This window comes from Hyperoodon ampullatus (assembly GCF_949752795.1).
Source record: "Hyperoodon ampullatus genome assembly, chromosome: 14".
Taxonomy (NCBI): domain Eukaryota; kingdom Metazoa; phylum Chordata; class Mammalia; order Artiodactyla; family Ziphiidae; genus Hyperoodon; species Hyperoodon ampullatus.
Genome location: NC_136927.1, coordinates 48,737,395 through 48,809,483, shown reverse-complemented (window position 1 = coordinate 48,809,483; position 72,089 = coordinate 48,737,395).

Below are 72,089 nucleotides of genomic sequence, written 5' to 3'. Positions count from 1 at the left end.
CCTCTGCATCTTCAAAATAATAGTTCACACACATATTAAACCAACAAAAAGATTATCAAACTTGGGTAAAAACAATATATGTGAAATCTAAAAAGGAGGTGTTTTTTTCTTAAAATGATTAAAGATAAGAAATTGAAAATGTATTTTATTTATTTATTTTTAAAATGTCAGTGACTGAGATTAGCTCAGAGGCCATATACTGTGTGGGGAATAGATTGCACTGAAATAGTCCAGCCAAGACCAAAACCAAAAATAAAACAAACCAAAAAAACCCCCACAAATGAACATACAAAGAACAAAACTGACAAGCCCTAGAGAGGGAATAGGGTTATCAGTATCTAAAGTTGCTACAATGTATTATCTAAAATGTCCAGCTTTCAACAACAAAAAATGAGACATGCAAAGAAAGAGGAAAGTGTGATCCATACACAGGAAAAAAAACAGTTAACAGAATCAGCCTTTGAGAGGTCCCAGATATTGGATTAGCCGAAAAAGATTCAAAGCAACTGTCATAAATATGTTCAAAGAACCAAAGAAAACCATGCTTAAAGAAGTGAGGAAGACATGATGATAATATCTCATCAAGTAAAAAATATCAATAAAGAAATAGAAAAATATTTAAAGAAATAATGAATGAAAACTTCCAAAATCTGAAGAAAAACATTAAACTACACATTCTAGAAACTTAATGAATTCCAAGTAAGATAATTGCAAAGTGATCCTCACCCAGAAACATCATAGTAAAAAGGTGGAAAGACTTAAAAACAAAGAGAAAATTTTGAGAGTAGCAAGAGAAAAATGATTCATCACACACAAAGGAACCCCCCCAAAATTCACAGCTGGCTTCTCATCAGAATGATGGAGGTCAGAAGGCATTTAGATGACATATTCCAAGTACAGAAAAGAAAAAGAAAAGTGCAAAACAAGAATCTTATATCAACTAAACTATCTTTCTAAAAGGAAGACTAAATAAAGTCATTACCAGGCAAACAAAAAACAGAGAATTTGTTGCTAATGGACCTGCCTTCTAAGAAATATAAAGGAAGTTCTTCAGACTGAATGCAAGTGATCCCAGATAGTAATTTCACCCCCCACACACACCCACACCACACACACACACACACACCAAAGAGCACTGGAAAAGGTAATCATGTAGGTAATAATTATAAAATTTGCATATTTCTTCTCCTCCCTTCTCTTACCTGATTTTTTTAATAGATCTTTATTGGAGTATAATTGCTTCACAATACTGTGTTTGTTTCTGTTGTACAACAAAGTGAATCAGCCATATGCATACATATATCCCCATATCCCCTCCCTCTTGAGCCCCCTCCCACCCTCCCTACCCCACCCCTCTAGGTCATCGCAAATCACCAAGCTGATCTCCCTGTGCTATGCTGCTGCTTCCCACTAGCCAACCATTTTACATTTGTTAGTGTATGTATGTTGATGCTACACTCACTTCACCCCAGCTTCTCCCTCCCACTATGTCCTCAAGTATATTCTCTATGTCTACATCTTTATTCCTGCCCTGCCACTAGGTTCATCAGTACCTTTTTTTTAGATTCCATATATATACGTTAGCATACGGTATTTGTTTTTCTCTTTCTGACTCACTTCACTCTGTATGACAGACTCTAGGTCCATGCTTATAATGTACTGCTGGACCCATAACATATAAAAATGTAATATATTAGCCAACAAAAGCACCAAAGTGGTGGATGGGAATAAAGCTGTACTGGGGTAAGAAAATGACACTAGATAGTAAGTCAAATCTACAAGACATAGGAAGAGAACCAAAATTGTAAATGTGAAGATTAACATAACAAATTATATAGAGATATATATACTGCTTGTGCTTTTATTTCTTCTCTCATCATCTTTAAGATTTGTTTGTATTTTAAGATAAAAATTTATATTTTTTTATTTTTAAAAAATTTATTTTATATAAGTATAGTTGATTTACAATGTTGTGTTAGTTTCTGGTGTACAACAAGGTGATTCAGTTACACACACACACACACACTATATATATATATATATTTTTTCATATTCTTTTCCATTATGGTTTATCACAGGATTTTGAATATAGTTCCCTGTGCTATACAAGAGGACCTTGCTGTTTATCCATTCTATATATAATAGTTTGCATCTGTTAATCCTGAACTCCCAGTCCATACCTCCCCCACCCCCCCCTCCCCCTTGGCAACCACAAGTCTGTTCTCCATGTCTGTGAGTCTGTTTCTGTTTCATAGATAAGTTCATTTGTGTCATATTTTAGATTCCACATATAAGTGACATCATATGGTAAAAAGATTATATAAAGTAATAATTATGACAATGAATTCTTAGGCTTGTAACATATATAGATGTAATACACATATACAACTATAGTACACAAGAGGGAATAGAACTATATAGGAGTAATATTTCTATATAGCATTGGAATTGTTAGTATAAATCTGAAGTAGAGTCTGACAAGTTAAAATGTACACTGTTAGAGCAACCACGAAGCAAATATGTTATTTAAAAAATAATTGGGGCTTCCCTCGTGGCGCAGTGGTTGAGAGTCCGCCTGCCGATGCAGGGGACGCGAGTTCGTGCCTCAGTCCGGGAAGATCCCACATGCCGCGGAGCGGCTGGGCCGGTGAGCCATGGCCACTGAGCCTGCACGTCCGGAGCCTGTGCTCCGCAACGGGAGAGGCCACCACAGTGAGAGGCCCGCGTCCCGAAAAATAATAATAATAATAATAATTGAATGAATTAAAATGTTACACTAAAAATATTCACGTAAGGGAAATGAAAGCACTAAAGAAGGAAGAAAGGAATGAAGACAAGACATGAGACATAGAAAACAAAAACTATAATGGCAGGCATAAGTCAAATTGCATCAATAATAACATTAAGTATGACTGGATTGAACAATCCAACATAAAGGCAGAGATTGTCAGATTGAATAAACAAATAAGATCCAATAATATTCTACCTTTATGTGATATACTTTAGATTCAAAGATACAAACAGGATGAAAGTAAAAGGATGGGAAAAAAAGATATATCATTCAAACAATAAGCATAGAAAGTTGGAGTAGCTATTCTAATCTCAGACAAAAGTCCATCCATCAGGAAGATATAACAATTATAAACACATATGTACCTAACAACTGAGCCCCAAAATACATGGAGCAAAAACTGACAGAATTGAGGGGAGAGATGGACGATTCAACAATAATAGTTGGAGACATCAACATTCCATTTTCAGTATTGGCTATAACAACTAGGCAGAAGATCAACAAGGAAATAGAAAGATTTGAGCAACACTATAAACCAACTAGACCTAACAGGTTTTATAGAACATTCTACCCACCAACTGCACATACACATTCTTCTTAATTGCACATGAAACATGCTCCAAAATAGGCCATATGCTTGGCCAGAAATCAAGCCTCAATCAATTTATAAGGATTAAAATTGTATAAAGTATATTATTTAATCACAATTGAATGAGAAATTAATAACAAAAGAAATATGAGAAGTTTATAAGTATATGGATATTAAACAACACTCTCCTAAATAGCCAATGGGTCAAAGATGACAAGGGAAATTACAGAATACTTTAAAGATGAATGAAAATAAAGACACGACATACTAAAATTTATGGATGAAGCCAAAGCAGTGCTTAGTTAGAGGAAAATGTATTGCTATAAATGTGTACATTACAAAAGACTTAAAATGTCAAATCAATAACCTGATCTAACTTATGACACTGGACAAAAAAACAGGAAACTAAACCCAGAGCAAGCAGAAGGAAGGAAATAATGACTTAGTTTCCCCACAAGTGACTATGTGAACCATTATAGTAATCTTTTGGAGAGAAAACGGAGCTAAATGAAGAGTTTGGCACTGGGTAGGGTAGAGTACAACCTTAAGTGAGCGAAGGTTTCTAGAAAACGGTGACAAAGAAAAAACTGAAGTTCCTCAGTGTATCTCCTGTGCCTAGACCATAATCTGGCATATAGTATAGGCTCAAGAATAAACGGATTAATTAATTAATCCTTTTAGTTAGGAAAAAATTGCAGGGCTAAGTACTGGAATATGTGAAAATTTTGCCTCGAGAGAAAGGTTGGAGGAATAAACTGTTGTCACAAGGTCACCCAGCAGAGAAGGGCCAACCAAATGTATCCTGGAGTCACTGGGGATGCTTCTACAGCCCAGGGGGATAGTGTGGTTCTCTAGCATCCATAGTACCATGAATTACCGTTGATTGGTTTGGGCGTTATTTTGAGTCTTTGATCCTTTCTAGTGTGCCCCACCCCCACCCCACCCCTCCAGAGAAACCTTCTAGTATTCAAAAGTCTGGTTCAAAAACAGAAAGCTGGAGATCTAACACAGTGTGTGGCTTGTGATTAGAATAATCCCCCACTGATAATTCATGTATTCAGCATGAGGTGCACCAAAGGCCATCCACTTTCCATACACCAAATATTTCCTTCCTAGGGAAAATAAACTTCGCAATCCTAAACGGATCACACTCCTGGTTATCTCCTATTATTTTAGTGACATGGCCTTGAGATCCCACAGAACAGATTTAATTTTCATCACATTGAATAAAAAAATACCAGCCACGTTGATCTATGAGGAAGAAGGTAGGTTGCACAAAATCAAATGGCAATATATTGCTGCTGCTCTAAAAAAGAATTGCTACTCTAGAGAATTCTCCCTTCCTAAATGGCTATAAAGGCCCCACGTTCCAGAAAAGTCAGAAGAAAAATTACCTCTCAGCTTGTGCATTTATTTTTATGGCTGCGGTTGATTGTTCCCTCCCACTCCTGCCTCTGACATACCCCAGTGCCTGTCAATTCCCAGACCTCATCCTACACCAGTTTCCAAAGTCCCAACTGGGCCAGTTTCCTGAAATGACATGATATGGTCGGCTTTTGTCAGGCATCCACATCAAGAATTATAAAGTGAATGAGTCTATCTGTCTTTATAAGTGTGTTGTGAACTTTATAGTTTAATATTAAACTTGCATCATAAAAAATGGCTCATAAATGGCTAATAAAAGCCGAGTTTACAGCTTATAAAGTGTATCAGTACTTTACATGGGTTTGCTTAGGAAGATTTATGTGCAAGCTCTTTGTCTCCGGGTTAAAGATTATTTCTACCCCCCTCTAAAAAAACATTAAAAATAAGTATTGAAAAATGGCCCTTTGGTTGAACTCTGTATGGTACCAAATTTGAGGCATCCAAGAAATTCAAACTCAGTGTGCTGGTGCTAATTAATGTCACAGGAAATGCCTGGGGTTCCAGAGAGGCACAGGGTGGGTGACACCTTGGGGTCTCCTTGGGAGGTATAGCAAGTTCAGACAACTTGGCAGTAACCTTGACCTCAAGTAATGTCTACACGACCCCTAGTATGAAATCGGGTGTTAGTCCCAATCCTGAGGGCACAGAGAGCTTTATGAAAACAGCAGAAAGTGCAACACACTAAGCCTTAAACTGGAGAAACAAGAGAGACCGTGGGCTCCCGTCAAGAGCACGTGAAAACTCCTTTAATGACTTCTGTGAGATGGCCCGCTCACTCCTCCCGCCTCCCTTCCCGTCTCCCCCTCCACCCTATTTCACTTTTTATTGCCCATTGCTCTGCTTTATCCAGGTTTATATACTTCATTATGTTCTCTGCTGTCACTTTTTTTTTTAACATCTTACTTGGAGTATAATTGCTTTACAATAGTGTGTTAGTTTCTGCTGTGTAACAGCAGAATAGTGTGTTAGTTTCTGCTGTGTAACAAAGTGAATCAGCTATATGTATATATACATATCCCCTCATAGATATCCCCTCATACATATAGCCATATCCCCTCCCTCTTGCGTCTCCCTCCCACCCTCCCTATCCCAGCCCTCTAGGTGGACACAAAGCAGCAAGCTGATCTCCCTGTGCTATGCGGCTGCTTCCCACTAGCTAGCTATTTTACTTTTGGTAGTATATACATGTCAATGCCACCCTCTCACTTCGTCCCAGCTTACCCTTCCCCCTCCCCGTGTCCTCAAGTCCATTCTCTACATCTGCGTCTTTGATTTTTACTTGAACTCAGCGGCTGGCAGCTGTGTCGCCACCACTGTCCCCCCTCCTGCCTCCTTGTGCACCTCTGCCCTGCCAGAGACCAAGGTCTTTTATGACATATTGACTTCTGACTCGAGACACTGGAGAAGACGCAGCATTCTGTGATGTAGTACCTTGGATGTGAGTGTAGGAACCTGGGTTCCTGCACTCGTTTTGTCACTAAGTAGCTGTGATGCTTTGGGGCATTTAATCAGCTTTTGAGAAGGTCAAATGTAAAAGGGAAATGATAGAACTAAATGATCTCCAAGGTGTCCGAACAATTCTCAGGGGCTGCCTGGTCTACAAGATATGGACAAGAGCTCTCTGCTTCCCACGCAAGACTGTTAATTAGGACAAAATGAGATTACGGCAGTCCAAGATCTTTGAATACTCTAGTGCTCTTTCCAAACCTACGAGATTATATTACTCATTAAAGGGTGATTTCAGCACCTCCTTGTCAGTATACTGGTGTTTTTGTTTTTCTATCTCAAGATCAAATAATCAAGAATTATGTCCCTCCTGCATTTTTTAGGAGAGCAGTCCCATGTTTCCCCAAGAGAGGCATTCAATCATCCTTGCATTTATAAAACTAGGTACCAGAGAGAGGAGGTCAAAGAAATAAAGTGCAGAGAGTCTGCCCTTACTTAGCTTTCTAGAGAAGACAAAAATACCGAGTTATTACATCAAAAATAGCATGCCTGAGGGGAGGAGAATGGCTTGGGGCCTTCTTGCTGGAGAAAAGACTTAAGCTGTGCTGTGGAGGCAGCAATGGTTCTTCATAATCCGAAATTGACACAGAATGGGTTTTATTTTTAGAGATTTGGAAAGTAAGGAGCTTCTCTTTAATGAATTGCTTCATCCCTGCCAAATACTGGTGACTAGAGCTGCTTGGACTCACTAGGGAACAGCATGAACTCAGGTCCTGCTACATCTTCATTTCAAAATGTTGACAAAAAGCCAAATCTTTTCATCATCAATTGTAGCAAATACAAAATTAGGGTGCTCCATGGGCTACATTCTTTGTTCTCTTTGATTTGAAGACCTTCTCCTTCTCCAAAAAAAAAAGGTGTGGCTTGAATAAAAGTTTCCTGACTCCACCCGCCTCCTCGGACAATGATCAAAGCAGGAGGACCATGGTCCAAGGTTAATTCTTTCTCTTTGATTCATTTACCTGAATCTGAGAAGAGACAGAGCTTTTATGTGATGATCATAAAGCTGGGAAGATGGTGTGAGATGGAGAGAGGGCTTCAGTGGCCTGGACCCCCAGCATCCAGATATTCCAGTTATTTTCCAGTCATTCTGGACTGTAGGAGCAAATAACTTCTCCATCTGACTTCAGCCAGGGGCACTGGGCTCCTGGCACTTGTAATCCAAAGCATCCTCACTAATGTCTCAAGGCATCACACCTTTTCAGAAACAAACCTCCATCAACTCTTCCCAACTCATTCCTGACCCATCCCTTACCTGTCACCTAATTTCTCATCCTGGAGCATCACTTGTGGTTTCCCCAACCCCACCATGCCTGTTCACAATTCCACAGCTTTGCATATTCTTTTTCCTCTCTCTGGAACATTCTTCCTTAATCTTCTATCTGGAAACTTTCCATTCTTCTCTCAAGGTTCTGCTCAATCACAGTGGCCACTCTGAAAGCTCCAACTACGCTGGAATCCACAGGTTTATTTGTATTGAAGACACAACTGTTTCGGCATCCAATGAACACTTTCAAACCCAGAGGGGATTACAAAAATCCACAGGACTAACAGACACAGCTTCCACCATCAAAGAGTTAACCATCTAGCTGAGATGTAAGATTCATTCCATGGAACAATATGAGAGAATGTACAATCAAGCCCCAATTTGGGCAGTACAGATTTTAAATGCCAAAGGAATGGAGAGAAGGAGAAAATCCGTCCCAGCTGATTCTGCAAAAACTCCAACCCATGGCTCACATGTATATAGCAGCTGAAAATAGTGTGTTCTCACCTGTTGGACTGCCACCAGCAAAGTATTGAAATCTTATTCCTACCCAGGGTAAGGGATTAAAAAAAAAAAAAAAAAGGAGGGAGGAAGAAGAAAGTACAGGATTATAAACATTCTTACCTAGGAGGGGAAACAGCGTAGAAATGCAAATGAGGTTGTCAAAATTTGCTTCACTTCTTTCCCCAAGCAATTCTACTTCTGGGTGTTTATCCTAGAGAAATATTCTGAATGCACAAAGAGTCAGCATTGTTAGTAATGGAGAAAAATTGCAAACGAGTCCATCAGTAGGAGACTGGTTGAACACATTTTGTTATAGCTGTACTGTGGAATCCTACTGCAGCCATTAAAAGAAAGTGGTGTGTTTCTTTATGTACTGTCATGGAAAGACCATCAAAATCTATTATTAAACAGAAAAAAATAGCAAGTTGTAGAAACGTTGCTGTGGTATGATGGAGTTTTTGTAAAACACAGAGGCAGAAAATACTGTACCTCTGTACAATCATTCATTCAGTCAACCAGTCAACAATTATCTGTCGGCTCCTATCATGTGCCGGGCAACGTCCTGAGTTTTAGAGAATCCACAGTGAACAAAATAGCAAGTCTTTACCCTCCCAGAGTTTCCATTATAGTAGGAAGAGGCAGACGTGAAGCAAATAAGCAAGTAGGGCATGCCCTATATCAGATGATGGTGAGGAACCTGGAGAAAAATAAAAATAAGGCGGGGGGCACATTGCTATTTAACTAGCATGACAGAGAGAGCAGAGACCTGAAGGAGGTGAGGGTGGTGTGGCCATCTGGAGGGACTAGCCATTGCCAAGGGCACAGCGCCTGGGATGGGGCAGAGTGAGGAAAGAGGGGAGCAGAAGGAAAGGGACAGAGAGGTGGCGGGGCCACTTCATGCAGAGCTTCAGAGGCCAGTCCGACCGTTCCAGCTTCCACCCTGAATGAGCCAACAAGCCACTGGAGCACTGGGCAAAGCATAATGTGATCTGAGTTCGGTCTCATCCGGGCCACTCCAGCTGCTGTGTTGAGGACAGATTGCTGGGGAGCAGAAATGGAAGCTGGGAGACCATTTAGGAGGCTAATAAAATGACCCTGTAAGAAACGCTGGTGACTTGGACCGGGATGACAGCAGGGTAACTGGGAAGAACTGGTTGAATTCTGGCTGCATTTTGAAGGTCAAGCCAACAGGATTTTGCAAAGGAGTGAGTATGAAGTACAGAAAAAGAGCTTTTCTTTTCACAAAGCCCATGAAAGAATGAAGTGGCCATTAACTGAGGTGGGGAAAAACCACGGGAGAAACAGGATTAGGGGAGGCTATGTACATATAAAATGAGAACAGAAATGTGTGGATAATTTATGTGTTTTCCCTAGATTCCCTCATCTCTTTTTCTTCCTATCCAAACTGGTAGTTAAACTCTGTAATTCCTAGAGCCAGGGATTTGAGAGCCAGGGCAGAAACAGAAGTCACGGGCAGTCCAAGGATCGTTTTTATTGTGTAAAAGACTGATCAAACCTCATTGAGGAAATGCTGTGGGGTCTTGGAGCAGCAGAAAGCAAAAGTCTCTCAAGGGTAAAAACCTAGAGAAAGGACACTTCCCCCAGGCTGAGGAGGAAGAGAGAAGTCTGAGGGGTCTGGACTGGGAACCAGGTCCCCAGCTTCAGCAGTCCTGCTAGGGATGCAGCCGAAACTTGGAGAGGCAGCAGGATAGACTGGTCCTTAGGCTCTGATTCTGGCACCTTTGCAGAATTTCCAGCCCTGAATAGAGTGGAGGGCAGAAGAGGGAGCCATAATTTAGGGAGACCATGACGGCAGGGACAAGGGACCTCTGAGAAGTAACACATGGGGGCCAATGACCAAAACCCCACGGCCACCTGCCATGCCTTAGATCTACATAAAACCCACCAGTTGGCCCACAGCAATGGCAATTAAATTTTCTGCCAGCTTGACAGAGCAAGGGGTTCGAATCAGATATTACCCTGAGTTACAGAATGTGAAAAGGTGATATATCTTCTACATCTGAATTCGTGTGGTTAGATTTATGTCCGCCATATAGGAGAACACATATCAAGTGGTCGAAAAGAGCACAGACCAAACTGCTTTACTCTCTGAGTTCTGTGTTGTTTGATTAACCCCCCCGCCACACACACAAATATGTATATCTGTGGCATACTTGTGTAATTAGTATTATTTTTTTATCCTCACTTCATTGCAAAGCCCAGCTATTGAGAAATCCTGATAAAGACCCCTTTTTGTCCACTAGTAATCCTTTTGTCACCACACTCTGCTATACAGATGGATTTTTATCCCATGCAATAATAAAAGGTTTCTCAAGGAAGGGAATATAAATTCATTTTTCTTGTAAATGAAACTATATATTTTAAATACGCCAGGTTAAATAACTCAACAAAGAAATTTCACTAAAGCCACTTGTCAAGGGAACATCATTCTGTGCACACACACATGCCCCCTCCAACAAATCTGATTTGAAAGATCCATCTGGTTGGCATAGCTGATTGCATTTAAGTACACCATGCTTTCAGACATAAAGATCTATCTCTGCAATAGCTCTCTCATAACATCATCTTGCTCCAAGACTAAGACTCTCAAACAGGAGGGAAAGATGTATAGTTTGCTGATAGTGGCTGCAGGAGTGAGATCAATGGCAGACAAGTCACTTCAAGGAAGGAGGAACTGCCTCCCAGGAGCTGTTTTGTTGAGGAAAGACAGGAATCTGTCATCTCCTTGGGCCATTCAAAGAGGGAGTGATCAGGAAACACAGCCTCGCAGTCTTTACAGATGATGACTCAACATGCCCAATGGGCCCAGGGAGTCCTCCCAGGCTCACAGACCCATGTGCAACAGGAATTTGGAGTATGAAGGGCTGCAGTGTGCAAGACTCCTAGAGACACCATCAGCATCCCAAACCTGACTCATGGCCAAGCTCCCTTAGATCTGTAACCTGTCCAGGTTCAAGAAACCATGGGGGCCCTAATCTGGGAAGCTGCTTTGTGCCTGAGTTGACCATAATCAAATCTTCCTAAGGGAAGTATTTTCAGTTGCTCCCAAGAACATGGGGCCAGGTGTTATTAACACCCAGCTGTCCTCGTGGCTGAACAATCTGCCTCCTTCCATGTTTTCTACAAGCCCCTTCCAAGAGGAACTCTGATCCCCTGAGTCTCGGCTCCAAAGAAATAGGTCCCTATAAAAGAACAATCAGGCCAGTGTTCCCTGCTAGGGCCACCAAGGCACATCCTCTGCTGTGGATTCCAAAGCATCCTTCCTCTCAATGCCCGACCCACCAACAAATCCTGTCCTCAGGCTTAGGCTATTCAAGCATGGAGAGATCAATAAATTCAGCCTCACCAAGTCTTCACATCATGCCTACCCCCAGGATTGGCTACATAATTTGTTGAGCCCAGTGCAAAATGAAAATGTGGGGTCTCTTATTCAAAAACTATTGAGAATTTAATACAAATTTTAAATTGTTAAGAATTTCAAGACAGCATCAGCAGAGTCTTAAACCAAGTGGAAACCCTTTCAGGCCCCTGTGAGACTGCACGTTTTGCATGCCTGTGAGGCCGGCCCTGTCTACCCCATCTACCCAAGGCCCAAGGCCCACTCTCATCCAGCAATGGGATAACAGTGCTTTCCCGGGTCTCCCCACAGTAGTTGGTCCTGGGCCAGACGAGAGGAGAAGCGCCCAGGCCTGCCCAAGATGCAAGGGATGATGAGCTGGACCAGCAGGGTTGTCCTGGAATCATTTCTAGGAGGGGAAATTTCCAGGTCATAAAAGTAAAACATAACACCTGGGGAGTGGTTTGGGGAGGTTTAGGAGGTAGGAGATGGAAGGGAATTTTTGAGTACCTAAGGTAAGCTTTGGCCTTATAAAACTTCCCAAGAAATGGAGAAAGCATCTTCCTTGTTATATAGTTGAGAAAACAGAATAAGAAATTTGCTTCAAGTTATGCAGGTAGCAAGCCATGAACAGGTGTTACTGTGTCTTTATCTTCAGGAAAAACCACTTTGAGATAATTTAATTTTTGGATATCCTCACTAACAATCTTAAATCCTTAAATTCGAATTTCTCCAGGGAACAAAGAGTAACATGAACTACTCAATACATTTAAACTGTTATTATGTACCAGACACAGAGCTGAGGGCTTTTGCGTGTGTTTTACATTTAAACCTCCCCCAAATACTAATATGTGGGCACTACTGTTTCCTTATTTTGCAGTGGCTAAAGGTTAAGAAAATCACCCATAGCTCACCTATCTAGGAAAGGGCCAGTCTTCTTTAAGACCGTGCCTCTACTACCAAATGTACAATAGATAGCTAGTGGGAAGCAGCCACATAGCACAGGGAGATCAGCTCGGTGCTTTGTGACCACCTAGAGGGGTGGGATAGGGAGGGTGGGAGGGAGACGCAAGACGGAGGGGGTATGGGGATATATGTATGTGTATAGATGATTCACTTTGTTATAAAGCAGAACCTAACACACCATTGTAAAACAATTATACTCCAATAAAGATGTTAAAAAATAAAAATAAGAAAATAAAAGAGTATAAAGAATCATTCTGCCTACAACACAGGCAGTTGCAAAATACGATGTTCCAAAGGTACAGAGCTTCTAAAGACTATTTCCACTGAGAGCCTGAATGTATATTACATCAGAATGTAAACATGGTAAAAGGTAAAACTTCATTAAAAGAGGCAACAGTCAAGAAATCTAAAATAGGCGGGAAAACTGGTCATGGGTCCCGGAAGCATCATCAACCAGCTGGTGTCACTGGGTCTCTGGGGTTTGTTACTTTTGTTGGTTAAAATGAGCTTAATTGGAAGAAGTAATTTCTAAAGGTCTAACTAAGCTCTACGATCTTTAGCTCTAAGGATCTTTAGAATTCCCGTTAGCTACAAAACTTGCAATATTGCTTATTCTTTTCCTTGTTCATTTGTTTGTTCATTTATTTGGTTTGTTGGATTCAAAGCCTTCTGGGCTTACCTTCCTAGAGCAATTTCTCTGACCAACTGCTAATAGCGAATAAAGGCATCCACCAACTGAAATACTGGAGACCAGGTAACGCATACTGTATCTTATGACTGCTCTATAGAAACAAAACTCTAAAGGCCTGAAGTCTCCTTTCTATTCTAAATGCTATCATTGTGATGCCACTGCATCTAGCAAGAATGTTTAGCCCAGGCAGACCCGTCATCAGGACCAGGACTCAGAAGAGAACTGTGGACACCCCAGCACTACTGTAGCCCAACATCTGTCCTCAGACGGCAATATCCTCCCGTTGTTCCTTGCAGCCCTCTCCCTTCCTGTGCTGTATTTGTCTTTTGACCTTTCGTGGCTCAGTAATGCTTCCCCAGGGCCTCACTTAACATGGGTCCTGAGCATGCATTAGGTCTCTGGATTTCTGACCCTCAGAACTATTTCTTGCTCACAATTTCCACTTATCCTCTTGGCTTCATTAGCATCTGGCCACTCCAAGGAGCCACCCACCTGCTCCAGCGTAATCCCCAGACACCCCTTGGCCGTGGCCTCAGACAATTTGACCTGGCCCATTACAACAGAGGTGTGGAGTTACTGGACATCGGGAGGACTTGGCCTCATTTCTTAACTTTGCTTTAGTTTCCCCCTAGCAAACTGGAGATCATAATACACCATGTTAGTTTGTGTTAAAGATCAGATCTCTAAAATGTACCACTCAGGATTAAAATGCCTGTGATTGAAAATGATGAAGAAGAGGAAGGGAGGGGAGAAGAAGGAAGAAGAAGAGAATTCCAGAGATAAACCCAAGAATTTACATCCGGCAAGTTACCCTGTTACCAATGGGTACCAAATGAAACAGCTGAGATCAATTAAATTCACTGAAATTTGAGATCAGTCATTTTACAGAAAATGATTTCGATGAAATTAATTCAATCTGCAATTCTGGTTTTTAAGCAGCAATAATGATTCCCTTGGCTAAAATGTCAGGCATTCAGAAGGGGAAGGAAACTTTATTATTACCGAGTGGGGTATCCCCCAAGAGTTCTGGCTTAGATCTGTAGCTGAGCCAAGACATCTGGCAATTTCAAAAATTGAACTTGATCTTTAACAAATATAGACACAAATGTGAAGAACATAAAATCACTCTTCAGAATGAGCCTTAATGGGCTGCACTGCCTTTCAGAAACATTTTCTAATGAGCATTCGGACATGAAGTGATTCCAATTTGTAATGCATTTGAGGCAAACCGAGAGGAGAAATTGCATTTGCTTTTCCCCACTGGGCTGTTAAGGGACGCAGACTGACAAGCCTCAAAGACTTAGTTGTGGGCAATGCTCTCCGTGTTCCTCACTTGCTGGGGCTGGCCCAGGGAAGGCCCCAGCACAGTGGAGCCCTCCAGAACTGCTACAGACCAACAATCAACAGGCAGCCCAGGCAGCAAACAGTGAGGGAGTCCCCGTCTGTGCCATGCACCTTGCTAGACACTGGCTGGAAAAAGAACAGGAGCAAAGGACACAAAGACGAAAGAGACACAGAACTCATGGGCCAGGAGTGGGTGGTACACCCAGCCTTCTAAAATCCTGGTCTCCATTCTCCCAAGTTGTTGGGACAACTGGCCTTTGACATGCTCTGACTACCAGTATGTACCCCAGCTATTTCCTGAGCTTCTCAGGGAGACCTGTTCCCTTACATGTGACAGCCTGCACATTTGATTCATGTTTTGCCGATGCACCGAGGTGGTGCTAACATCTCAATGTTTACCTCCTTCCACATCTTGGCATCAATTTAACCCAGGCAGAGCAGACTCTAAGCTTGCTATGTGGGCTTTTTCCATGGGCCACCAAAATCTAGAGACACCCAACGTATGATAGAGATTTTAAAATTCCAGGCCAATTTAAGTCCCTTTCTCTTTCGCTCGGCCATTGTTTCAGCAGCTCTAGTTAGGAACCCATCACTGGCCCCGGGCCAGGCACTTAAGCAACCGTTAGAGATGGACTGAGCCAAAGAGCCAACATCAAGGAGAGAGAATTCCTAGGCCTTGGGCATCTTTGTGAGTTCCAGGGGAACACCCAACTCTGCTTGGTATATCTGGCAAGGGCTAGTCAGTAGAATTTCATCAGGCAAATTAGAAAAGGTACTTCTCAGGGTAGGGAGAGCTCCAAGGGTCCACAGCTTGGGGAGCCTCTGGTTCTTTGGCAAACAGAGCCCGGAGTGGACATCAGTCCCACTCACCCCTCAGCCGTTGTCCTTGCTCAGGTCACAACCTGTTCCATTATAAGCAGTGGCTCTGTTTCAGGGAATGGTGGCCTTTCCTGGCTCCTTCCTAGACTCTCTCCTGTATATTTGCTCCTGAAGAGTCCATTGACAGGATGCCTCTGGCTTCCAAAACGACCTGGGCCTCTACTCATCATTAACCCATTGCTTTCCCTGGGGCACTACCTGGACTTCCTTGGAGAGCTTCGTCACCCTTGGGCAAGCCCACCAGGCTGCCCTGTTTCCAGTTCCCTGAGATGCTAATATTCATGATCCTGGAAAGATCATTACTAATTGTTCATAACCAATAGAATGTGGAGACCAAGAACCTTGCTCTGCATCCAGGCTGCCTGCCTTGCAATTCATGCCCCATCCTTTCTTAGCCATGAAAGCTCGAGCAAGTTTCTTAAGCAATTTGTACCTCAGTTACCTCCCCTATAAAGTGAGGATAATAATAATAACCCCACAGAGTTTGGAGGAGGATTAACTGAGTGCACAAAGTGCACTAAGACAAGTACCTGCTCCATATGATACTTAACATGTAAATATTATTATTATGTTTATCTAATGAAGGTCTTTTATAATAACAGACACAGCGAACTGTTCTACTATGTGCTCTCAACATTCCTGTGTGGTTGAAAAGTGTTCAAAATAAAGTTGTGGGAAGCCACAAAATAATTCTAAGTGAGGGATATGGGTCGGCCCCTCCTACTTTGCTTTAGTGCTGGGAGTCCGGTTTTGCATAAACAGGACTGCATCACATATGTTCGTATTAATATACGCATTATTGGTACATGAATGGGATCACATTTCACGTGCTATAGAAAGCTCCTTTTAAACTCTGTGAGCCTCATTCTCCACATTTGTGAAAACAAGTAATAATCACATGAGGCAATACATTTAGTGTGTCTACCAGTTCTTCCCCCTTATTTCTAGATCTCTACACAAGCTCCTATTCTTCTGTCACCCTTACTATCTTGTGTCCCTTCTCTCTGACCATCTCTCTCCCAAAGCATCAGAGCAAAAGTAGAAGAAAAAAAATTCACCCATGATCCATCTCCCAGAGAGGGTCCATAAAAATGCTGTGCTGTGTTTTCTTTTTGAGTACGGTAGAGCTGTCCCCTCCAGACCCTGGTTTTGTGCCCTATGTAATGAAGATGGAGAAGAATGGGAACACCAGCCTGGAGAGGTGTCATGAGTTTTAAATGAAACTATGCAGATTTAAGTGCCGGCACTGCATTCAATACACGTTGGTTCTTTGTAGCTAGGGCGCTGCTTAGAAGGTTGATCCGAATCAGTTATATTTTTCCTAAAACTCAGTACACGTTGGCCTGTGTATAAACCTTTTCTGTTCCGGGTGATTTTTCTGCCTGGCATCACTCCTCTGTCCTTTCCCTACCACCCTGTGTTTTGCTGATGGCAAATCAATGGCACATTTTTCTTAAACAGCCTGCACTTGGTATTTTACTACCAACCATGAGGGCCCCCGCCTTTTAATTACTCCTGCTGAGCCCAGCACTATATATAACACTAATGTTTCTGGCACTGCCAGCAATTAAAACCAAAAATAAATAACACATTACAAGCTGCAAACCCAGCTAGGCCCGGGGAATGCTACGGATGGATAGAAGGCTTTTGTTTTTAATTGCTCAAGTTTCTCCAGGCCCTACAGAATGTAAACTCCTAACAGCTGCTGGCCAGGAGATGGAGCGGAGGAGGCCTTGATTTCCATCTGTTTTCCGATGTTCTTTTGCTTGCTCTGGGCCCCCAGGAACCAACTGACATTCTTCTGCCTCAGTGTTTCACTCTGCAAAAGGGAGACGTTCGCGAATGCAGCTGAGTGTATGCACATCCATTGATGAACATGCTGTTCTGGGGCATCTATCGAAATGGAACAAGCTGTATTGATTTTTGCCACTATCTTCGTTTTTCTAACTTGAATAGAGTACTGAAAGGGCAGTTTTGATGAATACTTATTTCATCTATTGAATGTGTGAGTTTCATACCAGAGGTTGTCCATAACCTGGATGAACATATATAAAATCAAATTGCTAAAGCTCTCTTTGAAGCCCAACTTGGACAAATAATTATTTTTATTTTTTGCTACAGGGAGTTCTCATGCAGCACCCATGTCAAAGGGTTGGCTGTGCTTGCAACAGCTTCCGCTTGTGAGAAGCAAGAGGTCAGTTTCACCAAGAAGGACACTGAGCCTTATTCAGTCCCTGCCTCTCACCATACCTTCCAAGGAGCTCTGAATTTTTCTACCTAGTAGACATTAGATTAAAGGATCAAAGGGTCCTGACATTGTGAATGCATCTGACACGTGGTGCAAAATTGTTCTTAGAAAGATTGCACCAGTAAAAACTCTGTTTTGCAAGGTCAGGAATGAGTCTCCTTATTGGTGCTGCTGGATGCCTCCTGAATGTTTCCTCCCAGAACTGAGAACCTGCAGACTCCAGACCAGTTTGTTCTCTGCCTCAACTCTGAACAGCTTTCTTGGTGCGGCTGAGACAGAGCAGGAAGGTACACGCTGCTGCTAATCCAGGCAGGGCTGGGCACCTGCCTCGCCAGCAGATGGCCGCGTTGCAGTTGAGTCCCCCCCCAGTCTTACTGCCTAGACTGCCAAGAAATGCAAGATGTAGACTTCAAACACACCGGGGCAAATTCACATGCATTGCCTTTACCTGTGGGTGCTGGCGGTTTTGCTGCAGGCAAAGCATCTCTCTTAAAAGCAACAAATAATCAGCCTTGACAGCAGCAGTACTGAACTAACGCTGACTCATGAATGTCATCATTGTTCTTTCCTGCTATGGGCATTAGTCCATGTTCAGCCCTAAGCCAGAATGTCTGCATAGAGAACAAAGCTGATTATCTCCACGATGGCTTTATTGGAGGCACGCCGCTCATGCAGGCAAAAAAAATGCAACACTGGGGGAAGAAACATCCAAGGACAAGAAGACAAGAGGGCCTACGATTTGTTCCCATTGCTCACGGCTGCCTTTTGATGGGTCCCTTCAAGAGGAGGGAGCCCATGAATGGCTTTTAGTTCCACGAGAAGTGCTAGTCTGCCTTATTCATTAAGCTCAAGACTCATCATGTGTTGACTGTCAATGAGCCAAAAAAAAGTACCAGCTCTCTCCTCCAACTCCAGCATGGCTTGCCCCTCTCCTGCACCTGTCAGAGCTCTGGGCACCAACCTCCCCGCCCTGAGGGAGGACTGAGGGAGAGGGCAGGGGACAGGCTGTCAGCAGCCCAGCTGTCTGGCACAGCCCAGCTGGAAGCTCAGACTCATTGCCTCTCTGTGTCTTTTCAAGTCATACCCATCAACATCCTTTTTTCACCCTTGTCATGTCCCTGGCCCCTACCTCGACCCTCAGCCCCCGCCTCCCCTCTTGGATTGGCCGGCTTCCCTTGAACACGTGTTTTATTTCTTGCCTTGATGGATATCTTGGCACAGCAGCCCCTGCTACACACTGGATGGAGCACCATACCCACTTAATTTGAGGGGTGATCATTTTTCTCTTGCAAATATGGAGTGCGGACGGTTACAGTCCCTACCCACTGCTCATGGTGATGTTAGACCTTTTGGCCTATGAGAGAAGTGTCAGAAAGGACCAGAAGAGAATAGAAGGATTCCTTCCTTGGAGCGCAAGGATGGCACAGGAGGCAAGGTCCCTGTGACCCTTGGAGGGAAAACGAAGAGCCTGCATGTCATCTTCCAAAGGAGGTGCAAACTCAGATACCTCTGGGGCCGGACAGATAAGACAGATGTGGGAAACTCGCCTTTGTAAAATAACAGGGAGAGTGAGCTGTAGGGGAAGTGCAGAACACACACCCCTCCAAAGGGCGTGTAAATGCAATTTGAAAAAAAATCTCTATTCCGAAAAATCCATCCACGGACCACTATATAGAGGCTGCTGGTTTTGCCGTCCCTGGAAAATGGCAAGTGTCTGGCTTAGAGGGGCAGACACCTGGGTGTCCATCCTCAACTCTGTCACTTACTTGCTGCCTAATTGTGGAAATGTCACTTCACCTTCTAAGCATCCACTTCCCAGCTATGAAATGTTATGACTCGTAGCACTATTGGAGGTTACAGGAGCTCTTCTGTGATGAGCCCAGCACAATGCCTGGCTCATAGGGGAGCAAACACACATGGGGTTCCTTTGCTCTGAAGTCTCCCAGAGACTTCACTTTCACTAGGCAGATAATAGTAGCTGAGGACTTATTCCCCAACAAGCCAGGCAAGTGGACCTCTTATAAAGGCATCGAGTTGTTGGAATAGATAATCTGGGAACATCCAGTCAGTGAAGGAGCTTCATTGGTGTCTAATGATCTTCAGTGAAAAAATTCTTCCTCAAGTAAGAGACTTTGGAAATAGATAGGGGCTCGGTAGCATCATTCATTCATTCATTCAGTTAGTCACAAACTCTTATTAAGCACCTACCAGGTGTAAAACACTGTGACTTCTGCTTAGCTGCTTCTGGGCCTTTTAACTTCTAGCCCCAGAGCTTATTACAGATTGACCTTCTGATTTCACTCAGATCACAGAAGTACAAGGACTATCTTTTCTTACCCAGGCATAAATATTGATCAGATGACTTTTTAAATCATCTCATTGCTGATTGCGCATCTGTTTAGAAATGTCCAATATTCCCTCAAAGCAGCTGCATACGAACCTGAACTGTAATTTTCCTAACACATCCGTCAACATTTACGCCCAGTGCTATACCACCTACAGAAACGTACGAGGCACTTAAAACCACAGCTGGTTTTCAGCACTCACACTGTAATTCACCAATTACCAAGGCTTAAAAAATCATTCCAGGGTGGACCAGGAATTATGTAAACCACAGATATAACAGTGATTATACCTGGCCCTTCTGGGTGGCTCTCACCTCAGCCACAGGAATCACTTTGTAAATACTAATTAGTTGCATTCATTCAGGGATGCCCCGTGTGGAATGTGACAGTCACTGAAAATGGGAAGAGCAGCCCTGGAGCCACTCTACTGATTGAACAGGAAGGTCAGTGGCTCAGAGCCCAGCTTTATTCCACGTGGTGCATCAGAGAACAGAATGAGGTAACAGGTGGTTCAGGCAAAAAACTGCCGGGACCATGGGAAAAGGAAGGGAGTAATAATAGCCTAAGGGCTCCCAAAATTCATAGAGAGGAGGGAACACTGGAGTGATGATTAGGGTGGTAAGAATCTACCCTAGATTCTGGATAGAATCGACAGCTATCCCAAACTGACTGTCTGTACCTGGTTGAGATTTGCCAAGGCCTCTTGACGTGACCATCAGGATGGTTGTTTAACTATCTTCTGCCTCCAAGTAAACATGTTCACTGCTATCAATATTCCCACATCACAGATTCAATCAGGTAATTATCTGCTGGGAATCTCTAACTGCCTTTAACCCCACCACTGCTATTACTTTGTATAAGGGTTGGGGGAGGTCCAGTGTGCCGCCTGTTTTTGTAATAAAGTTTTATTAGCACACATACATTGTCATTCATGTATATAGGGTCTATGGCTGTTTTTGTGCTTCATGGCAGATTTGTATAGTTGCAACAGAGATCGTATGGCCTGCAAAGCATAAAATATTTACTATCTGGCCCTTTAGAGAAAAAGTTTTCCAAGCCCTGGTCTAAGGCAGGGCTTTGAACACTTTTCCTCTAAAGTACTTCAAAACGGAAAGGGCATTCATTGTCTTCTTACAAGTGCACAAATACTTCGATGTCGCCATATTTATCTTAAAATCATATGACTTTTGCACTACAATATATCTTGTTTGTTTTCGTATAAAAAACTCACAGGTATTTTGTTTGTCCTAAATCTGCAGAGAAAATTGATGACCCAAGAAAATGTACAATGGTTATTTCATGCTTTCAAATGAGAAGAATGGGCTCATGGGTTAAATGCTGAACCTTTCAAGCTAGTATTTGAGGGTCCACAGGGTAGACAACCTAGGAGATTGAGAGGAAGTTGATTTAGTCAGGGCCCAATCAGGAAAACAGAGGACACTCCCAGTAATATTTTAAAAAGGAATTTTACACAAGGAATTGATTATAAAGGGCATGGAAGAACTAAGACATCAAGAGGGGACAGTGAAACAACTAAGAGATTGTCATAGCAGGAAGCACCACCCTCCCCCATCACCACCACCCAGGGCTGGAGGCAAAGGGAAGAGGCAGAGGTGTTAGAACCCAGGAATTGGGTCCATTGACGGAAACCGGAATCACGGTGGACCTGTGATGGGGACAGAAGAGATGCGTGATGGAGGGGCAACAGCAGCTACCCTGGCCTATCCTGTCCTCTGTCCTCCAATCTCCCACTGGTGCCCCCTACTGGCTGAGCCCAGCTAGAAGCCACATGATGGTTCCCTGGGAACTGTAGCTTTGTTACATTACAGAGTGAGAGAAGGGCAGGTCATGGGTCCGAGAGCAAACAATCAAATGACTGGCACAGATGGCCCTGAGGGGAGGTTGCCATCACTAGAAAGAGTCCATCCAGGTGGCCACCAAGAGGCCAAAGAGTGACAGAGCCTCAGGGAATTCATTACAGTGCAGGATCTGGTCCTCAGAGCCTCCCTCTGACCACGTATTATATTCATTCTGATGAAATGAAGCTAATGCATAAAAAACATAGTAACCGTCTAGCTGATGAGACGCTGGAGAGTCCTGAACATTATTTCCCTGTAGGAAAACTGTTAGGAACCCCAAATCATCTGCAGACACTTTGGAGCATGGAGGCCAAACCTGGGGTTGCTTGTTTTATATCAGTATGTCTTTAGACATCGGGTTCCCATAAGTTGAGTGATTGTCTCCACGGCAAGGCTGTCCATGCCATCAAAAACAGATCCATCGCATCTTTGGGTCAAGGCCCCTTTCCACGGAACTGTGCCCACGGGAGTCTTGCCCGTGTTTGCTCAGCGACCCACCCATCATGCTTTCATGACTGGCTAATGGGCGACTCTTTATTTAGATGGCTAACAAAATCAATCAGGTCTCAATCTGGCCTGGGAGACAGTCTGCCTCTTTGAGAAGACACATCTTTGCTTTTATTTATTACATGTTGCTATTATGACTTAACTGTCAGAAGACAGCCCTTTCCAGAAGACTAGCACGGCAGGATGGGGGAATCAAACAAGGCAGGTTTGCTATAGCCCCTCACATGCTACACGCAGGCCCTTGCTATGCTATCTTCCTGTGTTTTCCTGGTCCTTGTCTATGGAAGACAGTTCACAGTGTGTTAACCACATCCTGCATTTTCCCAGCCACAGGCTTTTGCTGACCTGCTTTCCCCCAAGGAATGTCCATTCCCGAGCACCTTCTAATGCTCAGGGCCATTCTCAGTGCCCATCTTTCATTGATCTGTCCTGAACCCCAAGTCACGCTAACTCAATTGCCACTCCTCCAAGGCCTCAGAGTACCTTGTTGAAATACTTCTACTGTAAATACTCTTCCTTTTTTATGGCCAGAGGTCTTTTTGACTTCCAAAATTACCTACCAAAGTACAGGAACCATGTCTTCCTCACCTCTATATCCCCAACAGTGCTTGGTATACAGTAGGAGCCTTATTATCTGAATTAATAACTCTGACAGATGATCTGGTTTCTCTCTGAAGACTTTCCCCTGAATCATCCTATTATTAGATAGCTTTAGTTTTTAGAATGTTCTTCCTTCTTTTGACCTAAAATCTTATTATGTTCATCCGTTTGTCTTAGGTTATCCTCTGGTGTTAACACAGAATAATTCTATTCCTCCTTCCAGGTGGCAACCCTTTCCGATATTTGAATAAAGGTCTCCTTTTCTCTCAGCTATACCTTCTATACTTCGGGCTGTCTATAATGCCCATCGCATTGGCTCTGTCTGATGACTGTCCACTCCTGGGATCTACCCTTCACATCTATTGGACCTTCCATTCAAATGATGCTGACGTTGAACATGATGCCTAGGTAGTCATATGTGCTCATTAGCTGTCATGTGCTCCAGGAAATCACATTAGACAACTTCATTCTCCCACAGCCCGCACTTCCACCTGAGGTTTTCAGCTCTTCTGAACAATGCAGGCTACTGGACGACTCTTTCCCAGACCAGCTCTAGATCATGGCATTCCTGGGCTTCATCTATAGATGCTACAGCTGGGACCCTCTGTTGGGGATTAAGCTGTCTGCGCCCAGCCATCCTCATAGTTGCCACAGAGGTCTTAGTTCATATTAAATTAAATTAGCTAATATTACTTAAAGTGCACCACTGTGTTCAATCTTATAATAATCTTCTTCTACAAACCAACCTTAGGATAATAGATCATTGAGAAAGAGAATAAGAGAGAGAGGGAAAGAGTGAGACTAAATTTCTCTCAGGCACCAGATGTCCACATGCCCAGAATCAACAGTTCACCCAGGCCACTCTCACCAGGATGGATGCAATAGCCGCCTCCAACCTATTCTTCACACATTATCTGCTGTGAGCTTTTAAATGCAAATCTGGTCATACCGTTCTCCTGCCTAAAACATTCCAATGACACCCCTTTGTTCTTGGGACAAAGACCAAAATTTCTAGTCTGGTCTTTGTGGCCTTCCATAAATCCTTTAGAAACCAGCTGGCTATCCTTTACACCCCTCCTCAGCCCAGAGCAAGCAAATTCCTCTGTTACACAGTCTCATAGCCCCATGGACCATTACTACATCATGTGATTTTACACTGACTTTGAATCAGGTCTGTCTTCCCCTCTAGAGTAAGCTCACGTGACAGGGATCATGTCTGTTTCTGCTCATCCCCATAGCCCCAGCATCAGGCACAGACCTGACACATAAAAAGTCTTCAATAAAGCATTTGTGAATGAAAAGAAAGAAGGATGGAATGGTAGGTTGAATAATGCCTCCCCAAACTTATCCACATCCTAATCCCCAGAACCTGTGAATGTTACCTTCTACGGCAAAGGGGACTTGAAGATGTGATTAAGTTAGTGGTCTTGAGATGAGAGATGCTCCTGGACTATCCAGGTGAGTCCAATGTGATCACAAGGTGCTTATAAGAAGGAGGCAGGAGGTTTCCTTAATGGCACAGTGGTTAAGAATCCACCTGCCAATGCAGGGGACGTGGGTTCAAGCCCTGGTCCGGGAAGATCCCACAGGCCACGGAGCAACTAAGCCCGTGCGTCACAACTACTGAGCCTGTGCTCTAGAGCCCACGAGCCACAACTACTGAGCCCGTGCGCCACAACTACTGAAGCCCACGCATGCCTAGAGTTCGTGCTCCGCAACAAGAGAAACCACCGCGATGAGAAGCCTGCACACCACAACAAAGAGTAGCCCCCGCTTGCCGCAACTAGAGAAAGCCCACGCACAGCAACGAAGATCCATTGCAGCCAAAAATAAATAAATTAAATTAAATTAAAAAAAAAAAAAGGAGGCAGGGAGGTCAAAGGAGGAAAGAAGGGATGTGAGGATGGAAGCAAGAGGTTGGAGTGATTCAAGGGAGGGGTCGAGAGCCAAGGAATGCAGCCAGACACGGGAAGTAGAAGAGTCAAGGAAATGAATTCTTCCCTAAAGACAGCAGCAGGAACCAGCCCTGACCACAACTTGCCTTTAGCCCAGTGAGATTGACTTTGGATTTCTGGCCTCTATAACTGGAGGAGAATAAATGTGTGTTGCTTTAAGCTGCCAGATTTGTAGTAATTTGTAACAGCAGCCACAGGAAACTGATATAGATGGGAAGAAAAAAGAGAAAGAAAAAGACATTTCTATTTCACATTTGGAAAAAAGTAAGAAATACCTTACCTAAAAGTACCTAAGAGAAAAGCTCTTTTCAGAAAGATCAAAGTACATCTATCCAGGTAGAGACTGCCGTCCTTGGAAAGGGCCTCCTATGTGAGAATATAGTGCATCAATTTCATCGAATTCTGGCGAGGACTTTTCCACTCCCCCGCCCCCGCCCACACACACCTTCCGGCCCTTACACTTTGTATGTAAGTGAACACACTCCCCCTGCTCTGCTGACACCTGGAAACTGCTTTTTTGTGTTTAGGGCCCCTCTGCATCCTTCCAGGAATCTGACCCTCACTACGGCCCATCTCTCCCCCAGTGGCTCCTGCCTAAGTCCTAGTAACTCAGAGGGCTTAAGCAGCCCCTGTGACACCTGAGCTGCCATTCACAACCAGTGAGGGGGGGCAAGAGCTGGAGCCCATGTCTTCGTGGTCCTTGTACAGTGCTCTGTCCACCACCCACGATGCCTCCTTGTCTACAGGTCAGAAAGACTAGGATGCTTGGGGGCTTTACCTAGGGAGATAAAAATGACTCTTCCTGAAACCTTGCCAACCAGAGAGATCCAACTGCATTTCCAGCTGCAAGTCCTGCTCAAAAGTATTCCAGAGCTTGTCTTTTCTCCCTCATTGCAGGCCAAGGCTTGCCTGGCATGCATCTTAATTTCTTTCTGCCTCAAAAAGCCCCCTGACCAAAGAGGGCTGGTTCTCCTATTCAAAGCAGTGCAACCTCCCTGCCTCAGCAAGTGACATGACATTTGCATAAAGCCTGAATTGAGATGCTCTGGAGTGGGTGATGCATTCAGAAAGGGCCTCCTGCCCATCACCCTCACTGGAGATCCTCTGCCCTCTGCCTCTGTTTCCGCACAGCCAGCCTCAGAACTAGCATGGGGAGGGAAGCAGAATTGGGCCAGCTGCCTGACGACTTTAATGTTAAAATGTGTTGAACATTCACAGGCCACAGAACTCTGCTAAGTGAACCAAATGGGCCTCCCTAAAGCCATATGTTCACTCCATCACATCCCAGCTGCAGCCCTCCTGCAAACAGGGAACAGACTTGCTGGGGAAGCTTTGGTTTTTTTTTTTTTGTTTTTTTTTTTCTCTCTTTCTTTGCTTCCTGTTGAACTGCTAATGCCAGATGCTGATGTCACAACCTGAGCACTGGCAGAGAAAAGTCAGCAGCAAGCAGAGCATCCCCAGAGAGCAGGAGCCTATCCTTTCTTAACAAGCACTTTTTCGGGGCATCTTTAAACTTTGGCATCCCCGGTACATACTTAAAGGATGAGATCATTACTGAGTGGTTAGGAGCTGGGGCAGAGACTGGCTAAAACTTTCCTCTTTCCCTTGGGCCCCCAGCTAGTCCACATTTGTCAGCCTTCCTTGTAGTAAGCTGTGGCCAATGACTGAGTTTTAGCCAATGGAATGGACTATGTGACACTTTCATAAAAATAGCATCTTCCACGTTCTAGGATTACCAACCATCCCAATTTGTCCATGACTGTCGCGATTTTAGCACTGAAAGTCCTATTTCCTGGGAAATCTTTCAGTCTCTGGCAGACAGGAATTGTTGGTCACCCTAGTGATCTCCCCCCACCCCTACTATCACCTGCCAGCTCTATACAGAGGCCCCTGGGCCCTAGATCATGGTTCTCAAACTTCAGCTTATAGCAGCATCACCTGAAAGGCTGGATAAAACATGGATTTCTGGGCCCCGACCCAACAGTTTCTGATTCAGTAGGTCTGGGGTGAGGCCCAGGAATTTCTGTTCCTAACAAGTTCCCAAGTGAGACAGGCGCTGCTGGACCAGGGACCACACTTTGAGAGCCCTGCCCAAGGTGAGAGGGTCTCAAACTTTGCTACCTGTGAGAGTCACCTGAAGAGTTTAAAAAAAAAAAAATCCCATTACTTAGGCTGTTCCCCAGATCACACCAGAATCTCTAAGAATGAGCCCTAGTTGGCAGTTGACTTTTAAACTCTACAGGTAACTCCAATTTTCAGCCACGTTTCAGAACCAGTGCCCAAGACCAGTGTGTTCAAACGTTAATGTCCCTGTGACTCACCTGGAGATATTATTCAAATATAGGCTCTTATTCAGTCTGTCTGGGAAAGGGAGTGGGATTCTGCATTTTTAACAAGTTCCTAGGTCATGATGAAGCCACTGGTCTGAGCAACCACACTTGGAGTAGCAAGGCCTCAGCTCAGTGGTTCTAAGACTTCGGTGTGCATCAAATCACCTGGAAAACCTTGGAAGAACATAAAGATTGCTGGGCCGCACCCCCAGAAGTTCTGACGCAGTAGGCCTGGGTGGGGTCTAAGAATCTGCATTTTTAACAAGTTCCCCAAGAAAGTTCTGGCTACTCGTGCCAGAAGAAGAGAAAGAAGTGGATTCTGAGGGACAAACCACAAAGGTTCACGACCTTGATACAGATCCCGACCTTGATACAGATCCCGACCCGTTTTAGGGAAGCACTCAAGATCCTGAAATGAACCATGAACACAACAGAGGCCCCAAGGTCTCCCTCTGATGCTGAGAAATGGACAAAAAATCCATCTTAGTCTCAATATTCACTATACAGCTTCTGATAGAGGCCAAACCAGGTGAGGTCAGAAATAGCTTACTATCAATGTCTAGTGGTTCACATTTACAGACTGCTTTCTACGTGCCAGGCACTGTCACAGCGACTGAAAATTCTGTCCTTAGAGCAACCTTAGGAGAGAAGTACTATTATTATCCTCTTCACACTGTGTCTGAGGAGACTGAGACACAGAGAAGGTAAGTAACGGGTCCAAGGTCACGAAACTAGAACCAAGATTTGAAACCAGACAGTCTGACTCCAGTGTTCACTGTTGTAATTTCCCCTGTACTCTCTCCCTCAGGGAGCAGAAAAAGATGATGACCTGAAAAGAAACATCTAGACATTATTACTTAAGATAATTAGCACAAATATCTTTGTCTCCTTCCCAAGTCTGGTACTCACTAAGGCTTTAATTGTTTACAGGGAAAATATAAAACTACAGGAAAAAAAGACATGATAGTCCATCAGAACCTTAAAGGATCACTGAAGATCCCCAAATGCCTGCCTCGTAGCAGAAGTCTGGAAAATCATGAGCAACATTTTTGCAGCCTCCATCCAACAGATGATTATGCTGAGAGCAAATTAGAAGCAATGCCCAACCCATCTGTGACTTTGGACAAGTCACTGAACCTCACTTAGCTTCAGTTTCCTCATCTGGAGAAGGAGGGCTAAGAAAAGAACTTGCCTCCTAGGAGTGTGGTGAGAATTAAACCAGGTATTACATGTCAAGGGCTCAGTCTGGTGTCTGCATTAAAGAAGTGGTAACTATTATGATGCTATTATTAGTATCAGTTTTTTAAAAATCTACTTTGAAGGATGATTATGAGGATTGGAAATAATACATGTGCCACACCTGGCACTAAAACATAAAAAAATGCTGTTATTAATATCCCCACCATGGACATGCATCATGTTACCTTTAAGGAAATCAGTATTTATGGAACACTTACCATGTTTCCAGCATTTATTCACTCATTCATTCAACAGTTACTATTGGGAGGAGGTCACACTTTGCATGTATGTTGAAGGTGGAGAATATATGGATGGATCAGATGTGGGATGTGGGAGAAAGAGAACTATCAGAGTTGATCAAGAGCACACAGTCCTTGGTACCACAGTGGAAGTGAAACGGGTAAGGGTAGAAAGGACATAAAGCTGGAGACATGGACAAAGTACAGCTCATGAGGAAACCTGTGCACAAGAAGTGTGTTCTTCTCTCAGAGGGCAATGGGGAGCCATGCAAGGGCTAAGAACGGAGGAGGGCTGACTTGAAGATGAGACTGAGTGCTGTGGAACCAGCAGAAATTCTTATATAATATAGCAGTTTGGGTGAAACACAGAGGGGCCTGAACTAAGGCAAGCACAGGAGGAATGGATGAGAGGGGAGATGTGGGAGTGAGCTGTTGGTGTGTTGGCGTGAATTGTTGGTTGGTTGAATGGAAAGGGTGAGAGGATAGAGGAGTCCAAATGGAGTCCCAGGTTTCTAGCTTGGTAGCCATGCCAGATATTGCCAGTCATCAGCCCTTCTTCATTTGCCCTGTCTTCCCTTCCATCAGAAACCCAGCTAATTGTGCTCATCTTTTAAACATATATGCCCTTCCCTGGAGAGGCTGTGGAGAAAAGGGAACCCTCCGACATTGGTAGGAATGTCAACTGGTGCAACCACTATGGAGAACAGTACGGAGTTTCCTCAGAAACACTAAAAATAGAGTTGCCATATGATCCAGCAATCCCACTCCTGGATATATATCTGGAGAAAACTCTAATTCAAAAGGATACATGCACCCCTATGTTCATAGCAGCACTATTTACAATAGTCAAGACAAGGAAGCAACAACCTAAATGTCCATTGACAGATGAATGGATAAAGATGTGGCACATATATAAAATGGAATATTACTCAGCTATAAAAAAAGAATGAAATAATGCCATTTGCAGCACCATGGATGGACCTAGAGATTGTCCTACTAAGTGAAGTCAGTCAGAAAGAGAAAGACAAATACCATATGATATCACTTATATGTGGAATCTAAAATATGACACAAATGAACTTATCTACGAAAGAGAAATGAACTCACAGACAGAAAACAGACTTGTGGTTGCCAAGGGGGAGGGGCAGCAGGGGAGGGATGGATTGGGAATTCAGGACTAGCAGATGCAAACTATCATATATAGAGTGGATAAACAACAAGGTCCTATTGTATAGCACAGGGAACTATACTCAATATCTTATAATAAACCATAATGGAGAAGAATATGAAAAAGAATATATTTATGTATAACTGAATCACTTTGCTGTACACCAAAAACTAACACAACATTGTAAATCAACTGTACATATATATATATATTTTTTCCCCCAGAATTCCTTGCAGATAAAGGTCACCATGTAACATCATTTTGGCCAATGAGATATGTGTTGAATGGAACTTTCTGGAAAGCTCCTTAAGGGGACTCACTCAGCTGGAACACACCATCTCATCCCACTCTTCTTCCTTCTTCCTACCTGGAATGTGGCCAGGAAAGCAGACTGGGAGGGGGCATGCAGGGGCCATACTGAAACCACAGAGGGGTGGTAGTGCTGGACAGCTGAAGTGGCTGCTGAGCAAGAAGGTTGCTTGTATAGCACAGAGGACCATTTTATTCTGGTCTAGGTTAGAGCAGAGTGTATTATTTTCTTTTGACTTTTCACCATTTGCCATTCACGAATGGAACCGTAGAACCATAGAATTTAGAGTTTGGCAGTTTCCTCTTTTAAATCCCTCTTGTTTGTCAAGGGGAAATTAAATGATGGAGAACTGCCTCTAGGAATGAATACATACATCCAGGATGAAACTCCTCTCTGAAGTGGCAGCCTCGCCCCTGTTTCCAGTCTTTGCCTTTATCCATCTCCAGACTGCATGGAACAATCTTAATTCATGTCCATACATCAATGTATAAGTCACTTAGCATTTTCACATACATTTCATCACAGCTGCCCCTTCAAAGAATATCTAAGGGTGAATTTCTATCAGGCAACATTGTAGAAAGGATAAAGATATTTTACTCTCAGCCTCAATGGAATGAACTTGGAAGATGTCCTACCCCATGGAAGCTGGGATGGTTCTCCTTCATGAAGTGTCCTCATGACGTGGCTGTCCAGATCTTGTTTAATACACCACCATCCAGGATTTTGCCTCTGCCCTGCCCAGAAATGTGGTATTATTAAATCACGTTGAATAGATTCCTTGCTCAGGGGCAAACTCAGCATTAACCAAGCTTACAGGCCTAATGTCTAAAGCCAAATAGTGGTTTCTCAATTTACAGTGAGAAAATTTATAACTGCCATGAAGAGGGTTTGAGGAGCGTATAAGCAAAGCAAGAAGAATTCATTCGATGGGCTGAATGTTTGAGATCCTCCTATTAAAGAAGAGTTGGCCTTAGCAATGGGACCAGTGGTTAACCACAACTTTCCCATCCATTCCGTGTTGGTGGTGTCTGTGTATCCAGCACTACAAACCCTTAGAAGACCTCTGCTAAGGGTCCCCCCACCCCATGAGGGGACCTGATTTTCTACAGGGATTCTCCCGACTGCCAAGGTCTTTCTTTGACTATGTGAATTACTATAATAAGGTGGCTGTCTGTTCTCACTGTCTCTTTAAGGTGACTTTGCCCTGTTCTGCTCTGATCTATTATGTATCTATATTAAAGTTTAACACTCAGAAGGCATCCCTCACTTCTAAGATCTTAAGCAATGACTCACGTTAGACCCCAAAGGCTGACAAGAGCAATGCAACTAGACTGATTTCTGCCTGTGGCATAGAAGCCTTTCTCATAACTTCATAGTCTAATGTTTTGTTTAGTACCAGCGAGACTTTAAATTCTGGGCTGTAGGGAAATTTTTCAGAAAGGCCCCATGTAGCCCTTCTGCTTAGAAAGTAAGCTGCCATTTCCCCAGAAAAGGACTTTAGATCAGGATCTCAATGGTATTCCAAGGCTGGCTGGGTATCCTTATGCCTCTGTTGGTGGGAGCCAGTTCATGGCTTAATTCATACTTGAATCTTATAGGACAATCATTGACATGGTAACATAACAATTCCCTTCACTGTCATCACTTCCTGTGGTTCAGGCCTTCTCTCTTCTCCCCAGCAGGCCGGATGAATCATACTGTATTTGGACAGCTAAATGGTGAGCCCACATATAAAAAGGGTTTTCTGGCACCAGAGGTGGGTTCCAAGCACATCGCTGATGAGATAGTCCATTTCTCTGGCACCGGCATGATGGAAGCAACTTGCTGCGGATACACAAGTCGCCATATGCAAAAACACATCATTTCAAGAGGCAATTTGCATGGGTGGATGCAGCACTGAAACACACAGGAGGAGAAGAGGAGTCACTTGGCTCCTTCCTCCCTTTGGGCCGGCGCCTGTCTCCAGACAAATAGCACAGAACCAGTCCTAAACCCTTCTGTCCCTGGCTGGCCACCTAGAAATGTCAAGGGGGTCAGAGGTAGCACCCTGCTGCCTTCTGCCGACAAGTCCCAGAGCACTCTCCGGACCTTGACTACAAAGCAAGATGGTTGAACTAGTTGGGTTCTAAAGGTCCTTCCAATTCCTGTGTTCTATTTTAACTGATGCCTAATTAATTACAAAATTAGGCTCTCCAGGCAAATGGGGATCAATCCACTTCACAATAGAAAAAAAGCATTCATTCATTTGGCAAGTATTTATGAGCATCTTCTACATAGAAGGCATGCTACGTTCTGCCATGGGAGACTCAGTTACAACGGAGGTGCTACTTTGATTCTACCATTTTGTCCTGACAGCTCATTGATGCCACTGGAACAAGTTGTTAAAGTTACAAGGTTTTTTACTATTTATTTTTCCCTGTGTTCTGTGCACATCAGCCTCTCTGTAATAGGGAAGAACAAATCTGACTCCATGTTAGGTCTGTTTTTTTTACTTTAACCTCTGTATTCTATTGCTTTTGCTACAAGTTAAGAATGTTGCCTATAGCCTAAAATATACAGGGTAGCCCATTCTCAAGGCTCTGACCTTTAAAGGTGCAACACTTTTCTATTCATATAGAGTTAAAAAGTTGCACAACAGAGAATAACATTTGTTTTGTTGGAGGTTTACAGGAACATCCTGACATGACCTGACCTGACCTGACCTACAAGGACAGCTGCAAGAACAAAGGATTCTGACACCAAGAAGTTTGCGACAACCAACCACGCCCCCTCCCCTTTTAGTATAAAAGAAGCCTGAATCCTAACTTGGGGAAGATGGTTCTTTGGGACAGCATCTTCTCAGTTGGCTGGCTTTCTGAGTAAAGTAGCTATTCCTGGCCCCAACACCTCGTCTCTCAACGTATGGCCTGTTGTGGGGTGAGCAGTAGAAGCTTGGACTCAGTAACACCTCTTAATCCACACCTCAATTCTACCCCATCCCTACTGGTCTGACCAGCCCCTCAGAGCTGTCATCAGACTCAGATATATGCTGGGGTCAGGGAGGGAGCAAGGGGCTTGGTGAGAGTCAAGAATGTACACTGCTGAGGACTGAGGTCGTGATCAGAGATGGAGGGGTTAGAGCCTGACTTCACTGTGAGCTCTGAGTTCAAGTTCAGGCTTTGCCACTTCTCAGCTTCGTGTCCTTGAAAACTGCTTCCCTTGTGTAAAAAGTGATTGAGAACAGATCTGCCTCATAGGCCCAATGTGAGATCAGGAGAAATAAATGTGATGGTGCACGTCAAGTGCTCCGCACAGGGCCTGGGAGAGAATAAATGCTCAATTAAAATGTCAGGGATGAGTGAGGTTTAGAAATCTGACTCTCATCAAGGATGTCTATGTCCAGTTACTAGCGGATAAGATAAGAGCCCTATGCATCAAGATAGCTGTGTCAAATCAGCCACATCACAGGGCCTTCCTTCATGTAAAATGCTGTGCCTGCTCTCACAAATCTAGAGACACTAAACATATATGACTGATGGTAATAGAAAAATATCAAGTGGAGGCGAAGATACCAAAACCAGTGTTCAGAGGAGGGCTACACAAAGAAAGAAGTGAGTGCTTTCATTCTGGAAGCATCACAGAGGGCTTTGTGGAGGCAGTAGCATCCAAAGCCAGGTAACAGCGAGGCAGCTCATCTAAGCCCAAGAACAGCCTGAGTACACACAGGGAGCTGGACATCCCAGGACCCATTTAAGGCAATAAGAGAGTGAGTCCCACTCTGTACACTGTGTCCGCCCCCAGACCCCAGGAGAGGGTGGACAGGAAGAGAGGGAGCCCCGTGCTTCCCTTTATGATGTGAGTTCCTCTGTGTCACTTGAAAGGGAAGGGCACCTAAGAGCTGCCATGTAGCAGATAAGGCTGTAGTCCTAGGCTGCCCACATTTCAATCTTGGATGTGCTCTCTTGCTAGCCGTGTGCCCTTTGGCAAATTATTTAACTTTCCCTGCTTCAGTTTCCACAGGGGAAAGATGCGGTTAATTGTACTGATAGTTTTGCCAAAGGGATTAAATGAGACAATGCAAGTATAGCAGGTGGCAGGCACCCTCTGAGCCAGAGCCACAATAACCGCATACAATCTTACGATAATACAACTTAGCAATACTGTACCATTATATAATATGAGATCCCCCTGGGCTGGAAATGCGCGGAATATCGTGTGTAGTGCTACCAATCCTCTGAGCACTGCTTGTCACCTCATTCGGAAATTCTATACCCACTTCAAGCCACTAGAGTAAACTGGAGGGTTAAGATGTTTTCAAAGTAGATTTTCTTTTCAGAAACAGAAAAAAACAGCCTTTTGAAAAAAAAAATCTCTGAAACTAATTTCAACCTCTTAGTGGTCTACTCCAGAAAAGTGACAACAGCGATGACAACTGATGTTTATTGAGCACCTACTATGTGCCAGGCACTGCTCTAAAAACTTCAAATGTATTAATTCCTTCCATTCCCTCCAGACCCTGACAAGGTGAATTTTACTGTTACATGAATTTTACAATAGAGAAACTGAGGGCTCCCTTAAAAGGACTCGCATCCAAACTGGGCTGGCCCAACAGGAAATAGGAATTCATTTCTCAAGGCAAAGAGGCTTCCAACGTATTCATCCTGATTTTTGCTCCAAACCATACATTTGCCACATGTGGGAATGGCTGACTCTCCCGCTACCACCATCACCAAGGGAAACAACTGCCTGGCTGGGATGTCTCTCTAGGCTGATGCAACCAGAACAGCCTGCCCAGCAAGTGACAGCCATCACTGGGTGGTGCCGTTGCCACTTTCTCATCAGAGACTCTGTGATTCCTCCCCACCCCACCGCCCCCACTTCCTGGAAAAAACTGGAAGAGATTGTAAACCCCAAAAGGTCAAGATCAGACTGTCTTTCTCAATGAGCACAAGGCTACAGGGCCATCGTCCCAGATAACCATCAGCATCACATCCCCCGTGCTGGCCTGAGTTCAGAAGCATCCTCATGGTGCTCCCACTGGGATGCTTCTGATGACAGACAGCAGGAAGGCTCGGATTCCCTAAAAGTGTTCACTCTCACGAGCTACTCCCCATCTGCCTTCAGTTCTATCGCTTGTCTTCTACCCTCCCTCAGGGTTGCAGGAACCAGACTCCTTTCCAGAGAGAAATCAACGGACAGACAAAGAAACAAAGAGGAGTGATGAGTTGGAATATTTTCAAGAAAAGGCTTTGATCTGGAAAAAAATAGAGGCTGTCCATTTATTTATTCATCCCTCCACCCAACTTCCTAAAAAATACTCCTTTTATCACTTTCATACTTTAAAAGTTTAATTATCATCTATAAGGTAAGCTTAAATTTAAGGCTTTTCAAAATCTAGCCCTAAACTTTATAGTCAAACATACTTTCAGTGATCCCATTGGCTCTGCTCCAGCCCATCTGTTTCACCCAGAGCTCACCTCCCTTTACACTTGGTGCACTGGTCCCTTCCTCGGTGTGTTCATTAACACTCTTCCTCCTGCCGGTGATGCTCTTGCCTCTCTTTTCAGGGATGTGCTCATGTCAGCTTCTTGGACCACTCCATCACGCAAGACCCCTCCCTTTCCGCAGGACAGGGCTGTCCATGTGCTGCACTGGCCTGCCAGGGACATGTCATCTTTTCACTGCTAGCTGACATTCCACTAGTTTACAAAATTCAACACTAATCTATTTTACTGAGCATTTGCTAAGGGCAAGATACCCTGCTATCTCTGCCCTGCAGAGATCTGAAGATGTAATCCCACCCTTCAAGGAGTTCATCATCTGATGAGAAAGATAAACGATGTGCAATGAAACGCAGCAGCCAACAGAATGAAATAAATGCTCTGTAGATGTATGAGGCATGTGTAGATGCACGGTCGAAGGTTAAGGAATTCTAACACACAGCCCTCCTATAGGGCCCCAAAGTCCAACAATAAACCAGCCGAGGTGCTGGACACAGACCCACAACCTATCAGCCACTGTAGAATCATCCCAAGGTCTATTCTATTAGTACAGACATTCTTTTTTCTTTAGAAATTGTCCACTTGGAAGGCACGTGTATGTCTTCCCAAAGGGGATGTGGTACAGGATGGTTCCATCTGTATGGAGAGAGAAGGGTCAGGAAGATGGAACGTGACATCTGGAAATGGGAGGCCAGAAGCACCATCCAGGAGGGAAGGTGGGGGGACCTGAAACAAGAAGTTCCACTCATTTCATATAAGCAATCTGGTGTCAGCCCAGCATAAGAGCTTCAACAGGGAGGAGTAGACATGACAGGTGTCCAAGAGTCCAGGGTGCCCAGCAAGGCTAGAGGGGTGAGGCAGATGTCAAAGGTGAAAGTGGCAAAAGCTGATGTCAGGGACCAGACAAGGCTGGAAGGCCAAGGCTGCAGGATCTTAAAGGTAGTAGCTGGTGAGGGTCAGCATAGGAGCACAGGGAGAAGCCCACCCACCTTCAGGCAGAGTCCACCCTCCACCCTCCTCCGGGGCTTGACAGCGGGGCTAGTTCCCTCTGACTGAGAAGACGAAGTGCTCCCACTACCAGCAGAGGACCTCAGCCTTTGTCCTTCTCAGGGCCTGAGACCCAAGTAAAACAATTCCCACCAAAGCCCTACAATACTGTTCCCTTCCTTTCAAGGACACTAAGCAACCCCCAACTTAAAATATACTCTGAGTCGTCGGATGCCTTCAGCCCCTGACACGCAGTCATCAGAGCAGCCATAGCTTAGTAGATGGGCTGCATGTCCTCCTGAGTGTATTCAAAAATCAGTTTCTATCTAACCTGGCATCCAAACCCAGTCAATGCTAGACTATACGGTGGACTTGGAGAAGTTGGTTCATGGTGGCCCTCATGATCACTTTCCTATAAGATTCAGGGACCTGCCCCACTGATACACATGGAGATGTCCCTAATGCCTCTACTAAGCACATGCCCATCAGGGGCTATACGACAGTGACAGACCCAGTGACCCTCTCAGGAATGAGGAGAAGCAGTACAGCATCACGGTTATGAGAATGCACCATGGCACCAAGCAGCTTGCCTTGAATCCAGGCTGTGTTACTTATTTGCTGTGTGACTTTGGACAAGTTACTTCACTTCTCTGTGCATTTTCACCATCCATAAACTAGTAATGACCATAATAGTACCCACTTCATAAGATTGGGGTAAAGATTAGATTAAATATATGTAAAATTCTTATGCAAGTACTGGATAAATTATAGGTATTACTTTTTTTTTTAATGGACAACATTTTTTTTGTTTGTTTGCTTGCACTGCATGGCTTGAAGGGTCTTAGTTCCCTGACCAGGAACTGAACCTGGGCCACGGCCGTGAAAGCACTGAGTCCTAACCACTGGACCACCAGGGAATTACCAAAAAATGGACAACGCTTTGTCCAAAGAAGCGAAGAAGTGAGTTTCACAGAGCTGAATCCCATGCCCTGAAGCAGCTGAGTGGTTGGTGGTGCTGAGCAGAAGCACAAACCCCAGAGCTCTCCATTTCCATCATGTAATAATCCACCCACCACGTCCCTGAGTGGGAACGGCCTTGGCTCCACGTTTAACTGATCAGTTTCATAACCCAGGCTGCCTCCTTCATCTTTATTGTTCTCTGTGGTCACGTGATATATTTATTCCTTTCCTCTATATAAATATCATTTCTGTTTTCTGTATTTACTACTCAAATTGATGCATTATACCACAAGCTGTACATTTGTCTTCATTCTGAAGGAGTAAATAGATCTTTCTCTTTTTTTTTGTAATTCAATAATTTGATTTTCTATACAAAACAATTCAAGTTTATATTCCTGAGGGAAGGGGAAAAAAACAAAACAAACAAATAGTACCACCTCAGTATGAAAAGAGGGAGGGGGGGAGAGAGAGAGCGAGAGAGAGGGAAAGAGAGAGAGATTGATGCAGAAACCCTGAGGGTGAGAGAGAGTGTAATTTCACAGGGAGAAATTACCTCTCAAACATCCGAGGTCTTTCACACCATTTGAATTTGACACAACTATTATTGGCAAGGGTTGGTTAGGGCAAGAAGACAGTTACCGGGTCTGAACAAGGTGTTGTAAACGAGCCGAGAGTCTTCTTCTCCAGATGCTTGTAGAAGCCAAAAAAAAAAAAAAAAAAGCTGTCTGAAATTCATATTGGGAGTTGGAGGACACCCAACAGTTACAGGGACAACTGTACACAGGGAACCAGGAGGTCCACTCTCTTGGCTGACAGATGAGGTGAATGTTAACTTTTCTCCACTAGCAGTTTGTGGAGTGGAATTCCAGTCTCAGCCAAACAAATATCACGTTGGGGCAGCAGAAGAGCAGAGTGGCCTCGAGTTGGCGCTCCCACTTCCCAGCTGTGTGCCACCAGGCAGATAACCTCTTCCAAACCAGCCTTGGGTTTCTTTTAAAGCCCACATAAAGGCTCATCTTCCTACAACCCCAAGTCTCACCTACACACTCCAGCTGGGAGCAATCTAGCCCTCGACTGTGTCCATGTGTATGTTTACATGTGTGTGTATATGTATATATGTACACCTACATGTCTGTATGTCTATTACATCATATCCCTAATGTGTGTGTACACATATCTATGTGTATATGTATATATGTGTGTGTGTGTGTATGTGTGTGTGTGTGTGTGTGTGTACTGTTTTGGAGCTGCAGAAACATTAAGAACTATCTGTTTCAATTCCCCTCTTTTACAGAAAACAGGAGGAGTTCCAGAAGCTTTAGGAGACTTGCTTAAGGTGACACAGCTGGGATTTGAACCCAACGAGACACCTGGCCTTTGCTCCCACAGGGTGCCCCTAGAGGGGAGTCTTACAGGACTGAAAGGCTTATTTTTACAAGCTAAGCATGTTCAGTGCAGGCTCTTGAGACGCCTGAATACTCACTCCAAAGAGGGAGCCCCACGCGAAGCTCTTTTACTTCTCAGCATGTTCACACCTGCTGCCCCAACACTCAGGTCCCCAGGCTGGTTTATACATCCTCGTATCTCCCACAGTACTTACAAATGGAAGCTGCTCAATAAATGTTTGTAAATGAATGAACAGTTGAGTGGGACACGAGTAATGGAACTTTGCAGGGAGGTCTGGGGGGATAAAGATTTACCTAACAGTTTATGTTGCTCTTGACATGCCATGCTTTTTTGCTTACCCAGGAGGCCAATAGCACAAATACATGCCTTGCCATGAAAAATTCACAACCGTGCATTAGTCAGATACCCTGGTGACATTACTTGCAAACTGGAAAGCCAAGGTCACAGCAGAAGCTGCCGTAAATCAAGTGCGTCTTAAACACAGCATCTTCCTGTTGGGAAATCTGACCCATTTACTGCATTTCCCTCAGGATAAAGTCTACTTAGCACACCTCCTGCTTAAGGAGAGGATGCCTGACACTCAAATACATCTGACTCCAACCTGTAATATCAGCCACTGGCTCCAAGGCATCAATCCCTCTCACCACAAACAGCTCAAAGGCAAAGCTTATCTGGTGCATGGTGCATTAGGCAATCACAGGAGAAGACGTGAAAGGCTTTAAAGCAGCATTTCCCAAACTGTTCCACATGATATTTCTAAAGGTGTTTGGCAAATAAAAGCATTGCACAGTCAAGGAATTTGGGGGAAGCTGCGTGTACTATTTCCTATTCTTGAGAGTCCCACAAAGTGCCTATGAAAAACCCGCAGTGAAGAAACCTGTTTAACCTTCCTTTACCCAGGGTCTCCCAATCATTTTGACAACTAACACTTTATACCAGGCAGCAGCAGCTCTGTGGAACTGCCAGCTCTACGGCTATAGCTGTTTATAACTGTAGAGGCCACTGGGGTCCTCATGCCGGCTTTCCCTCCCACTTCTGTGGGGCCTTAGGGAGAGTCATAGGGGAACACTGTCTGCAAGGGAGAGCAGGGATTCAGCTCTTTCGGGAAATGATGGAGAAGAGAAACCTGCCCACAGCCTCCTCGTTCACAAATGTCCTCAAGAGGCCTGTCCAATGCCCCTATATTTAGAGGTTGTCAAGTAAAAGCAAATCTGGACTTAGTAAGGAGAGACTTTTATTCAAAAGGATTATTGCCAAATATGGGGGGGGGACTATTGAAATAGAGGAACACTGTCCATAAAATCTGCACACAGCTCAGACTCAGGCAGAAAGGGTTTTCTTTTATAGAGAAGGGTAAGTAAGCCTAGAAAGACCAGATGTGGGCGAGTGAGATGAAAAGGTGGCGTGATTGGATAGTCAATCAAAGAAGGTTTCATGTGGAGGCCAGCCTGTTCTCAGGAGGGGCATCTGCTGGCTCAGGCTGAGCATGGGCCAAAGGCCAGGGTGTGGAGGAAGGAGGGGAGCTTAACCAAAGTTTGGGTAACAAGCATTTTGTTCCAATGGATCAGTGTGGATAAAACAGTTCAGCTAATCCTTTGTGGGACAAAGAATGAGAATTTGGAGAGTCTGGGTCTGGCTTTGTCATTAGTAAACAAGCGGGGGCAGGGTTGGGGGGGCAGCTGTGGGTCTCATCTAAGGCATGTGGAGAAGGGTGGTCCTTTGCAGTAAGCATTTCTCCAGAACACAAAGGGTGAGGGGCTTTCCTTTAAACTCCCTGGCTGGTTTCCAGGAGTGCAGGGCTCAGGCATAGTTTGGCAGGGCCTGTTCACAGCTATATGAATCCAGCACCAATAATATCTGAGCAACTCGCTTCTCCCCACTCTTCACCGGGGTGCTGGCATGGTAAGAGTGGTTCTGTTAAACCTTCAGGCTTTTCCGTGGAAGGAGGGAGATACGTACAGTCATAGGGAGGAGGCTGAACTCTACCACATGGCATGGGTGCAGGCAAAAAAGGAATGGCCGAGATACCAGGCCACCTAACCACTATGGATTCTCCCCTTCTTCCTCAGTATGGAACTCAGCCTTCCTTGCAGCCTGGTGCAGCCACATGGCTGAGTTCTGATAACAGAAGGATGTGGAAAGGACTGGGCAGGACTCCCAGGAGTATTCCTTAAAGAGGGATGGAGAGCTGGGGCAATGTTTTGCCCATCTGCTTTTATTCCTGCCTCAGCCTGGGATGTGAATGAGAGGGCTGGACCTCTAACCACCACCTTGGGTCACGAGGTGACCTTGAAGATGGAAACCACGCACTGAGGATGATAAGAAAGGAGAGCAGAAGGAACTCAGCTTCCTGAAGATGAGTGAGCTGCCAGCTGACCCAGAACTCTCCACCCCCGTGCTTCTGTTTCTTGGGAAAAAAACCTAAAAAACAAATTTCTTTGTTATCAAGCCATTGTAACTTCCAATCTCTGTTGAATCAGCCGCCCAAAATTCCTGATACACAGAGATGGGGAAACAGCAGAAAGGGACAGATCAGGAATACCAAGAACACTTTCTACTATTAATCTTTGAAAAATCTCTCTTGGCACCCTAAGGCCAAACTCACTAAACATAAAATCTTCTAAAACTCAAATTCTATCAAGAACACCCCTTGCAGACTCGTATAGTGGTCCACAGGGCACAGGTAGGGCTGGGGGCTGTACTGAACTCCAAACTCCTTTGACTGGAAGGCCAGGACATGGCGTGACAGCTGCAGATGTGCACCACATGGTTCCATGGGCTTTGCCTTGCCAATGCCACTCAGTGCCAAGGTCCCAGGGATGTTCTGCCTGCAGCCGCTGCTTGTAGGAAGAACAAGAGAAAGTCAGATAGGGAGAAGACATTTAATTGAAATTCCCTCGCTCAGGCAGACAATGACGTTAATTGTTCAATAAAGCTAGCCTCAAAATAAGCCTCTAAATAAACAAGCAGGTATCTTCACCCAGACCTGTGCTTAAATACTCCTGCACACTGGGTTGTGCCCTGGTTGACTATGGCCCGTGTCCCATCACCAGGTTAGCACGATAATATGTGATGCAGAGCAGAGCTCTGAGAAACTATGTCTCACAGGCATGATCATCATGAAGAGTGGCTTATGAATGCTGAGAGCTCTCAACTCTCTCCAGAATGGATTGTTCAGGTACTCTTTCTCAACGATACAAAGAAAAAAAAAAGCGCTATGATGATACAGAAAAAAAAGCTTGGTCATGATCATCGGCAGACCTGGGTTTTTTGCTGATGTTAGTATTAACCCATTGCATGACCTAAATTACCCACGTATTCTGGAACTCATGTTTCTTCACATGTGTATTAGTGCCTTCTTGCTGCTGTAAAAAAACTACCACACACGTATTGGCTTAAAACAATGCAAATGCATTCATTATCTTACAATTCTAGAGTTCAGATGTCTAAACAGGTCGGTAAGGCTGCATTTCTTCTGGAGGCTTTAGGAGAGAATCTGTTTCCACCCCCTTTCCAGCTCCTACAGGCTGCCTGCATTCCTTGGCTCGAGGCCCCTTGCTCCTCCATCGTCAAAGCCAGGAGCAAAAGCATCTTCAAATCTCTCTCTGATTCTGAGCTTCCTGCTTTCCTCTTATAAAGACACTTGTGATTACTGTGGGGCCTCCCAAATAATCCAGGATAATCTCCTCATCTCAGAATTCTTAATTATATCAGTAAACTTCCTTTTGCCACATAAAAAAACATACAAGTCCCAGGGATTAGGATGTGGAAATCCTAAAATGGGAGGATTATTTTGCCGAACACGGAGCAAAAATTTGAAAGTTGGGAGACAAGCCAAAGTCCATTCCACCCATTAACACCTCGTTCACCATTATTATGGTTCAGATCCATCTGGTCTTCAAAAACTGTTATAGTCCCACAGTTCTGGCCTTTTGACCAAACTGGAGATGCCTTGATGAACTTATTTACCTGTTCAGTACTTCATTAAACACTTATGGAGTGCCTACTACGTGCCAGGCACACCCTATATCCTATGGGGCACAACAAAGTTAAATAAGGCATGGTCATGAGACAGGCTGGAACCTGGGACCCTTGCTGCAGTGCTGCAATGCTTGCACCTGGACAAACATCTCCTTGAGCAACAAAGAAACTATAAGGGACTAAAAATAACAGTATGCATGCACAGTTGGGGCAAATTACAGACAAGAAGATACAAAAAGATCCAAAAAATCCAACTGCCACTTCTGAAGAGCTGGGAGCAAAAGCAGGGTACTGCACATGCCAATGTCACCAAAGGGGTGGGCAGACCACCTAAGCCATGCCTCCAGCCTGGCCCCTGGACACACCCCTACCCTACCCCCATGTAAGGAACCAGCCTGCCCCCACTTCAGGGGGCGAGCAAGGGAACCTGTTTCTTGTTTTTGCTCCCTCCTGTGGCCACTGGAGCCCCGCAAAAGACTTGCCTGAATTTTTTGACTGGCCTCTTATCAATTTCTATTGATTGCTGAAGGCCAAAAACTCTAATCCGTATCAGACTCAGGCTTCAGGCAGATTTCAGTACAGCAATTGCCAGGAATAAGGGGTGCTGCCTTCTGAATATCTGTTTGTTACTTTATAGGTTTGAGTTTATCAGCCAAGCATGAATGGGGCTTGTATTTCATTTTAGTACAATATTTGCAATTTTATAAGGTGTCTCATGTTCTCAATTGGGTAGCATTTTAGATAAAACAATTCTTTGTTTTCTTGGACTGTCCTAGGAATTGTAGGACACTTAGCATCTGTGGTCTCACCTAATAAAGGTCAGTAATGTCCCCCAGTCACTGGGACTCACACACACATACACACATTTCCAAATGCCTCTGGGGGTGGGGTGGGGTGGAGTGCAGTGGGACTGTTCCTGGTTGAGAAGCACTGGGTGAAAAGTTGTGGACAAAACAGATAAGCCTCCCTTAGGCTTTCCATCTAATTCTTAGATTGTCACACAGTACTAGTAATCCGTGCCTTTGCCAGGATTTTAAGATGTCCATTGAGCACATTAAAATTATTTCTTTTATGATTAAATATTAACAGTTTATCACATGGGGGCAATAACGCCCACCTTTTTGCTATTTTGTGGTTAATTGCGTCCTTCTAAATTCTAATCACAGCTGGACACTTAAGACCACAGGGATCTCTGAGTGCCAAGGTACACCACCAAAGTCTTACTGGGGATGGTGAACCAAGGAGAGAATGCACTGCTAAGTTTTGCTTGGTAGGGAGTATGAATTAAATGTTTGACTATATAAGGAGTGCTACTTTTCAACAGCATTAGCTCATTACACAATCAGCTGTCTTGGCCATGGCAAGAACAGAGTCTCCCAAATTAAATCTGTAGTTGGCTTTTTCCAACCAATTTTCTGGAGTCAGTAGTTTGAATTATTCCAAAGTTGTGGATAAAGACCACCACCGACAAAAAGTGTATCTAGGGCTGTCTCAGCCACCATGAGACCTGCTCCTTGCCAAATGGAAGACAACCTTCATGAGGAGGGACAAAGCATCCTTCCTTTCTGTGTCCCTCTCTTTGTCTGCCTGTCTGTCCCTCCCTTTGGCAGTCACACAGTGAAAGCTGGCTTTCAGTCAGTCTGATAATGAACAGCTGGTACTCGCTGGCAATCACCAAGTTCTCAGTGGTGACTTCTAAAACAGCAAGCAACCGCAAACCGTCTTTGCTGCCTGTCCTCCTCTGAGTGAAATCCTCCAGTTTTCCAGGCTCCAGAAGGGAAGGAACACCAGCCATTAGGATTGTTACTTAGTTAAATAAGGACAAAACATTCCCTGAAAGAAAGTTTAACCTTACATGCTATCTGGGCTTTCCCTTTCTTGTCCTATTTCTGGATGTTAAGGATGAATGTGCGATTTATATGTCATCGATATAAACTGCAATTCAACATTAAAGAATTCACAAATATAGCTGAAGCCCTGGAAGGATGAGAACTTTTCTATTATCTGAGGGCTTTCAAGGGCTCAAAATAGTTAAGCAACTACTCTCTACAGGGGGGCCTGGTGCTCAGGGAAATCTGGGTGGCTCATTCCTGTAAGGTCACCCTACACCAATAGGTCAATAATCAAGGCTCATAACCAAACCTGGATGAGATCAACATGTAAGAGAAGCTTCCATACATCCTAATCTAAGGATAAGTGAGCTCTGCCTCTCCTTCCCTAAGGACCGACCTCTGCAGAGTAGCTCACAGGGGACCCCACCTCCTCTGGCCTTGTGCAATTTTCAGCACCAGGGCAGGCCAACTTCTGCTTCATTGCATCAAACCCCTCAGACACTGATCCAGCCCTCACCATGCACCAGACGTCGGGCAGGACCCAGAAGAATTAGTAAAATAGGATTCTTTATGCCCTGAGCATAAAGCAAGTCACAAAGAGACACACACAGCAATGTTCTCCCTTCTATCATATGGTCAGAGCCAGAGATGGGACCAAGAAGCACAAATGCAGAGCCAAAAATAGAAACAAACGAGTGTCATTCAGTGTAACTCAGGCTTCTGTGGAGGCTGGGTACAAGGGACCCTGAGGACCCAAGAGAAAAACGTGATCATCTCAACCTGGGAAGGTCATTCCCAGCACTGTGACTCCAGCAGGATGGTGGGAGCAGAGACGGCCATTAGTGGACAGACGTGAACATATTTACATGTTTGTTTATGTTAGAATTACTTGCTGATGGTTCACAGATGGAGCAAAAGGGGAAGGGAGGGGATAAGATTAACCCCCCAAGTTAATGGCTTTCATAATTGAGTGATGGTGGTTCCACTTACCAACAAGGGAAGGACCAGGCTTAGAGGGTTTGATCATGTTTATGCCACTGGCGCTGCTTAGAGCCCCTAACTGTCCCAACTGATCCCAGTGTCCTGGGTGTGTCTGTGGCCCATATGAAAGTGTTTGAGATCCAGGAGTGCTGTACTGGAAGAGGTACCACAGAAGTTCAAGGACCCAGTTCTGTGCTCTGGCTGAGCATGAGTGTTCATATGCTGATGCTAGCTTTCAGGAGAGCTTCTCTGGGCTCCACTGGAGGCCCAGGAAGAAAAGCATGACATTGACTGGAACGACAGGAAAACCAGGAGGAACACACGTGCCTCACCCCTCTTCCTGCAGGTGTCCAATCTCCCTGCAGTAACCCCAACTAGGTAAAGCCTAGCATAGAGCCAATTGACCAAAAAATTGTGATGTGGCTGAGTCCTAGCTCCAGCATGGCAAATTGGACTAGAGGGTGGGTGTGGGGCTGAACAACAGAGCTTATCATCACATCATTCAAGACCTCCACTCATACCCACTGATACCTTAATACCCAACCTGCAGAGTCACAGATATTTATAGCTATGAAATCTAGACAACTGGATATGATTTGAGAATGGTGCTCAGTGGGCAATGAAGTGGACCCTTCCTAAGAGGAATTAATCAAGACACAACTTGAGGCTTCTGGGGCTGATCCCATCGGCAACTCAACTTCTCCCTCTCAGTGCCTTCCCACTGTACACCCTCACCTGGACCCTGCTGGAGGCATCAGGTGCTGAGTGATACTTACCCAGTAAAACAACCTCAGGCAAGAAGGAATCCCACCGCGAGAAACATGGGTTGACTCCTTAGCGACAATCACACATCCTTGTCCTGAGAAGCTGGTAGTAACCTCCGCTTCTCCATTGGCTCGCTCCCTGGCCTACAGCTCTCGGTGACCCCTCACCGCCACCCTGGTTTCCATCCTGGTAACAGCCCTCAGTTTCATCCTTGATTGTGTGCTTAGATGGTGGACTATGGTAGAACAGATGGATACCCAGCTCTGACCTGTGAACTTCTGGCTTTGAACCCTTCCCAACGCCAACACCATGTTGAATGTCAAGAGCTTCCAAAGAGGAAAGGAACTGAGGCAGATGCACAACCCTGACTACAGCCAAGCAGAGATGAGATGGACACCCCGTCTTAACCTCAAGACCTCAACTTCAAGGTCACACCAACCATAACCACTACTATCTCTGGGAAACAGTGGAGCCAATTTAAAAAAATACTGTACACCAATGTCTGAAGTTCTCTAAAAAGAGTTGGACAAACGGGAAAATACTGGGTACACAGAGACCTGTAAAATGAATGGGTATAATAATACCTGCTGCAGAGACTCTTCTGGGATGAGCTGAAAACACAAGTTGTGAATGGATAATATATAACATCAGTGGAAGGACTGTTATTACCACTCCTGCACTTGATCTAAGTTCCATTGCCAAGTTTTCAGAGATGAAAGTAAGGGAAAAGCCTTGGGAAGCACATCTGCTTGCCCTCTTTTTTAATCACTGTGTTTCATCAGCAACTTCTGCAGTTCCCCTGCAGAACAAACCTCATTCCAGCTCAGAAGGTAGCAGGTGAACACAGTGGTGTATGCATTCCAGAAGCTCTCAGGCTCGTTTCAAAAAGCCCCATTTTATCCAAGTGAATAATACAGTTTCCCTTCTGTAAGCAAAACCATGATATATAGGCAAACTCCACGTTAATTGGATAAACCAGTGGTAAAACCCCAAAAGAACAATTAACTTTCATGTGAAATACTCCCAGCTGAAATCTTGGAAAACTTGCATGTAATTAGCACTCTCTTCCAGCTCTCTGAAGTATAAAATACAATACATTAGGGCTTGTAACATTAATATCGCCAAGAACACAGCTAACGTGGGTAGTCTAACTTGCCACTAATATGCGGATGGCAGGCTAGTTGGTGCTTTCACCTGTTCTGGCTAATTGTTTTTACTGTGATTTAGAAACTCTCTGCCCTATGATACATGGCTCACGATGTATCAAGTCCCTGGTGCTCGGCTGTGGTGAGCTAGGAAATTCAGATTCAGAAGTGACCTTCACAGTCATTTGGTCCAGTTCTCAAGCAATGGGTTATGGGCCTGTTGCATCGTAATCAGCTGAGGACAGTTTACAAATGAGAGTTTCCTGCGTTGCACCCTCAGAGATTCTGATTCAGCAGGCCTTGGCTGGACCTCAGAAATCCCAATTAAGAATAAATAAATGAACACCTTTCTGAATGCCATCAGAAGATTCTGTGGTCCAGCCATGCTTGGGAACTATTGATGTCCCAAACCTTCTACTCAATGCAGAAATTCCCACTATAACTTGAGTGACTGATGGGCATCCAGTCTCTGCTTGAACACATCCAGGAATAAGAAGTTCAGTGGCTCAGCTCCAATCGATGGCAGCTGCCTGGCCCACCATGCTAAGAGGGCTTCTGAGGCTATATCTAAATCCAGTGGAAGAGACTGCCAAGTTGATGAGTGCTCTCTGCCCTTGGCTTAGGTAGGGGCAGTATACCAACATGTATTTTCCATTCCTGATGAGAGATATCTACTCTGATAAATCCCATTCAATAGCTTTCAGTTTATGAAGATTGAAAAAAAAAAAGTGGTCTAGTTTCTAAGTTAGCCTTATATCAGAGTATTGCAAGAGAAATGACTGGAAGGTTAGAGTCTGAAAACATGGATTTTAGTTGTGGTTTTAGCTGGGACTCTACCGAAACAGTCCTGCCTTGAGAAATTTGCTTACCCCTCTGAGTGTCAGTTGCCTGTTTACCAAATAAGGACATGATATCTGCATGGGAGTGTTTTGAGACTCAAATACACTTAATGACTGTGAAGAGGCTTTGAAAATGCTTATTTATTAAAAACAAAACAAAACAAAACAGTAAAGTACTCTTATTGTCAGTATGCTATCAAACATGAGCGATATTTTCCCAGGAGTACAGGTGCTTGAGCAGGTAGCCAAATATGTACATGTAGTAATAGGAAATTCAAAACACTGAGCCTTTCTTCCTGTAATGATATCAAGGCTCCTTTTGTTATCAGAACAAAGGCTTGTTCAAACCAAGAGCAATCAGAAAGCGGGTTTGCCTGGTTCTCAAATAGCTTCTGTAAACATTTTGTAAACACCCGCCTCTCTGCCTTTCCCTGCGCCTTCATCTGCAACCACCCAGCCTGAGCGTCAACTGGAATTTAAGTGACCTGCCCTTGGCTTCAACGCATTTGACAGAGTTGTGTAATTCAAATGGTGACTTGACCTAATGGACTTAACTGACCTCTGTGTTTTTGAATGAAGAGACTTAATTTGTTAAAGGCCAGATGAGATAGACACTGATTAGACTGAAAGATATGAGATTGTAAAACTGAATGATTTATCAGGCTGTTAATGATCTCCTTAAGGACAAGGAATAGGTCTAACCTACCTCTGTACCTTGCAGGACTTAGTGATATATTTTGTACACTGGCTGAACTCAACACCTGTTTGTTGAATGAATGAAGAACAGATTTAAGAATAACTCAAATAAATTTGAGAATAACTCAAATTTAGTCACACCCATTATACGACGGTATGGGCACGTGCTCCTGTAACCAGCATTGAGGATTTCTACTCTTGGAGCAATATTCTCTGACTTAAAAATAAATGACATTGATTTATCATTAGAGCCTTTTTATAGAGGAATTTATCTCAACAGAACTTTTAAAGATATAAAATATACAGCTAATGTAGCCTTAGGTTTCTTAACAGAACCAAATCAAACCGAATAATAAATTAAAACGGAATAATAAAATGATCAAATAGTGTAAGATCAAGTCAGAACTGATTTGGAAGCACCTTTTATAATTACTAGGCTGGAAGCAATCTCTGTAGATTCGGCAGAACTGAATCACAAAATGAATTAAGACCATATCAAATTATTAATACTTTTCACATGCTGTAAAAAGTCTTACTTCCTGCCTCTCTGGGAACTGGAGCAAAATGTCTCAAATAGCAGGCAGGGAAAATTGAGGAAAATTAATAAATAGGATATTGCTTATTGTTCTTTAATAGCCCCTTGTCTAATCCTTTGAACGTTTATGGACCTTTATTCTTTCCAAAGAACTTTCAAATGGCTTATCTCATTTAGTCTCTGTAAGACCTCTGTGAGATTCTTGAGAGGAGTCTCCTGGCACAATAGGTGGTGAAGGGCCTGAGGATTAGACTTTAGGCTGCTCCTTCTGGCTGGGCACCTGCAGGCAAGTTCCTTAACTCATCCATGCTTCCCTGGTCTCACCTGGGTAGGGAGGATGGCAGTGCAGTCTCACCTGGGTAGGGTGAGTCTGGTCTCACCTGGGTAGGGAGGATGGTGGAGATGCAGTCAAGAGTGCCAACAGAGGGCTTCTCTGGTGATGCAGTGGTTAAGAATCCGCCTACCAATGCAGGAGACACGGGTTTGAGCCCTGGTCCGGGAAGATCCCACATGCCATGGAGCAACTAAACCCGTGCGCCACAACTACTGAGCCTGTGCTCTAGAGCCCATGAGCCACAGCTACTGAACCTGCGAGCCACAATTACTGAACTCCGTGTGCCTAGAGCCCGTGCTCTGCAACAAGAGAAACCACAGCAATGAGAAGCCCGTGCACTGCAACGAAGAGTAGCTCCACTCTCCACAACTAGAGAAAGCCTGTGTGCAGCAATGAACACCCAACACAGCCAAAAATAATTAAATAAAATAAATGAATTTATTAAAAAAAAAAAAGAGTGCCAACTGAGTTCCCTGGTGGTCCAGTGGTTAGAACTTGGTGCTTTCACTGCCAGAGTCCTGGGTTCAATCCCTGGTTGGGGAACTAAGATCCCACAAGCTGTGCATGCGGCCAAAAAGAAAAAAAAAAAGAGTGCCAACAGCCTCCAGCTGTTAATGTCTTCAGGGTCTACCTCAGCTTAGGGGGCTGTGGTCCCTCTGTCCTCAGAACATCTGCAGGCCAATGACTAAGTCAGCGCAACTCAGGCCAGGCTATTTCCACCCCACAGGGACTACCTGAGTGGGCAATCTGCTCTGGCACTCCCCACTGGGCTGGCAGAGGGTTTGTCAGTTCTGTGTTGGTCCCACAGCTCCCCCTGTCCAATCCTGCTTCCTTTCACTTAGCCGTCCATAAATGTTATTCCTAGTAAACCTCTGGCACTCCTAACTCCCCCTCAGCATCTGCTTCCAGAGGGCCCAGGTGCCTACCTGCTAATAGTGCTTACCTGGGGGGACCATGATAAGATAATGAAGGTGAAGTTTTTAGCCCAGAGTTGGCCCACGGTAAGTTCTCAATAAATGTTAGCTATGGCCGGAATCCTTTCCCCCGCTTTGTACTTGGGGAGTAGAAGCAGTGCTGTTATGTGATTAACCAACTAGACTAAGTTTTCTCTGCCAGTCAGCGATTTTAAAAGATGTCACTTCGGGGGCTTCCCTGGTGGCGCAGTGGTTGAGAGTCTGCCTGCTGATGCAGGGGACACGGGTTCGTGCCCCGGTCTGGCAAGATCCCACATGCCACGGAGCGGCTGGGGCCCGTGAGCCATGGCCGCTGAGCCTGCGCGTCCGGAGCCTGTGCTCCGCAACGGGAGAGGCCACAACAGTGAGAGGCCCGCGTACCGCAAAAGAAAAGGAAGAAAAAAAAAGATGCCACTTCAAAGAAGACTTCAGAGAGTCACATCGTTGGACTCTTGCATCTGTCATCATTGCCAACAGCTCATACTGGGTCACTCTCAAGGGTGAGCAGCATTTATTGCTCAAGATGAGGGAGGTCCCTGGGAAGATCTGCCTCCCCTGGGACTGGTGCTCCAGATTATTGGCTCTGTGGTCCCCACAGAGGCAGAAGTCCCAGTAACTCTCTGTAGACTCTGTCTACATGATAATACCCTGTTTGTTTGACCTTTTTCATTACGTCTCAACTGACAACTTTACCCGTTTTACAGTTGTGTCTCAATCAATTGTCTTTATGGCATGGGTGTATACGTAACCTCTGAATGGCACTTTGTGCTTTTCAAACTGTACAAACAACTTGGAAATGAAATGCATTATTCCAGGTGCCAATTTATTGCTGTATAGCTTTTGCCATTTTGAGATTTTAATTCCTCAGTTCAGGACATAAAAAGTACTCCACTCTCCTCCTTTCCCTACCTATTAAATGTTTCAGGTGCCAAGCCCTGTGCCCAAATCTTTACACCTTACATCATTTACCCTCCCCAAAACTCTTGAGGTGGGTGTTACACAAAGAAACTGAGGCCAGAGAAGTTCAGCATCTTGCCAGAGGTCACAGAGTTTGTAGGTGTCATTTGGGGCTTATAGCTTTATGAGCTGTGGGTGAGCAAGAAAAAGATTTATTTTAAAATATATTGAAAAAGTAGCAAAAAATAATTTGGGGGACAGTGTCAGAGGCGTACAGAACCATTGAGAGGATGGAAGCATCCATCTTAAGTCCATGCAGGCTGGAAAAATGCCCCACACTTCATGCAAAAGTTCCCTCCCTTGTTTTTATGCATCCCAAGCCCAAGTCCAGTGTGGGTCCCTCTCATGGGTGAACCTAGGTCACAAGTCTGGGTCTGAGAAAGCAAGTGTCCAGCACTCTCAGCCCTTGAAGCGCATGGTAGTCTTTGTACATCAACAAGTCTCAGAAGTTGGGAACTTTCTGAAACACAGGGCATGTGTAGAAGGAAGAAATATGCCCTCTACCCCAACGATGTCCACGGAGCCTATGAGTATATTAGGATACATGGCAAATGGAAACTAAGGAAGCAGATGGAGTTACAGTTGCTAATCAGCTGACTTTGAAATAGGAGGATTATTCTGGATTATCTGAGTGGACCCCATGTAATCATAAGTGTCTTTGTAAATGGAAGAGGGATATGGAAAAGGCAGTGTTTGAGTGATGGAGTGTGAGAAAGACTCAACCAGCCATTGTTGGCCTTGAACACAGAGGAAGGGGCCTCAAGCCAAGGACTGTGGGCAGCCTCTGGAAGATGGAAAAGGCAAGGAAATGGATTCCCTACCTGGAGCCTACAGGAAGTAATGCAGCCCTGCCAACACCTTAATTTAATCCTGTGAGACCCAGATTGCACTTCAGACCTCCAAAATGATACATTAATAAATTTGTGTTGTTTTAAGCCACTGAGTTTGTGGCAATTTGTTACAGTCATAGAAGACTAATACAGCAGGCTATAGCTTTGTGTAGCAATAATCTGAGTGAGACATGGAAATAATGGAGAGGAAATAAACCCAAGCTTTGGAAATGATGTCTGGTAGAAAAGTATGAGCTGAGACAGGAGTAAAGGGCCTGCCAGCCCATGTTCTGGCTCCAAGTTACTGTGTAAACCTGCATATGTGGAGTGAAGGTTTGAGAAAGACTTAAAAAGTTTTACAAGCCAAACAAGGTTATGCAAAATTTTGACTATCTCAAGCCTCCAAGTTACCCAGGTGCTACCATGAGATCCAAAAAGATAGAATCAGCCATAGTAAAATCAGAAACACATTGAACATTTGGATAGTGGATCAGATTTGTAGTAAGTCCCTTTAACGTGTACACTCACTGCAGGAAACCAAAACAAATTCATTTAAGACGTAAGGCGGCGAAGAAGGGAGAATGTAAAAAATGTCTAGGGTGCAGAGAATGAAAATTAACAGTGCCATATTACTAAATTAAGACTTATAAAGTTAGATTGATATTCTCTATATCAGGTATGGTATTTTCATTTTTTAAAAAATATTTCTGGGGATTTTCAGATGTTTGCTACCGATCCTATCTTCCTGGTTTCCCTCATGAGATCTCAGAACCCTCCACTGTACAAAGGTGGTGATGCTGGGGACTAGCTGGACATAAACATAACCCCTACAGTTTGAGAGAAACTACTAGAAGTGACTTTTTTTTTTTTTTTTTTTTTTTTTTGGCGGTACCCAGGCCTCTCACTGTTGTGGCCTCTCCCGTTGTGGAGCACAGGCTCCGGACGCGCAGGCTCAGCGGCCATGGCTCACGGGCCCAGCTGCTCCGTGGCATGTGGGATCCTCCCGGACCGGGGCACGAACCTGCGTCCCCTGCATCGGCAGGCGGACTCTCAACCACTGCACCACCAGGGAAGCCCTAGAAGTGACTTTTTATAGAATTCAGCTTCCATTTTCCCCCCCAATCATTTGAGCTCACAGCTGTGGACCATGTTTTTCAGTCTCTGAGTTTCCCTAAGTGCCCCTCAGTGACACAGAAATTGGCCATGAATTCTGATCATTTATCTGTTCTAATCAGGCCTTTCTAATGAAGCTTGCCAACACCCCCAGAAGGCCAAATCCCTTCTGGCAAACTCCTGGTTTTGTGATCCTTGATCTGCCCTGTGCTATTTTCCCTACTCTCTGCATGGCTCCCTTGGACTCCCAGCCTGACAGCTCAGTGATGCCTACACCCCCATCCAGCCCGAAGGACCAGGGAGGGGAAGAACTACCCATTCATTTCCATCGTCCCAGGCACCAGATGCTCGTACAGATTCTACGGTCATCCCAGTTCTGTTTGTCTTTAGAATTTCTAATTTCTTCATCATCTTTTTTCCGATTCGGCCTTGAGTTCTTTCTATACTGCTTTCTCCCTTGGGGATGTGTGTTCAATCCAAGCATCTGTTTACAGCCTCCTTTTGAATCCTCAGGCAAATATTCATTGAATTTCTGTTGCATTGTTTTCTTCCTCTCTCAATAAATTATCCTGTCTCCTCTTCAAGGTCTCCCTCTCCAAATTCCAGGCTCTTCGTGTGCATGAAAAATCCCTCTGAATTCATCTTCATCTCCTGTGCAACCTCACCTTGATTATTTTCCATAGTTGGCACGTTCCTGTCACTGCTTGGTATCAATGCACTGTGTAGCCCACAGGAAAGTTTGCTAACTTTGTTCCTTGTTTATGCTGGTCTTCCTCCTGCAATGGATAAGCTCTAGGAAGCAAGGTGGCTACCCAAGCAGAGACCTCTCAGCCCCTGAGCACACTAAGCCACACAGAGTTACCAGCCCAGAGCCCTGCCCGCATCTGCCCAAGTCAGGAAGGGTGACTTCAAAACTGAGCAGAATGGCAGAATGGTCCCTCTGGCCCCAGCCGCCATGTCTGGGCCTGGGTCACCCCAGAACTTCCAGTCTCATATGGGTCCCATAAGCCTGAGGCTGATGGGGATGCCTGTTTATACACGAAGGATCATTCGGGTTTAATTTGAGCAATAATATAACATGGTACCAGGCACTTGGAAGAGGAAATGTAAGCAGCATACAGACGTCAGGAGTGACTCCAAAGGCAAACCCCCTATGCATTCCACGGGATCCCATACACACCAAAAGGAGGGAATTCATGCTTTGCCAATCCAAATAAAGACTAAGGGTAGGAGAAAAAAATTTTTTTTGCCCCTACATAAAACTAAAGTGCATTTCCCTTGGGAATTCCCTGACAGTCCAATGGTTAGGATTCTGCATTTTCACTGCCAAGGACTCGGGTTTGATTCCTAGTCGGGGAACTAAGATCACGTAAGCCGCACTGCGTGGCCAAAAAAAATGTAAAAAAAAAGTTTTTTAAAGGCATTTCCCTTTAAAATGATGTGGTCTCAGGGAAACCCTCAGCAGGGCAAGCTGGGATGACAGCCAGAGTCCTTCACTGGGAGGTCAGTGAGTCAGGAATCACCATGGCCCTTGTGTTTGCAAAAGGCTCCACCTCTTCTAGCTGCACAGTCTGGGACAAGTTATTTAATTTCCCTGAGCCTCCACGTCCTCATATGTAAAACAGAGACAATGAAAGCCAGGTAACAGGATTGCCTTACAAAGGAAATGAGAGGATGTATTTGATTATGGTGTCCGCCCTTCTCCCTGGCTTTTGATCTGATGATGACCTTCTGGTCAATGCTACATCTGGCATTGTAGTTGGTGGTTCGGTGGGACTTCCACCAGTACAGAGGATCCTCCAGGCATCCTGGACTTGGGCAAGGCTCATCTTCACAAAGACCTGCATCCACAGCACTGCGGTGAGCACATTCCTCAGGGGTGGGCCTGCCTGGGTTCAAATTTTGTTTCTCCCCCTTGATGGTTGAGTGGTCTTAGGGGATGAGCATCATGCTAGGACTGATAGGATTTTTTGAGAATTAAAAGAGATAATTCCTGCAAAATATTTAGCAAATATTTTTAATACATGTTCATTAATATCCAAGTCCTTGATTATTTTGACATTTTATCATTTTCCTAGGGGATGGGGATGGGGAATATGAGGTTATTTCCAGCTAAAAGAGAAGAATAGGTGAATGTTTATAGCACTTTTCCAAGTTCAGAGTTTTATGTACATTAATCCTCAAAACTGTAAAATGAGGCAGTCAGTATTGCTTTCAGTCTACTGAGGAGGAAACTGAGACATGAAGAAGTTCAATAGCTTTTCCAATGTCACATGGCCAGTAGGTGAGAGCACCCATCCTTCTGACACTTCACCCAGTGATCTTCACCAACTCTCACACTGAAAGTCAAGTAAACCAGAACTCGTCCTCGAGGCTGGAGCTACGACAATTTTCTTTCAGACCTTTAATAAAACCATTTGTTTGCTTTAGTGCCAGGTGTAGCATCTCTTCTTGTCTGCCTGCCACTTGCCTCTTATCAAGAAAAGGACATCTACTCAGTTATTCAGCTGGTCTTTGAGATTCCAGGCATCAAGTAGAATCACTCTCTGAGGTCAATCCAAGTGATTATTTGAGAGACTCAATTTCCTTTAGAGAAGGCACATTGTCAGTTCAATCTACTGTGGAATTTGTAGTATTAATGAATTGAAGGATACTTTAGGGATTTCTCCCAGATGCTTATTTTAATTTAAGCTCTAGGGGTTTAACTTTCCAAAATACTCAATTTTGTTCATTATGAAAACTAATAACTGGCTTATTTCACTGCTAATTTGGGTACGAAGGTTAATTATCTATAGTGGAGTGGTCTCGAACTAATCTAAAGTCTACCTGAACACTGCACTGTGGCTAATTGATTTCTCCCATGCACTAAGAAATGAGTATTTCTTTGTGGAAAAAAAGCTCCACTGACTTGGATTCTTTTTTGCCTCTGTCTTTGTAAAAGATGCAGTGTCGTTCCAAGATGGTGGGCAATCTCTCCCTTTTTTGGATACGGTGGAATCCATTCAGTTATGTATGTGAGAAGGTCCCACTCAGTTCCAGCTCAGCGTCTTCTTTTCCACAACCCAGTCACCACTCCTACCCCCCATTGTTTCTTCAGCACAAGGTTAGGAAATGTGGGTATATATTTTATATTATGTTAGCATGATCCTGATCAAACCAGAATGCCTTGCCTTCTAAAATATACCAAAAATAATACCCATCAGAATGGCCATCATCAAAGACTCTACAAATAATAAATGCTGGAGAGGGTGTGGAGAAAAAGAAACCCTCCTTCACCGTTGGTGGGAATGTAAAATGGTGTAGCCACTGTGGAGAATGGTATGGAGTTTCCTTAAAAAACTAAAAATAGAAGCTACCATATCCATCAATCCCACTCCTGGGCTTACATCCAGAGAAAACCATAATTTGAAAAGATACATGCATCCCAATGTTCATAACAGCACTATTTACAATAGCCAAGACATGGAAGCAGCCTAAATGTCCATCAACAGATGAATGGATAAAGAAGATGTGGTACATATAAATACAATGGAATATTACTCAGCCGTAAAAGGAATGAAATAATGCCATTTGCAGCAACATGGGTGGACATAGATATCATCATACTAAGTGACGTTAAGTCAGACAGGGAAAAACAAATAGCGTATGATATCACTTACATGTGGAATCTAAAAAAAAAATGATGCAAATGAGCTTATAAAACAGAAACAGACCCACAGACATAGAAAACAAACTTATGGTGACCACAAGGGAAAGGGGGGGATAAATTAGGAGTTTGGGGTTAACATTTACACACGACTGTATATATAACAGATAAACAACAAGGTCCTACTGTGTAGCACAGGGAACTATACCCAATATTTTGTAAGAAACTATAAGGGAAAAGAATCTGAAAAGTTTTATATATATATATTATATATAGATATATATATCTGAATCACTTTGCTGTATACCTGAAACTAACATAACAGTGTAAATCAACTATACTTCCATAAAAAAAGAGTAAAATACACCAAAAATAATGATCACAGCAACAACAGTAAATCTATTGTCTTGCTCTCTTTATAGTTCCAAAGGGTAGAGGGTTTCACATACATACCCCTCATCTTTCTAAAAATTCAGTGAAGCACATAGGATGCTTTATTTATTCCCCTCTTTAGCAGATGAAGAAACTGAGACTCACAGAGACCCAGGTTCACACAATATCAGGAGTAAGGCATGGGAGTAGAACATAGGTTTCTTGATTCCTAATTCTGTGTGCTTCCCACTCTACCACCCCACCTCTGGGATCTGTAACATATTGAAAAGGCATGTTAGTTGCAGCATTATCTACTATTTCAGATACGCTGCTATACCATTCTATTTCTTGCACTCTAAGAAACTCAATTTTGTCTCCAGGAAGTAAGACAGGCTAACACTGCCCACTGGTCCTAGAGCATACTCCATTAATTGACGTTCATATCTTTGCCTGTAAGGTCAGCCCTTTCTCCTTCTGCTGCCTCTGTTCTTATAGAAGGTGAGGTGTCTGGATCTAATTAATGCTCCCACTCTTCCCAAAGACTAAAGCCAGATTTGGCCCTGAACTTCCCATGCACATATTAGTCTTGGAGCTCTTTCCCCATCTACCTCTGATTTATTTTTAAATTACTTTCTAAACCAACATGAAGCAGCTCAAAATTAATTTAAACTCCCCCAAAATGGAATTTGTCAATGTCCACCACTGTAATTTGTTACGTTGCATTATAAACTACTACAGAACCATGGCAATGTCAGAACTCCGATGATGTAGTGTGGACTCCATCTACAATATATCATAAGAGCAGTTTCAGCTTCGATGATAGATGGAGCAAATATGGGAATAATTTTAAAAGAGACCTAAATTTCTAGAATTTTTTTATTCCCTTTAGGTGGCCAAAGGCGTCACCCCCAAGAGATGACTGAAAGTCTAAATCATTTTTTCTCCTTTTTGCTCTGCATCAAACGGAGGTCTGCAAAGGATAACCTGGCATGTTGGCAGAATTGCTGAGGCATAATTGCCTGTGTTATAGCCTTGTAGCTTTGGCCATGACATTGCCCCATCAGTTGGGAAAGGAAAAATGAATCTGCTTTGGCGTAACTATCTACAATCATGGTCTGTCCATCCCTTTGTCAAGGTCCAGGGTGCCAGGCCCTTGATAGGGTTTATCCCCAAGGACAGGTAAGAACTCACCTACAGTCTGCACACCGTGTCTTGGGCTCCTTTTTGAAGCCAACACTTGTCAGGCAACCTGCTGGCTTAAACGCATCAATGCCAGGCTGAGGCTCTACGACCATGGAGAAAAACCAGCATACTCTGCAGAGATGCACCCTATGTGGCAAGCAGCAAATGCAGTGCATCCACAGATACAGATGACACACCATCATTCTGGTCCTTCCCAGAGTCTTAGACTGCTCTAGCTAAATTAAACTCAACAGTCCAGGCATCTCATTTTATGGAAGAGGAAATGCAGGCCCAGCGACTCACACCAGGACAAAAGCTGGACCTTAGAACTGGGTCTCAGGACCTCGGGCCCCTGTGTTTTACACTATAATCCAGCAGGCCTCCATGGCAACTGCCTGACATGCTGGTATACCCTGATGAATTCTGAGCTTGGTTGCAGTTAATTCATTATTGATAATAAATTTAAAACTTGGGAATTATTTTCCTTATTTTAAAAACAATTTTTAAAAATTTTATTGAAGTATAGTTGATTTGCAATATTGTGTTACTTTCTGCTATACAGCAAAGTGACTCAGTTATATATATATATATTCCTTTTTATATTCTTTTCCATTATGGTTTATCACAGGACACTGAATATATCAATAGTTCCCTGTGCTCTACAGTAGGACCTTGTTAAAACATAAATTAAAGTAGCTGTCTCTGTGATGACCTTTCCACTCTTTAGCCATCCTACTTGTTTTCCTGAGTGGAAGAAAAGGGGAGGGGAGTTGCAATGGGAATTGTAGGTACCTCTTGGGACTAAAATACATACTAAAGTTCAAATGACTTGTATTAGATTTTTATGGAATCTAAAGTGGGGGCAGAGGTCTACCAACAGATGGGAAGAATTAGAATACAGCTGGGGCCACTGAGGATAATTGTTTCAATGTCACAATTTGCCACGAAGACTACTCTTTCTTTGCTATGTTCCTTGCTCCCATTTCTGGGACTGTGTTTCTCCCCCCACTAATAACACACACACATCCATAGATAGATAGATAGATAGATAGATAGATAGATAGATAGGTAGATAGATGATAGATAGTAGATATATAGATAACATACACACACACGTAAATCATGCGGGCATATGAACAGCACAGAGCAAGCCCAACAATCTGATCATACAGATGTGCCAAGGACTGAGAAATGGCCAGGAAGGAGAACATGGGTGGGTGCATCCTGACCACTTGATGGTGTACATCAGCTGTGTTTCTCACTCTCGGACAACTGCAGCTTCCAAACAGACAGGATTATGTCCAAGGGTGGGAAGGGAGGTGGCCAGGATGAGATGCAACAGTGGGCTTCTCAAAAACATCCTCTGGACCAGTTATGGCCCTGATTTGGCTCCAAAGTCTCATCACTCTGGTGTTCCGTCGGTCAGCAATGGCCCCAAAACCACTCAGGTTGCTGGTCCTCCTTAGATTTACCAGCTGTTGTGGTTGCTGTGGAACCTGGCCGCTGTGACAGGGAATGAGATGGTGTGGGACAGTGGATTATGGTCCGGTCCAGTGCACAACCTCTAGGGAATGACACTCGCTGTGTGACCTCGGGCTGGTCATTCAGCATCTTGAGGGTCAGGACTCTCATCTGCTGCTCAGCACAGTACCTGACCCACACAAGTGATTAATAAATACCAGCTCTCATGTTTATCAGATTCGAAAGGTCCAGCTACCTCAAACATGGTCCCTTATGGCTTGGCTCTATCTAAGCTTGATTATAAAGGCTTGGCTTATGCTTATCTCTTCCACATCACTGGCAACATCACAGCCCCACCCAAGGAGAGAGGGGATAATTTCATCCCCTAGAAGATACTTCACATTCTGATATAGATGAGGAATACACTGTACTTGAACAAACCAACTTGAATTAATCGCAGCTGTTCTGTGTCTCAGCAACTATTATGTGATTTACCTTTGCCGCAGGTTCCTTTGAAAATGGAAATATGGAGAGTAAGCACTGGGGAAGATATCATTTAATGAAGAATCAAAATTTAATCTAAAACATGAAAAAGAACTCAAAATACCCATGCTTCAAGAACTTGGTGTGGTATTTCCACAGGTTGAGAGGATTTTTTTTTAATCGAGAGAGTAAAGATCCATCACATGTTTAATGTTCCTGCTAATCATACCAAATCATATTTTATCATGATCAGACCTAAAGTGCATTTTAGTCTGTATTCTCATTTGCATACCGAATTCGAAAACTGAGTTACAGTTTCATCCATTTCTCCCAATCCAAACCACTGTGTATGGAGAAACAGGATCCTTCTGCACCTTGGTATTTACTAAAATGGGGCCAAAGTCCACTAGTTTTACACGTCAAAAACTTATATATGCTACAGGGGAAGTCAAACGTGGAATGTGAGGGGCAAATTCAGCCCCCTCGTCTGTGAGCTGCTTTAATTCATCTAGGTTTCCAATGTCATAATGAGAAGATGAATTCCGAATGAGCCTCCCCCAGGGCGAGGCCCTATACGCCCTCTGAACAGAGCTTTTTTTTCTTGAACACAAAATGCCATTTGCAGATTTCCTGCTGTGGGTTCTAAAGGGAAGTTGTCTTTCCTACCACCACCTGCCCCTGGAAGACAAATGCAGGAGTACAGTGGGTTTCAAAATGTATTATGAAGCGCCCCGGGCATGGGAGGGGAGGTTCCAGGGAGAACTAGGGAGGAGAGAAAGCCTTGTCCTGGAAAATCTAGCCTATTGTTTCTTTTGTCTGATCATCCTACACAGATAGGCGAAGATGCTCTCTGTGGCCCACCTGTAGCTGCCCGTGCTGTTGGCTCGTGAGGAGGAGGTGATTGAGTGGGGATGGAGGGTACGGAAAGCACCCTCCCTAATCCTTCTTCCCTCATTGTCTTGGCCATTGATGATCCTGGATTTAAAAAAAGAAATCTCTAAACGGAGAAAAGAGCACGGCTGAGGGATAGGAAGCATCCTTAGATGTTGGTGGGCTCCTGGGAGAGAACTCTGCAACCTGCCTCTCTTGACGGCATCCCAGAAGTGGAAGAAGGACAACAACAAAATCAGCAGGTGTTTGGGGGAATCAGAAACCACAGGGCTGCCTCGTCTCAGGCAGAGCTCAGAAAAGCAGCAAGACCCCAGCAAACAAAAGGCTGCTGGATGCATCTCATCCATGGTCTAAGGGAGCATCAAGGCTTTCCCACCTCTCAGAGCCTCTTGGATGAAGGGTATGTAGGTTTCCCGGATTCCAACAGCAGCACAGACTCGGCACAGAATGCCATGAGAAACTAAGAGGTTTTGCAGAAGAAAGCTAACCTAGCAGGACTGAGACTACTTTCCTTAGAAAGACCTGCTTGCAAGGCTGGCCCTTGGCTGGCATCTGGGAATTGGGATTTTGGAAGGAGTCTCACCATGCTTTAACTGATAAGAGAGGCTTTCTGTGCCTAAACTGTTTGTACAATGTGTTTTATGCTAAATGCCTGCTTTCCTTCTGGGACCCTGGAATGTTGGCAGGTTCTAAGCAGAGGGGACCTGTGTGACCGGCTCCTGATAAAACCTTGATCCTTGAGTGTCTAATGAGGTTCCCTGGTAGACGGCATTGCACACGTGTCGTCACAGCTAGTTGTTGGAGGAATTAAGCACATACTGTGCGACTCCACTGGGAAAGAACTCTTGGAAGCTTGAGCCTGGTTTCCTCAGACCTCGCCCTGTGTGCTTTTGAGCTTTGAGGATTGTGCTTTATACTCGTTCACTGTAACAAATCCTAACCACGAGTACGACTATATGCCGAGTCTTTCGAGTCCTCCTAGTGAATCATCGAACCTGAGCGCATCTGCAGGCTCCTCAACACAGAGGCTGTGGATTGGTTAAGGGGAATGCTGCAGAGAGTGACCTACAGGGACCAAACACTGAAGTCCAGACAGGTGGAGGGATGCTTCAGAGGATGCTATCCCAGACAGATAACCAAAAAGAGACCCTCACTTCCAGGGCCAGCACTACCAAGGCCCCCCTTCACGCACATCCCACCCCAGAACTGGCTAAGAGGACCATAAACTGACTGAGTTCCCATCCCTGCCATGTGGTGGAATGGGGGCTTGTGAAAGAAAGTAAGTTTAATTTTAGAAAATCCAGTTTCATCTCTATTACCCCATGCTTGTTCTAGCTACACACAAGCTCTCTAAAGAGAAAATCTATGGCACACAGGATTGCGAGGATAAAGGTGTAGTTCACCCTAGTCTAGCTAACCTGTTCCCTTGCACTACCCAGAAGTGTGGGGTCTCAGTCCCCAGATCTCTAGATGGTCTCCTTGAAGAGGATCTAGCAGCATGTATCTCTACGGGCCAATCTCCCTTCCTCTTGATGCCTCCTTCACCTCCACTCTCCCCAGTCCTTGCCTCTTATAATGCATCCCTGACCCACACCCCATCACTAAATTTTCTCTAAAAAGTAATCTGATCCCAAGTGTCTCTGCTACTTATCCATCTTCACAGCCTTGGGCCAGAGCCAGAGGTAGCGGACACCCTGCTTTCCATGGTTCTGCTCTCGGTAGAGGAGAGGACGGATACAGAAGGCACTGGGAGTAGGGAAAACTGGGAGATCATTTGGTTTTCACGTTTCCCTTTGATTTTCATTTATGTTGTGGGAGGAGGAAGGACTCATCTTGCTCCCCAAGAATTAAAATCCTGCCAGCTACCATCACCAGATCCGCACGTGACGTCTATAACCTACCACCAGCCCTCTCAGTTACGGTCTAATATCCGAAGAGCATTCACTGCCTTTACATCCTTAGATGTTTTATGAAGCCGCCTGGTGGTATCTTAGCACTGGGAAGACCCAGGCCCATTTCTCTTCTTAAATCCTGGGTCTTCCTTATATCTCAACCAGCCTAGAGAGATTAGCAGAAGGAAGGGTGTCCCATCACATATTTTAAAAAATGCATTCCTCTGAAGATTTATTTCCTTTGTGGGAAGAAGCCTGAGGTTTTAAATCCATAAATCAACAGATTACAGTTCTCAATTCTGACTAAATTTGACATGCTAAAACTTAAAGGCGTCGTAAGTTCTCTACTATTTTTCACAATTAGCACATTGGACCCCCAATCTAGGGTTCCCCATTCGACAGGGCGCCCCAGAGGTGTGCTGTGGGAGGGCACGGTAGTTCTTGATATCAACGTCAAAGGTAGCACTTTGAATAGCCTTAACTTCCCCTTCATAGGATGCAATAGATCTATTATTCATTAGCTTATCTAAACCATTTCTTGAAGCTTTTTATATTTTCACCTTCTAATAGAGTCATATTTCTTAGACGATAATTAAGGTTGAAAGTAGTTTGGACCTTTATGTAAATTCCTTAGCCAAATAATTCCATCATGAGTCTCCCTCAGAGTCCGGTAATGTCTCAGATGCCAGAAAGCTTGAAGGCTCCATCCTTAGGCCCTCCCTGGAGCCTCTTTCCTCTGCTATGAGAACCTTCCATGCCCACCTTTCCCCAGGCTTGAGAGCAGGTCCTTTGTCAGCTCCCACTGCTGACCAAACTCCAAGCACTTCTCTCCTCTGATACAACATCTAAATGTCTCCAAAGACATCAAAACGCAGTACTGGAAAGAGTGATTCCTGCCTCTTTTGTCTCACTGGAGTGGCCATTGAACCCAACTTGATATCCCAGTTTAATTGCTATGAGAGCATCTCCACCATAAAGGCGTCCTTCATCTCCATGAGGGCTTCAACATTCTACTTCACCGAACTTTCTTCTTTTCACACTTTAATGTTAACAGGGCACTTTAACTTCCTCTTCCTTTGAATGTTTTACTTTAATTACCAGAGGAATGATTTTGTACATGAAAGGATATGGGAATTCAGGCTGAAAATTCCATTTCTTTCAGGAGCATCAAATGTGATAAGTTTCCTTACACTAAATACAAGTATAATGTATTCTGTTTGTCAGGAGTAGAGTGTGTGTCTTTTAAGAGAGTATTATTCTAATAAGAAAGACTAATCGTATACAGAGCCTCACATTTTACAAAGCACTCTTCCGGTCATGATCTCAACCCTGTGGAAAGTGAGGGTCAATGCAATGATGGTCATTTGATAGATGAGGGAACACGCTAAGTGCCTTGGGACATTCACAGCCAGTCCTATTCTCTGGTCGCGATCCCATGATGCCATCAAAGCAGGCAGATCTCACATCTAAAACCTGCCCACACACAAACTGACCTCAAGTGTTAGAAACACTTGACTTCACACACATGCAAACAAATAAGTGCATGTAAAACAGGTAAAATCTGAATAAGGCCCGAGGATTATTCTAATATCAATTTCTTGGTTGTAGTGTTGTATTGTAATCATGGCAAGACATTACCACCGGGGGAAACTGGGGGAAGGGTACGCAAGACCTCTCTGTACTATGTTTTGCAACTTCCTATGTATATATAATTACTTCAAAATAACAAATTCCAAAAATATTGATTTCACTTGAATTTAAATGTTTAGAAATCGCCTTTATTTTTCAGAAGGGTATTTAAATTTGTTTTTTATTTTTATTTTTTTAACATCTTTATTGGAGTATAGTTGCTTTACAATGGTGTGTTAGTTTCTGCTTTATAACAAAGTGAGTCAGCTATACATGTACATATATCCCCATATCTCCTCCCTCTTGAGTCTCCCTCCCACCCTCCCTATCCCACCACTCTAGGTGGTCACAAAGCACTGAGCTGATCTCCCTGTGCTATGCGGCTGCTTCCCACTAGCTACCTATTTTACATTTGGTAGTGTATATATGTCCATGCCACTCTCTCAATTCATCTCAGCTTACCCTTCCCCCTCCCCATGTCCTCAAGTGCATTCTCTGCATCTGTGTCTTTATTCCTGTCCTGCCCCTAGGTTCATCAGAACCACTTTTGGTTTTTTTTAGATTCCATATTTATGTGTTAGCATATGGTATTTGCTTTTCTCTTTCTGACTTACTTCACTCTGTATGACAGACTCTAGGTACATTCACCTCAGTACAAATAACTCAAATTCGTTTCTTTTTATGGCTGAGTAATATTCCATTGTATATATGTGTCACATCTTCTTTATCCATTCATCTGTCGATGGACACTTAGGTTGCTTCCATGTCCTGGCTATTGTAAATAGAGCTGCAATGAACATTGGGGTACATGATTCTTTTTTTTTTTTTTTTTTTTTTAGTTTCTGCTTTATAACAAAGTGAATCAGTCATACATACACATCTGTTCCCACATCCCTTCCCTATTGCGTCTCCCTCCCTCACACCCTCCTTATCCCACCCCTCCAGGCGGTCACAAAGCACCGAGCTGATCTCCCTGTGCTCTGCGGCTGCTTCCCACTATCTATCTACCTTACGTTTGGTAGTGTATATATGTCCATGCCTCTCTTTCGCTTTGTCACAGCTTACCCTTCCCCCTCCCCATATCCTCAAGTCTGTTCTCAAGTAGGTCTGTGTCTTTATTCCCATTTTACCCCTAGGTTCTTCATGACATTTTTTTTTTAATTCCATATATATGTGTTAGCATACGGTATTTGTCTTTCTCTTTCTGACTTACTTCACTCTGTATGACAGACTCTAGGTCTATCCACCTCATTACAAATAGCTCAGTTTCGTTCCTTTTTATGGCTGAGTAATATTCCATTGTATATATGTGCCACATCTTCTTTATCCATTCATCCGATGATGGACACTTAGGTTGTTTCCAGCTCCGGGCTATTGTGAATAGAGCTGCAATGAACATTTTGGTACATGTCTCTTTTTGAATTATGGTTTTCTCAGGGTATATGCCTAGTAGTGGGATTGCTGGGTCATATGGTAGTTCTATTTTTAGTTTTTTAAGGAACCTCCATACTGTTTTTTAAAAAATAATGACTCTTCTAATAAAGGCACAAGTAATATTGATATGCCCTACTCCAATAAGACCTCATTTAACTAATTACATCTACAATGACCCTATTTCTAAATAAAGTCACATTCTGAGATTAAAGTGGTTAGGACTGGGACACATCTTTTGGGGGGACAAAGAGGAGAAAAGATGCAAAGACAGATATGCACTCCAGGAGAAGGTCATGTGATAAAAGAGACAGATTAGAAAAAATGCATCGATACACCAAGGAACACCAAAGACAGCTGGCAACTCCAGAAGCTGAGAAAGGTACGGGACTGTCCCCCTAGAACCTTCAGAGGAGGCATGGACCAGCTGACATCTTGGTTTTAGACTTCTAGCCTCCAGAATTGTGAAAGAATACATTTCTGCTGTTTTAAGCCAAAACAAAACCAAAACCAAAATAATGGATTCCACTGTCAATTACACACACAATAATGCAGCGCTCTACTCCGTGAGGGAAACAATGGCACACTTTTGTCTTATTTAAATTATTTTTTTACTGATGAATTCTAAAATCACTACCACAACAAAATCCCATAGTACGATTCCATGAAATACAATGGAAAATTATTTCAAAAGATTGCAGCAACGGGTGACATACGATAACATTTAGCAGGGCTACACTTAAAGCGCGCACACATGGGTTTGAGTGTTTGAAGCCACACATGAGTCTCCCTATGAAACAGCTGCCAGTAGGGCTGGTATAGAACAAAGCTCATCCAGAGCAAGAGAGACCATGACCTGTTTACATCCAGACTAGCCAGACAATACCCACAGTATCATTATCTTCACTTTGGGGCACCATAATTTAAGAGGGACATCAATTAACAGCAGCTGAAACCAAGGAGAATGACAAGATTTCTCACCATAAGGAACTGGTGAAGAAATATTTAATCTGGAGAAATCAGTATGTAAACAGGGCTTTGGAGCTGTCTTCTCATATTTCAAGGGCTGTCATGTGGAAGTAAGAGTAAATCAATCTTCAGAAATTAGAGCTAAGATCAGTGATGGATGTTAGACAATGGACCACTTGGCTCTATGAAAAGAAGACTGAGTCTCATTAGGACTTGCCTGCTTCAAATATAGGACTGGCCAAAAAGTTCATTCGGGTTTTTGAACCATCTTACAGAAAAACCCGAACGAACTTTTTGGCCAACCCAGTATGTCCCCAAATGGTCTTCTATGTTGCTTAGAGCCCCTGCCATTCATGTCACTTCTTCAGGATAAGGGAAGCTTTTCCAGAGGATTTCTATTACCAATCATCTAAAAAACATAACACCTCAAACCATTAGTTCCTACACACACATTTGTACAGATTAGTTTCATAAACTAGCTGCCACCTATCAAAGCAGAAAACAAGCCCCTAAAAGAATGGGACACCCAATCAATATAGCATAGAGGAACCTGCAAAGTGGGGTGTGTTCCAGGGAGAGAGCTTGGGAGCAAGGAACACGTTCGATAAGAAGCACCCACTGAAAGTTCTTCCTTCAAAGCCCCATTTGCAGACAAGAGGGATTTCTACCATACCCCCTTCCATTCCAAGATGAACTGCTCTAGAGAACCTCTTGGCTTTACACACACACACACACAAGTGCATGTAAAATAGGTGAATCTGTGCAATGACATTGTTCTAATGTCAATTTCCTGATGTGCTATAGTCACACAAGATGTTACCATTGGGGGAAACTGGATGAAGGGTACACAGGACCCCTCTGTACTATTTTTTGCAACCTGTTTCCAAATAAGTTTTTTTAAAAACCTTGATTTTAGTTGAATTTAATTTTTTTCATTTCCTTTATTTTTCAGAATGTTTACAAAATTTTTGACAATCTATAGATTCAATTATCAGTCACACTTACACAGGCCCAATATATCTGACACCAAGACAAGTGATCGGCTGTCCCTCCCCACACACTCTGTCCACCTGCTCTGTCACCCTCCCCGCACGAGATGACACACCCAAACCTGCCACTGGTGGCCACCCCTTCAGTGGGAGGGAAGGCATGGAGGCAGGAGAAGGACATAGATCAAGCAAAGAAAGAAAAAAGGAAGAAAGGGGAGACAGAAAAAGGAAAAGAGAACGAAGAGAAGCAAGCAAGAAAAGAAAGAAGAAAAGCCAGCGTTTGTCATTCAGAAAGATAAACATTTTACAGCCCAGCTTGACTGTGTCAAGAACACTTGTGTTTTAATAGTATGCCTGCAAGCTTTCAAAACAAGTGTTTACCTGTCACAATAAACAGTTATGAGTGAGGAACACAAAACAGAGAGAACCAGGAGCTGGCAGGCTGCCAGCCCTGCTGCGTGCCGCTCGGTGCTAAGCCTGTCATCCAGGCGACAGCAGCTCAGCGTCTCTCGTCCACAGTGAGGACTGCTATCACAGGTCACAGAGCCTCTGGGCTCAGGGGAGGCCAGTTAGAGCCAGAGGGGGTTGGGGGAACCCAGTCCTCAAAGGACACAGGGCAGCAGTTTCTGCCTTGAGGGCAGCCCCCAGGGACCTACAGGAGCCCACAGGTCCCAAAAGATGGGAACCTTCAGAGACTGCTGGAAAGAGCCTGGATGGAGAGCTGGCACACAAGAGGCCACACACTCCCCATCCTTTCTGTCCTTTAATCTTCACAACAGGCTCACGAGTGAGGTAAGTAAATAGCAGTGTCACACTTCTACTTTGATATTTATAACTTGCAACTGGGAGCTGGCAGCCTCATAAAAACTAACTTTTATGGAGTATGTTATACTGTAGGAAGAGCTTTCATACCCATCTGTCTCAGTTAATCCTCACAGTAATCACTTGATGTGGCTGGGCTAATAGTATCAGCCCCACTTTGAGGAAACTGACAAGATCACCTCCAAGCCTCGAAGTCCATCATCTAATAAACAGCCAAGCAAGAACTCCAACACACAAACACATGGCTCAAACGATCTATGGTTCTCACACCTGGGTGTGCAAAAGAATCTCTTGAGTCACTAGCTTAAAATGCCTTACTCCTAGGGTTTTATCAATAGAATCAGTAGATGTGGGCTGTGACTCAGGCATCAGCATTTTTTTTTTCTGCTAAATTGTTTTTATTTTATTTTATTTTATTTTTATTAGTTTCTGCTTTATAACAAAGTGAATCAGTCATACATATACATCTGTTCCCACATCCCTTCCCTCATGCATCTCCCTTTAAACATTCAGGAAGCCGACTGAGAGCCAGGTGACTCTGAAGCAGGTAATCAGGGAAGTGTAATTTGAGAAACAGCATCACTAAGAGAACAGCATGCAACCCAGCCCTTGTGAAGCTTCCATTTGGAGCTGAGCTCTCCCACATAGTAGCAACTAACCCTTGTGGCTATTGAACACTTGAGATGTGGCTAGTTCCATGTGTTGAAATGATATTTGGATATATTAGGTCAAATAAAAACGCATCACTAAAATAAATTCCACCCCTTTCATTTTACTTTTTAAAATGTTACCAGAAAATTTAAAATTACCTATGAGGGATGGATAAACAAAAAGGTCCTACTGTATAGCACAGGGAACTATATTCAATATCCTGTGATAAACCATAATGGAAAAGAATATGAAAAAGAATATATCTACATACAACTGAATCACTTTGCTGTACAGCAGAAATTAACACAACACTGTAAATCAACTATACTTCAATAAAATAGCCAAAAAATTTTTTTTTAATTTTTAATAAAATTACCTATGAGGCATGCATTAGATTTCTATCAGGCAGCCCAGGTCTAGAGGGGTCCAAGAAGCATATGAAAGGCAAATTTAAACACATTACAGCAGATGGCTAAGATAGAAGTATAACGAGGTGAGTCCAATAGCTCTGAGAAGACTCCCAGGAGGTGTTTCCTCTTTGCCCGATTTAGTCCCAAAAATGAGCAGAAGCACAGAGGGAAGGCAGGGAGCAGAAGGAAGCAGAAAGAACAGCATCGATTCATGATGTGTTCAAGGCACCAAACTGCTTGGTATTACTCTGAAGGGACCAAAGATGGAGCATGAGAGGCAGGCAGAAGCCCATCAGTGAAGTCTTAAAAGCCAAGCCAAGAAGCCTAGGGATGGTCTTGAGCAAAACAGACAGTCACGGAAGGCACTGAGGAGAAATGAAACATGGTCCAAACTGACACTGAGACCATTCGCTCTGGCTGCAGTCTGAAGGATGGATGTAAAGGTAACAAAATGAACATCAGGAAACCAGTTAGTCAGTTACAACAATAGACCAAGTGGGAGTAATAAAGGCCTAAATTAGAGCAGTGGTTGGAAACTCGGAGAGAAGACAGAGAATCCAAGAAATTCAAGAAGTGCTTAGGAGATAAAACCTGGCGGAGCTTGGTGATTGACTCCATCTGGGCAAGGAGGGGAGGGAGTCCGGGCTTTGGTGATGGTGAGGGTGGCTGGTGACCACACAAACTGAATCTGGGAGCTTAGGAGGCAGACCCTTTGCGTGTTCATGTGGAAGGGGATATTAATTTCATCATGTATAGGCTGCACACTGCAGAGGCCCATGTGACTTTCACATAGATAGGCTCCCTAGAGAATAAGCAGGATACATGAGCTCTAAGTTCAGAGATGAGCAGGATGGTGTTCATATTTGGGAATCATTTGTGTACAGAGAGTAATCAAAACCAGGGGAGCGGATTGAAATTCCAAAGGGAGAGCAAGACATGGAGCCAAGTACAGAATCTTGGGACTCCAAAGTGTTTGGTCCTGAAACTCACATTGTTTAGTCTACATGTTGACACAAACTCAATTGACTCATCCCAACCCCTGCCCCCCACCAACCACTATCCCCACCGCCAAACCAAATGCCTTTCGTCTGAACCAACTGGCTCAGGGGATTTCACAGATCCAGGACAGGAAGCCACTTCTGAGACCCTTGACTGTGTTGCTGCTATGACAGTGGTTGGCATTGTGGCTTTGCCTAGGCAAGCTCAGTAAGAGTTAGGAAAAGACATTATAGTCCTCTATTTCCAGAATTTAGTACACATTTTTTTTTCCTTGAATGCTGAAGTTACACAGAAAAGTACGTCACTGAGCTTTTTCATGTCTTTTCAAGTGTTTTAATAGAATATAA